This window comes from Ceratotherium simum, chromosome 5 (genome assembly GCF_057802395.1).
Source record: "Ceratotherium simum simum isolate JZ-2026a chromosome 5, ASM5780239v1, whole genome shotgun sequence".
Classification (NCBI taxonomy): domain Eukaryota; kingdom Metazoa; phylum Chordata; class Mammalia; order Perissodactyla; family Rhinocerotidae; genus Ceratotherium; species Ceratotherium simum.
In genome coordinates, this window is record NC_141904.1 from 4,415,726 (window position 1) to 4,487,814 (window position 72,089).

At 40.8% G+C, this 72,089-nt stretch overlaps 2 protein-coding genes across 2 annotated transcripts in view; one reads left to right on the forward strand and one right to left on the reverse strand.

Moving 5' to 3' along the window:
• Positions 1 to 9,612: 9,612 nt before the first annotated feature.
• ERICH6 (glutamate rich 6) lies at positions 9,613 to 41,905 on the forward strand. Its single transcript, XM_087430395.1, has 14 exons — positions 9,613 to 9,874; positions 10,578 to 10,635; positions 15,191 to 15,282; positions 17,988 to 18,050; positions 18,347 to 18,402; positions 18,499 to 18,615; positions 21,590 to 21,703; positions 22,654 to 22,811; positions 23,254 to 23,324; positions 24,201 to 24,346; positions 30,967 to 31,052; positions 33,004 to 33,159; positions 35,839 to 36,067; positions 41,606 to 41,905. The coding sequence occupies exons 1-14, from the start codon at positions 9,613 to 9,615 to the stop codon at positions 41,867 to 41,869; spliced, it is 1,872 nt and encodes a 623-aa protein (XP_087286521.1). The 3' UTR covers positions 41,870 to 41,905.
• Positions 41,906 to 58,667: 16,762 nt separating this feature from the next.
• The window catches only part of SELENOT (selenoprotein T), a 23,815-nt gene continuing 10,393 nt past the window's right edge, over positions 58,668 to 72,089 (reverse strand). Inside the window, exons 2-6 of the mRNA XM_004419251.3 lie at positions 65,610 to 65,720; positions 64,932 to 65,058; positions 62,657 to 62,744; positions 61,024 to 61,177; positions 58,668 to 60,504 (exon numbers count right to left, since the gene is read on the reverse strand). Coding sequence (XP_004419308.2) covers positions 61,053 to 61,177; positions 62,657 to 62,744; positions 64,932 to 65,058; positions 65,610 to 65,720 — 451 coding nt within the window. The 3' untranslated portion in view covers positions 58,668 to 60,504; positions 61,024 to 61,052. The remainder of the gene's footprint in view (positions 60,505 to 61,023; positions 61,178 to 62,656; positions 62,745 to 64,931; positions 65,059 to 65,609; positions 65,721 to 72,089) is intronic.

The following is a 72,089-nucleotide window of genomic DNA, read 5'->3' on the forward strand; positions in this document are numbered from 1 at the left end:
GCCAGCCCCAGCAGTGTCACCTGCTTGTGTGAAACAGCATCGAACCCCCGAGAAGCTGCCCTGACCCTCTACAACAGGCTTGCCCAAAAACCAGACGAGCTTCGGTGGACAGTCACTTCTCACCTGGCGTCTGAATCCCTGACTGCTCCGAGACAACGCAGGGGGAGCCACAGTCCCCCCGACCGCCCCTGCCTGGTCTCGACCTGACTTTTCTCTCCATTCGGAGCCTTTGCCTGGATTTCTGAGAATGATCGGAGTGACCTAGCCCTGGACCTAATATCAGGACGTTTACCAAACTTCCTTTGAAACCGTACCTCAGCTTGTTCCCACCGTGTTGGATTCCCTGTGATTCGAGGAACCAGAGCTGCCCCGGAGGAGCCACACGCTGCCTGGGCTTCACCTGGCCTGCGGCCTCCTCCGGGGCCTCGCTTCTGTCCCTGCTTGTCCCCACCGCCCGTTCTCCTCATGCCTGGGCTCCTTCCGTTGTCCCAGGTGTGCCTCTAACATCCTGCTGAGGGCCAGCTGTGACACTGCAGGGCTGAAGTCGCCCCTCTCCTTCCCCGCCTGCCTGCTGAATGCCACTTGGAATTGGAAATGAAACAACCCAAACTCAGCTGAGTTGTAGATTCAATAATCAAAAATGAAGCCGACAGATAGATTCCATCCAGCTTTTGGTAATTTCCCCAGGAAACATCATTATTTTCAAATTGATCTGTCCTTGTTTTCAATTGCATTCTAGAAATGAGTACATGGAAATTCAGGTACCTCACTTAGTAAATTCAATATCTTTCCTAAAATTTTTTTTAAAGGGGAGGAAGCAACTAAATAAATTGTGTTCCATTTTATCCTGAAGAACCAAGACGTATATTCATATAATTCTCATTAAAAGATACATAAAAAGCTAAAAAATAAGATGCTGCACTATCTGTGAAGCAAACACATGGTGAAGTCTGCTTATCAGAGATGCTGCAAGGGACGAGCTCTGCACGGAGATTCTCTCCAGGACACTCTACTGGAATTAGCCGGGAGAAAGAAACTGGGTATTAGGATATCAAAGTAAAGTGGTCATGCTCGTCTATGTTAAGGAGCTTGTCTAGTCTAGATGGCAAATGTCCCCTCAGGAATACAATGGTGAAGGACTCCAGAACTTCACAACTGAAAATGTGGGGCTCAGTTATATTATTATTGTTATACACACCCCTCGTCATCAGCTCTTAGAAGCAAAGCCAATCCAAGCTAGTTGACACAGGTATAACGTTCTCGAAGTTTGATCCCTGGTCCAGTAACATCAGCATCATGCAGATGCAGACCTAACAGAATTAGAAAAAGAGGAACAAACAAAGCCTAAAGTCAGCAAAAGGAGGGAAATTAAAAAAATCAGAGCAGAAATAAATGAAATTGAAATTTAAAAAAAACAGTAGAAAGGATCAATGAAACAAAGAGCTGGTTCTTTGAGAAGATAAACAAAATTGAAAAACCCTTAGCCAGACTCACCGAGAAAAAAAGAGAGAAGGCTCAAATAAATAAAATTAGAAATGAAAAAGGAGAAATTACAATGGATACCACAGAAATACAAAATATTATAAGAGAATACTATGAAAAACTATATGCCAACAAAGTGGACAATCTAGAAGAAATGGATAAATTCTTAGACTCATACAACCTCCCATCACTGAATCAAGAAGAAATAGAGAACCTGAATAGACCAATCACAAGTAAAGAGATTGAAACAGTAATCAAAAACCTCCCAAAAAATAAAAGTCCAGGACCAGATGGCTTCTCTGGAGAATTTTACCAAACATTCAAAGAAGATTTAACACCTATCCTTCTCAAACTATTCCAAAAAATAGAGGAAGACGGAACACTTCCTAACACAGTCTATGAGGCCAACGTTCTCTGATACCAAAGCCAGACAAGGACAACACAAAGTAGGAAAATTATAGGCCAATATCACTGATGAATATAGATGCAAAAATCCTCAACAAAATATTGGCAAACCAAATATAGCAATACATTAAAAAGATCATATACCATGATCAAGTGGGATTTATACCAGGGACACAGAGATGGTTCAACATCTGCAAATCAATCAATGTGATACACCACATTAACAAAACAAAGAATAAAAACCATATGATCATCTCAATAGATGCAGAGAAGGCATTTGACAAGATCCAACATCCATTTATGATAAAAACTCTCAACAAAATGGGTATAGAAGGAAAGTACCTTAACATAAGAAAGGCCACATATGACAAACCCATAGCCAATATCATACTCCATGGGGAAAAACTGAAAGCCATCCCTCTGAGAACAGGAACAAGACAAGTGTGCCCACTCTTGCCACTCTTATTCAACATAGTACTGGAGGTTTGGGCCAGAGCAGTTAGGCAAGAAAAAGGAATAAAAGGAATCCAAATAGGCAACGAAGAAGTGAAACTCTTGCTGTTCGCAGATGACATGATTTTATATACAGAAAACTCTAAAGAATCCATCGGAAAACTATTAGAAATAATAACTACAGCAAAGTTGCAAGGTACAAAATCAACTTACAAAAATCAGTTACATTTCTATACTCTAATAACGAACTAACAGAAAGAGAACTCAAGAATGCAATCCCATTTACAATCGCAACAAAAAGAATAAAATATCTTGGGGCTAGCCCAGTGGCGTAGTGGTTAAGTGTATGCACTCTGCTTCGGCAGCCCGGGGTTCGCAGGTTCAGATCCCGGGTGCAGACCTACACACCGCTTACCGTTTATCAAGCATGCTGTGGCAGCGTCCCATATAAAGTAGAGGAAGATGGGCATGGATGTTAGCCCAGGGCCAATCTTCCTCAGCAAAAAGAGGAGGATTGGCAACAGATGTTATCTCAGGGCTAATCTTCATCACAAAAAAATAAATAAATAAATAAATAAATAATAAATAAATAAATAAAATAAAAGAATAAAATATCTAGGAATAAATTTAATCAAGGAGGTGAAAGACCAATACAAGGAAACTATAAGACATTATTGAGTGAAATCAATGATGACATAAAGAAATGGAAAGATATTCCAGGAACATGGATTGGAAGAATCAACATAGTTAAAATGTCCATACTACCTAAAGCAATCTACAGATCCAATGCAATCCCAATCAGAATCCCAATGACATTCTTCATGGAAATAGAACAAAGAATTCTAAAATTCATATGGAACAACAAAAGACCCCAAGTAGCTAAAGCAATCCTGAGAAAAAAGAACAAAGCTGGAGGCATCACAATCCCTGACTTGAAAATATACTATGAAGCTATAATGATTAAAACAGCATGGTACTGGTACAAAAACAGACACACAGATCAATGGAACAGAATTGAAAGACCAGAAATAAAACCACACATCTACAGACAGCTAATCTGTGACAAAGGAGCTAAGAATATACAATGGAGAAAGGAAAGTCTCTTCTATAAATGGTGCTGGGAAAACTGGACAGCCACATGCAAAAGAATGAAAGTAGACCGTTTTCTTTCACCATACACAAAAATTAACTCAAAATGGATCAAAGACTTGAAGGTAAGACCTGAAACTATAAAACTCCTGGAAGAAAACATAGGCAGTATGTTTTACACTCTTTGACATCAGTCTTAGAGGGATCTTTACGAATTCCATGTCTACTCCAACAAGGGAAACAAAATAAAAAATAAACAAGTGGGACTTCAGCAGACTAAAAAGCTTCCACAAGGCAAACGAAACCAGGATCAATGAAACGACAACCCACCAGCTGGGAGAAAATATTTGCAAAGCATATATCTGACAAGGGGTTAATCTCCATAATATATAAAGAACTTACACAACTGAACAACAAAAAACAAACAAGCCAATAAAAAAATGGACAGAGGATATGAACAGACATTTTTCCAAGGAAGATACACAGATGGCCAATAGGCACATGAAAAGATGTTCAACATCACTAATCATCAGGGAAATGCAAATCAAAACCACACTAAGATATCACCTCACACCCGTGAGAATGGCTATAATCACCAAGAAAAAAAATAACAAATGTTGGAGAGGTTGTGGAGAAACGGGAACTCTCATTCACTGCTGGTGGGAATGCAAACTGGTATAGCCACTATGGAAAACAGTATGGAGAGTCCTCAAAAAATTAAAAATAGAAATACCTCATGATCCAGCTATCCTATTACTGGGTATTTATCCCAAGAACCTGAAATCAACAATCCAAAGAGGCTTATGCACCCCTATGTTCATTGCAGCATTATTCACTATAGCCAAGAAGTGGAAGCAACCTAAGTGTCCCTTGACTGATGATTGGATAAAGAAGATGTGGTAAATATGTACAATGGAATACTACTCAGCCATAAAAAAAGACAAAATCATCCCATTTGCAACAACATGGATGGACCTGGAGGGTATTATGAAATAATACCAGACAGAAAAATAAGGCAGACAGAGAAAGACAAATACCACATGATTTCACTCATATATGGAAGATAAACTAACGCACGGACAGAGAGAACAGTTTGTTGGTTACCAGGGGGCAGGGAGGTGGAGGGTGGGCACAAGGGGTGAAGGGGTGCATTTATATGGTGACTGACAAACCATGATGTACAACTAAAATTTCACAATGTTATAAACTATTATGACATCAATAAAAAAAATGTAAATAGATCACGCACTACGTCCCACGTGCCAGGAGCTGGTCTGAGTTATTACGCATCTTAGCTCATTGAACCCTCAAGATCAGCCTATAAAACAGGTACGAAGAATACTAGTTCTTTGTAACACTTCAAAGAAGTGGCTGTTAGGCCACTTTGTAGGCTTGTGGAGAGGATAAACTGTTTCCCATTGTGCAGATGTGGAGACCGAGGCACAGAGAATTGGGTATCTTGGCTAGTGCGTGCAGCTGGTCAGTTTTGAGGCCAGGATCTAAACCCAGGTCATCTTGCTCCTCAAATTCATGCTCTTAACCATTTTACTACTGCCCTTCTCAACAGCATCGCCTGATAAGTGTCCTGATGGAGTGACAAAGAGTGCTCTGGGAAGGCTGAGACTAAGTTCCAGGTGGAGTCAGCGGAGACTGCAAGGGGGGAGGCAGACTTGAGCAGAGACCTTTGAAAATGCCCTGCTCATCTCCTGCCGCTGGGGGATGGGGGGGCGTAACTGACTGACGGCTCCAGCAGCAGGTCTCGGAGGGCCCCACCACATTCACCCACCACATAGCTGCACTTCCCAAGGCAGCTCCCAGCCAATGGCTGAGCACAGAGGGATAAGAGGGCAGGCTCATTCCTGCAAGATGCAGACTCCCTGATGGGCAACTCTGGCTCAGCGACTCCCTGACAGCTTTTCCAAACTTCCACAGAACTGTGCTGCTGGCCAACACTCTTCCACCAAGCCCGCCAGCCTGCCAGCCTGCTTGCCTGCCTTCCCTCCCTCCCCTCTCCCCCACAGACCTCAGACCTGCAGTGCAACTGCAAGAGCAAGTCTCTCACAGGCCATTTCCCATCTGCACATTTACTTCTTGGAGGACCCAAACCAACACAAAGACCTCTGGAGGATGAGCAGATCTCTGCCACGTCATTGAAACTGCTCTTGCAAACATCAATAACCCAGTCACCAAGGTCCAGTAGTCTTCTCTGCAGCCTTGGTCGCCACTTCTGGCTCAATGGGTCACTTGAGACCTTAGCTCCTTTGTTTGCATCCAGGTGGGTGTTATGGACTGAATGTTTGCGTCCTCCTAATATTCATATATTGAAGCCCTGACCCCAAGGTGGTGGTATTTGGAGATGGGGCCTCTAAGGAAGTAATTAAGGTTAAATGAGGTCATAGGGGTGGGGCCCTGATCAGATAGGATTAGTGTCCCTACAATAGGAGACACAGGAGAGCTCTCTCTCCCCCACCCCATCCCCCTGCCCACTCTGTAAGGAAGGACAGGCCATGAGGACACAGCGAGAAGGCTGCCATATGCAAGCCAGAAACCAGATGTGCCAGCACCTGGATCATGGACTTCCAGCCTCTACAGCTGTGAGAAAATAAGTTTCTGTGTTTAAGCCCTGCTGGCTGTGGTATTTTGTTATGCAAGCCCTAACACAGCAGACTACCCTGGTCCTCCACCCATCCCCCACACCTTTGTCACTTCACCTTTCTCCCATGGCCAGACGTCTGAAATGAGCTTAACAGGGCTAAAGTCAATGTGTTGGCAGGGCTGGTTCCTCCTGGAGGCTCTAGGGGAGAATTTGAAAAAAATAAAAGAGGGTGACGTGTTGGAGGCCTGGGTGGTGGCTCCCCAGGAGATGACATGTGAGCTAAGACCTGTTGAGGGGGAACCAGCCACACAAAGAACTGAGGGAAGAGCCAGAGCAAGAGCCCTGAGGTGGAAATCAGTTTCCTGTTGCTGCTGTAACAAATTACTACAAACTCAGTGGCTCCAACAGCACAAATTTACTATCTTACAGATAGAACTCTTTGTTTCCTTGTTTAACTCCTTCCAGAATAAACTTCATGAAGGCAAGGGCCTTGTAGGTCTTATTCCCAGCTGTAGCCTCAGAGCCTATGGCACTGAGATCAAATATTTGTTGGGTAATTCTCTAACTGTACGCAAAAATAATTGAATAAACTGAGGTACATCTACTTGATATCATACAAAAATTAATAAAATGATGAAGATGTTTATGATGCCATGTTAAATGAAAAAAGCAAGATACAAAGTTATATATAATCACAAGATGTAAAACAAATGAATATACAGAGAAAGATGACTGAAAGAAAATACCTCAAAATGTTAACAGCGTTTGCTCCAGGATGCTAGAAACATGGGTAGGCTCCCCTCCCCCCTTTCTTTCTGCATTTCCAGATTTTCTGTGATGAGACGTATTACTTTTCCCCCAGCTTTACTGCCCATTACAATACCCTCTATCAGGTCTCCCTACTAGTTAAGCCTTTGCTCTCCCATAATCCAGTGACTCTAGTTGAGTAGACTAATCTAGTGAATCTAGTTTAAGACATAAACCACACCTTGCTCACAGCCTTCCCAGGGCTCCTCGTCTCACTCAGACGAAAAGCCAAAGGTCCTACACCATTATCACCCACTTCCTCTTCCAGCCACACCCGCCCCGCTGACCTGGACCGCTCTTCCCCAGAGATCCCCCTGGCAGCTGCCTCGCTTTCTTCAGGCCTCTGCTCAAGTATGACCCTACCAGAGAGGTCTTCCGCGCCCACCTCTATCAAAAAGCAACTCTTCCTGCCCGCCTCTGCACCCCTCCCACACACACTCACTTGATGTTTCTCCACAGCACGATGACCTTCACATGTATGAATTATTTCTTGTGTGGTCCTCCCCGAACGCGAGCACCATGAGCGAGCAGAAGCCTTGCATACTGCTGCTTCCCCAGGGCCTAGAACAGTGCCTGCTACAGAGCACACACTCAATAAATGTTTTTTGAATGAATGAATTACTGAGCGTGCTAAATGAATGAATGGATGGATGGATGGATGGATGGGAAGTCCCGCAAAAGGCAAGAAGGGGAGGGATGGCCCTGGAGTGGTTAGTTTCAGCAGGGATAAAGGGCATCCACTTCTCTCTAACTACAGGGATGGTCCAGAGACGAGAAACAAGAAAGACAGGTAGGCGCACAGATTGAAAGGGATGGCGTCAAAAGGGCAGAGAAGCAGCGCTTGACCTGAAGGAACTCATGAGAGGACAGGAAGTCAGGGAGGGGAGAGCAGGAGGAGCCAGGGACTCAGGGTAGACAAGAGCGCTTGCCACCAGACCCTCTCCCTAGGCAGTCTCTGCTGGTTGCACAGCAATCAGGGGGAGAGCACTCCAGAAAAATAATTAGGGGAAAGATAAAGTGGATGTCACTACTAATTAAGAGGCATTAAATGTGCTTTCAGAATTCATCTTCCGAAAGGAGCTGTGGGAAAGGATGGAGATCTGGCACTTGGAAAGATGCTCCTCTTAGCTAATTGCTATGGTCTGAATGTTTGTGTGCCCCCTGAAGTCATATGTTGAAATCCTAATGTCCAGTGTGATGGTGTTGGGACGTGGGGCCTCTGAGAGGTGCTTAGGTCCTGAGGGCGGAGCCCTCGTGGACGGGGTTAGTGTTCCTATGAAAGAGATCCCACAGAGCTCCCCAGCTCCTTCCACCACAAGAGGACAGAGCAAAAAGAGCCTATGAACCAGGAAGCAGGCTCTCACCAGACACCAAATCTGCCACCACCTTGATCCTTGACTTTTCAGCCTCCAGAACTGTAAGAAATAAATTTCTGTTGTTTATAAGCCACCCAGTTTATGATATTTTATTATAGCAACCCAAACAGAGTGAGACACAAGGTTACTCTGACGCTATGATAAAATGAAAGAAAACAAAGCCTCTTCATAATTCCTTTTAAGCACAGACAAAAATAAGGTCACTGTGCCACCACAAAATGCACATCACAGAATTGCCCCTGCTTTCTGACATCATCCAGTGTGGAGCAAAACCCTGCTTCCTTAGACCCTCTCCCAAATCATCTAACCAAAGCCTAAATCCCATAGGTTCTTTCTAACATCCTCTGACTCAGACGCCTTGCTGCAACAAGTAATAAACCCAACTTATATGACCACACCTGTGTTCCTGGTGGTCTTTGGCTGAAATGTACTGACACATGAAGGCAGTCATTTCACATTCACTGATATCCACCAAAATCTCATCGGTAAGTATTATTATTCCCAATTTACACCCAGAGAAACTGAGGCTGGAAGAGGTAAGGTGATTTAGCAGAGATCACACAGGGGACTCCTAGGCCTAACCCTGGTCACCTAACGTGAGGGTCAGTCTAGGCCCTTTCCACAACACCCAGATGTCCTCAGCCACGCAGAATCTTAGCTTGCATCCTTTACCTTAGAAGTGAAGTCAAACAGCAGACCACAATCCCTCCCACCAGCACATGTCTCGGCCTCTCTGAGAGGCTTTTAAAAGGACGCTGAGCTCCACAGCGAACGTGTATGTTCCCATCTGGGTCGTCGGTAAACTGATGCCCATTATATTATTCTGTATACCCGTGTGTAGACAAATACTTTACGAACATTTTAGTAAGGACAATGAACTGCAAACAAAGCCCAGAAAGACGCAGGTGCTGCCTAGATGGCCAGGCGCCTCCGGCCTTTCCACCTGCAGGGCGTAGGGCTGGACGGATGGGGCAACAGCAAGCAGGACCCCGAACAGAGCGAGGCGCTCGCTTGGGGCGCAAAATTTACGGGGCACCAGAAATCTCAGTAACCCAAGATAGCTAAGCTTTAGGGCAATATTTTAAAAAATCAAGTCAGCATACTACGACCCAAGGGCCAGTGCCTGTTTTTGTAAATAAAGATGTATCTAAGTCCAACAAGCATCTATCGACACAAAAACCCAACTCCAGCGTCCGCAATACCAAGTGGCCCCACGGGGTCCGTCGCTGAGAAGAAACGGGGAGCATTCCGCCGCGGGCCGCCGGGGTGACGGAGACCGCGAGCAGGTGGCACCGCGCGCCCGGCCGGGGGCCACCCGCGCCCGCAGCCCGAGCCGAGGCGGCGCCGCCCGTTGCCCGGGAGACGGACGCGCAGCGGGGCGCCGGCCAGCCCGCGTCCGCCGCCATGGCCAGCCCGCACTCGCGCCGCAGCCTCGGGAAGGCCGGGAGGGAGGAGCAGGAGCAGGAGACGGCGGGGGACCCGGAGGAGAGGGGGCCGGCGGAGGCCCGCGGGGCGCTCAGCGACGAGGACTTGTCGACCGTCCCGGCCTTGGAAGACGGCCGGCCGCAGGCCCTCCGGCCCCGCCTGGCCAGCCCCAGCCCGAGCCGCACGCCCTCGCTCGGCCGGACGCCCGGAGCCAGCTCCTCGAGCGTCTCGTCGCAGAGAAGTAGCGCTGCCCCGCTCGGCCCGGCCCGGGCGCGGCGCACACGGCGGGCCCCAGGCGGCCCGACCCCAGGGCGCGCCCCGCCCCACGCCCCAGGCCGCCGCGGTCTCCGCCCTTCCGTCCGGGCGCGCGGGCTCGGCCGGCCCCGGGGACGGTCACAGGCTAGGACGCGGGTGACAAGCGGACGGCGGGCCGCGCCGTGCCCGGGGCTGCCTTTTACAGCACGTGTGCGTGCGTTCGGGCGGGGCTCGCGGGCTCGCTCGCTAGCCATCACACACACGCACACGCACGCACGTGCCACTCCTGGAGAAGGAGCAGTGCCTTAGGGGGCTGTGTACTGAGACAGTCCTGCACAACACAGCTCCCTTTCGTGCCTGACTTCTGTACTGGACCCACTCCAGGCGCTTCCTCTAGAAGAGGGTAGAGCAGCTTCGAGCCGGTCTCTCAGTCTCCCAGTGTGGACGTCTCCGGCAGGACCATTCCAGATTTGGGGGGTGGGGGGCATTGTCCCCCGCATTGCAGGATGTTTGGCAGCATCCCTGGCCTCTACCCCTGGCTATGCCATTAGCCCCTACCCCCCTTTGTGACAATCAAAAATGTCTTCAGACATTGCCAGATGTCTCCTGGGGGGGGGGGGGGGGCGAAATGGCCCTTTTGAGAACCATTGAGAGAGAGTGGCTAAATTTTTTAATGTTTCATTCAACAGGTTTTCCTAAAATATTTCAGACATTTAGGAAAGACACGTCTAAAATGAATTTAGATAGGTAAGAAAATGTTTTCAGTTTCATATGATTATTTTTTTGAAGGTGGTGATGTTTACCTTTTGAATAAACGTGTCAGGAAGTAGACTAAAATCATCCAGGGCATTTACAACTAATTTGTTCAAAAAGGTTTTTTTAAAAAAATCTACACTCTGGGCCGGCCCGGTGGCGCAAGCGGTTAAGTGCGCGCGCTCCGCTGCGGCGGCCCGGGGTTCGCTGGTTCGGATCCCGGGCGCGCACCGACGCACTGCTTGGCAAGCCATGCTGTGGCGGTGTCCCATATAAAAGTGGAGGAAGATGGGCACAGATGTTAGCCCAGGGCCGTCTTCCTCAGCAAAAAAAAAAAAAAAAAAAAAAATCTACACTCTTAGACACTTTGGAGGTGATAGAGACGAGGGTCCCTGCCCATCTCCAGCTTCTTACCCACCTGTAGAGATGACTTGTCCCCTGATCACTGTCACATGAAATAACACCTATATGCCAGTGGTGAGCGCTGTGAACATTTAGGATGTGGGTCTCTGCTGGCTCAATAGGAGAGCTATCAGACACCTGTGCAGGAGGGGGGACTTTACCGTCTTTCCTTTTCTTCTCTTTTTCTTGTTGTTGTTATTGCTGTTAGCCTTTAACTGGAATAAGAAGACACCAGAGAAACGCCTTTTGGAACATCTTTATCAATCTTCTCCGAAATCTCACACCACACCTGAGTTCACAATCTTGAATTACCATTCACTTAAGCTTTGCCTTTACAAGCAATATTTAAATGCTTAAGCATAAGGAGAATTGTTCTGTCTCATTTATGTGCTTTTATTTATCCTTTTAACATTTTAATAAAAGATAATATATGCACATGGTTAAAATATTAAAAATATATGAAGGTATAAAATTAAAAATCACCATGCCTTCCTCCACCCCCATGCCACTCCCCAGAGTTCACACACTCTTAACAGTTTGTTTTGTTTCCAGGATAATTTTAAATCGCATATTTTCATCCCTTGGTTTATCGATTTTTGACACAACTACTGACTTCCCACCATGAAAGATGAGGAATGTAGCTCATGCTACTTGCCCCCTCTCCATTTTTGGTCATTACATTATTTTTAGTTTAGGACCTTTAGTTTAACCTTTAGGATTTTAAAGTATTTAAACCTCTACTTCCTGATTTATCAATTTTCACTATCTATTAACTCTATTATGAAAAACTAACACATTAATGCACTTGTACTTCCTTCTAGCTCTCCTCTCACCCTTTCCTCTTCCAATTAGCAACAAACTATATACATTATATAACCAACTGTATTGAAATATGGCATATATACTCATATAAAGTCATATTACTTTGCCGAGTTTTGTTATGTATATGTTAGGTTTCATAATTATAATTAACTCTTAGTGCTTTGGGTACAGATTGAGTCTAAAAAGTGAAAACCAATAAACAATACTCATAATTTCATGCTAAAGAACCCGATAATGTGACTGAAATCATGCACATGAAAATGAAATCCTGTATCTGTAAAACCTGGCTCCCAAAAGGAGCACTTTTCAATTCTCCTGTTGTGTTCAGTTGTCTTCAGTCTTTCCGAGTCAGGCCCAATGGGCACACTTTCTTGATTCCCATATTGCTTTCTTTCTTTTATTCCTTTCCTTTTTGCTGGAGAAACTCCTCAGGTAATTACTTCATATAGATCTCATGGGTAGTCAAATTTCTGAGTTCTTGCTGTCTGGAAATTTCTTCATTTTGCCCCCATACTTTATTAATAATACAATGTGGCGTAAAAGCTAGGTCTAAAACCGTTTTCCCAGGGCTCTGAAGACATTGCTTCATCGTCTTCTAGAATCCAGTACTGCTGATAGTCCGATTCCCAGACACTTCTGACGTTTGATTGTTTCCTCCCTCAGGGTCGTGGTCTTTCCTCCGGAACTCCTACTGCATGGCTGTTGGACCTCTTGGAAATCTTCAAGATTTTTGGTGTTCACGTGCTACCATGCAGCCCTTGTACAGAATTTTTTATTTCAGGATTCATATTTGTAATTTCCAAGAATCGGTTCTTGTTCTCTGATTGTTGCTGTTCAAATAGTTGGGTTTTTTCCTTTGAAATCTCCTTAAGGGTACTCATACTATACTAAAGTTCTCCTTTGTTCTTTGTATTTCTTCCTTTTCTTTCGGAATCAGGTGTTCCATTTGTTTATCTTGGTCCTTCTCTTCCATGCTACTCGTTGTCCTCGAGTGACTGGTAATCCTTGGTTATCCATTTGCATTTATAAATGAATGACTGGTAGTAGCTAGAATGGAGGCCTTCCGCAGCTGAGTGGTTCTGCTTCCTGAAGGGATGCCTGGAGGGTCGACTGAGGGGAGGTGGGGCATGACAGAGCCAGCTTCCTGTGGGGTGTGGGCAGGAGCAGGCGAGCTGGACGACCCCCCCTTGACTAGAGTTAGGATAAGGACACTTCACTGTGTGGTTGGAGTTCTCCACGCATTTCTTTCTGGGTGGAATGTCCCTTCCCCATTTCTCACCCAAGGCTGTTGGGCAGGTCCTGAGCAATTGCATTCTGCGCTCTGCTTCTCTGTCAGGCCTAAAACCTCCCCAGGCAGGCTGCCCACTCTTTGTAGAAAGCAGTTCTTCGGGCTTCCTTAGAAGTACAAACAACTGCTGCCAAGTGCCCTGTACCAGGGGAGAAGAAGGGGCTGCTGGGACAGCTGTTCCAGGTTGACCTCTTGAACTCCTCTGATGACGGTCCCAGCCCCCTCCTCTCTGCATTTGGTTGAGTCTGAGCTAGGAGCTTCACGGGGGTTCCCTCCGAGAACTTGACTCACCTTCGTCTTAAGCTGTGGTGTTCTCCATTCTGGGTTTCCAGCAACCTAAGGCCATTTATTTTCTTTCTTTTAAGGTCTTCTTCAATATTACTTGTCTACTAATGACACCTTTCTTGTTTTCCAGGGCTATTTTTATTTGTTTAAGTGTTCGTTATTTCAGTACGATGGTGAAAAGGAAGGGAATGAGGATTGTGTGCTCGGCTGCCTTCTTGACCTGGACTTCCTATTATATGGGAACCTCTCTTTCCTAGATCAGATTCTTAATTTCTCCTCATAACTCTTCCTAAGAAGATGCTTCTTTTGTATTTCAAAGCATTCTCTGGTGCATTTGGTGAGATCATGTTTTTAAGAAAGTCTGTCCTAAAAAGTCATAAAAATACAATCAATATTGATTCAGCTTCCATTTTTAATTGCCATATTGCTATTCTGGTTGCAAATGGGGCAAACTTTAGGAGGCAGATGAATGTGCAGAAACAGGTTTTGGAGCCGATCGGTTCCGGACTCCGTCTGCCTCTGCCGCAGATGATTCTCGAGAGCTTCTCTGGAGCCTGTTTCCTCGCCTGTAGAAAGGGAAGGCTGTTACCTGCCTTGATGGGGTTTTGTGAAGATAGATGACATAGTGTGAGCAAAGCAGCTGCTATGTATGTACTACTGCACAGGGAGTCCTCAGTAAACCTTCACTTCGTTGTTATCCTCGGTCGTCTGCCATCTTTATACAGAATTTCAGAAACCATCCTTAGTGTTGGTTTAAGGAAGGCAGAGAGACCTAGATGAATAATGTATTGATTTTGTTAACTATTGAACTGGAAAAACAAACACTAAATATTGTCTGGGGACTGCTCCTTACTGCTCCTTAGTCTTGGTCCCCGTCACTCGTTTCCCTGGGAGCCTGGATAAACAGCACTCCCGCAGAGACTTGCACAGGTGGCTTCGGCAGGCAGTTCTTCACCTATTAGAGGCCACGGTCATTCCAGAATTAGAACACCCCACTGATGCAATGTGCCGAGGAATGAAGCATCAAAAAAGGGAGGTGGAGATGGCAGAGAACTGAGAAAGTTGAAAAAGTGACAATCCTGAAATTAAGTACATTATTTGGAAAAATTTTGTTTGATAATTTTAGAAGATCCAGCAAATTATTACCAAAAAATTGAAATTCAAAGACACAAAGGAACTTGAAAAGCAATAGTTACTGTTTACTTGTTGCCAGTAACAGTCATTTTAACTAGTAGAAGTCGGTAAGTTCCTGTGTTCTTATCAGGTCAATGATAACTCAAATAACTGGTTAAACTACTTGTAGAAAGATGACTGATTGTTTAATTACAGTACATTCAACTTCAGCCCTTGAGAAAGAGTTTGGATTATGTTTAAGCTATTTAAAATGAACATTATGTTCTCATTTAAATTCAAGTAAATGTTTAAACACGCACACCATCACTGCCACCACCACTGTCACCAGCACACATGCGCAGAGAGAGTGGTAGTAATTTACTCCCTGAGGCAAATAGTGTGGTATTGGGAGCCCTCGGGATTCAGAAAGGAGTATTCTCCAGAGAACAGGTATGATGTAAACACACTGCGCCTGACTACACTGAAGAGCCATGAATGGAAGAAAATATGTCAAAGAAAATAGAAATCCAGATCTTCTATGTTTATTTGTTATTTGACTGTTAAATGTACTATATTTAGAAGAACTGCTAACAGCTACATAGGTATCAACTCAAAAGTAACATTTTGTCTAAATTTCAGGAGTATGTTTCACAGTTTGTATCCAGGAATTCCAGCATCAGTACAAACAGAAGAAAGTTGGCTTCAAGAATCTTCCAGCAAAAAGCAGCCGAGTGAGTGCTCTGATTTCTTGGCTTTTGCTGGGAGATAGGATTGCACACTGGAAAGAGCATGGGTGTAGACGGCCAGGAAAGCTAGGTTTGAATCCCAACCCCACAAACCAGCATTGTGACTCCTGGGCTAGGTACCTACGATCATTGAGTCTGTTTCTTCATCTGCTAGTATAATAATACCTCCGTCCTGGGATTGTCATGAAGATCAAAACGAGATGAAATATTTAAACTCCCGGGCACTTAGTCTTCAATAAATGAGGCATTTATGTTCGTGTCTAGAAATAATCTGCCGTTATATTTTGATACATATCTTTATTGTTTACTATAGAAGTAACATATACACGCTGTTTTTTAAATGTCAAAGCATTAAGAAATATGTAGTGTAAAAATTAAAATTTTAACTTAGCCCAATGTATTCCTCAGAAGTAATCGTTCTGAACAGCCTTCCCTTGCAACTTTGACGTTTGTTTTGTGTTCATCAGGTGCTCCCTGAGCCCCTCTCATGGGCCAAGCCCTGTTCTAGGAAACGGTAAACAAAACAGACAAAACCCCTGTCTCAGTGATCTTCTATCAAAGGGTGGGAGGTGGAGGTGATGGGGAGATAATAACACACAAAATAAGTCCATATGTAAGACATCCGGTGATGTAAGTGCTCGGGAGAAAAATAAAGCAGGGAAGGAGATGGAAAATGCTGGGCAGAGGAGGGTGCGAGCTTACACAGGTCTCAGGGAGGTCTTCACGGGGAAGCTGGACTACCTGAGACAAGACCTCCAGGAGGCAGCGAGTGAGCCACGATGACCTCTGTGGGAAGAGTGTTCCAGGCACAGCGCACAGCAAGAGCCTCCTTCTAGAACAAGAAGGCGGCCCGTGTGGCTGCAGTGGACTAAGTAAGGAGGCGAATCCTAGAGGACGAGGTCAAAGAGACAACGAAGACCAAATCTTTTTCAATAGGAATGAAGGGAGACGTCACTGGAGGGCTTGCACAGATGAGTGACCAAATCTCACATAAAAATGGACCAGAGATTCAAAAGATGTTAATTATTCCCACATTAATCTGTATAGTCAATGCAATTCTGATGGGATTTTCCAATGGAACTGACAAATTGAATCTTTGGTCTTGCTTTGCAGTGTTAAGAGATAAACAGGCATTTTCAAATTTGTAAGTTTCTTTGAGCAAACCTGGATTGGAATCAGGCAGCACCAAACAGAAAGTGGTTGGGGCGCTCCACCAACAAGAACTGGGGGAGAGGTTTTTGTAGAGAAGACGCGGGAGCCCAGCAAGGACGTTATTTGATTGGCTGTCGCGGGAGCGGTTGCATTATTTGGGACAGCCTAGACGGCTGTGCGTGGCAGCGCTCTTCTTGCCCTGGAGGCATGTGCAGGGATGGACTCTGGCGTAGGTTTCGGTTTGCTCTCCAGGCGTTGCAGCCGCCTCGTCTGATTAACAGCGGGAACCTCGTGGACCGCTCCACTTTTTTCAGATCTTTTATAGTTTTTTCTTTTTTCATATAGGACTCACATGCAGTTCTTGTTAGTTCATTCCTGGGTATTTCATGGTCTTTTATTGATGTAAAACTTGGAATCTTTTTTTCCTATTATATTTTCCAGATGGTTATTGTCAATGTATAGGAAAACTATTGATTTTATGCATTAACCTTGTATCAGACCCCCTGGCTGACCATTCTAATTAATTCTAATAGTTTGTCAGTTGAAAGTCTACTAGACAATTACATTCCCTGTGAATAAGGGCAGTTTCCTCTCTCTTTTAATTTTTTCCTTAGCAGTGTATCATGGACATCTTTCCATGTCAGGAAAGATCGATCTAATTCTTTGAGACGACTGCATGGTATTACGTAAAGTTACTGTCACTTATGTAATCAACCTGATGGCTAGATATTTCAGGGTTGGTTTGGGTTTGTGTTTTAGGCTCTTCTCTGTAACAGATAATGCCTTAATGAAAATCTTTGTGCATTCATTTTTTTATACTTGTGCTGGCATTTCTATTGGACAAAATGCGTAAAACATATTTAAATGTTTTTCAGATAGTCCACATAGGAAGTGTGTCATCTTGTGAAGCCTCCCTCTTTCTCTAACAGCAGCCCTTGCTGTCCCTGGCTCTGCTGGGAAAATGGGTCCGCCCGCTCCCTTCACCTCTGCCCCCTTGTCTATTTCCCTGACGGGTTTTTTCATGACTCCACTCCTATTTGGGTAAATCTTCTAGACATTTACTCAGAGTTGCTGGTGTGTTGTTGTGGCCGCCTTGCTCATTTCCGGTGGGGCCCTGGAATCCGTGGAGGGAATAATCCTGGTAAGTTTAGTTCACCGTCTTGAACTGGAGCCCCCGACACCCTTCCACCTGAAAAACCATTTACAGAATAACAGACATCAGGTAGAAAGAATAGTACCTTTTAAAAGCAGAAAACAAAAGGGTCTGCGAACTGTGGTATAATCAGGTAAAATATGCATCCGTGCAGTGTTCCAGGACTGGAACGGAACAGGAAACATTTTTAAATGTGATACATCAGTGGTGAGTTTCCTCTTTTTGTTTGTTGTTGTTCATAAATGTTATTTGGAAAAGGCAAAACATTAAAAGATAAAACAAACGCAGTAAGGGTACTTATTTTTCCAAGAGGCATATTTTCTTTTATAGTCAACTTCTTTCCCACTTTGTCAGGATTGATGACACATGTACACCCTTTTCACAGGGAAGAAAATGCCCTCTGTGATGAAGAAAGCTAAACCTGGAGGCCGGGCTGCTGCGTTAAGAGGTAAACAGCTGTTTGGAGGCCTGCCCTCTGCTGCGAAGGCAGACCGCCCTCGGGACCCACCTACACTTGGGACGGTGCCCGCGTCTGGGAATACCTGCAAGAAGGCGGTGAGAAGGGCGGTCTCAGGGCGTTTAAACAGTGTGTGTGTGTGTGTGTGTGTGTGTGTGTGTGTGTGTGTGTGTGAGAGAGAGAGAGAGAGAGAGAGAGAGATGGGCTAGGATCTCCAAACTAGAAAAAATGCAATACCGTGCACAAAGGGTTTAACTTTCCTTCTAAATCTATCCTTTTCTCTTCAGAAAAATGGGTAATTAATCCAGAAGAGCCAAAACTAAATATTTTATGTGAGCTGGAGGTAAGAAATGTTTATCAGTCCAGTAATACACTGTGCACATGGTAAAAATCACTTATTCAATCTTCAATTTGCTCTCTCTCTCTTTTTAAAATTTAGTTTAAGGAAGACTTCCTAAGACTGTTTGAATCTTCTCTGAGAACCTTACCCAGCATCGGGCCGCCATCCATTCTGGCATTCAAACAGGAGAGTTCCAATTTAGACATTCAGTTCAAGGTGATTTTAAGTTATGATTTTTTTACTTTTACTGTAATAAATGACGTAAAATCCCACATGATGATTTGCACAAAAGACAATGAACATACTTTAAACAAACAAACAAGCGAAGAGCTCATTTACTTGGGACAGCACTTAGACCGGGTGGCTGTGAGTCTCCTGGGGCAGCTGTAACGAAGCGGCACAGACTGGGAGCTGACAACGGCGGAAACCCAGTGTCTCACAGCTCTGGAGCCCAGAGGCCCACAGTCACGGTGTCAGCAAGCGCCAGCCGCAGGGGCGCATCCTCGCTCGCCGCCTCCAGGCTCTGGCTGTGGTCCTCGATCCTGGGCTTGCAGCTGCATCGCTCCATCTCTGCCTCAGTTGTGCCGGCGTTCTCTGTGCCTCTGTGTCTGAGTGTCCCTCTTCCCGAGGACACCAGTCATATGGGAGTAGGACCCACCCTTCATCACCTCATCTGAATGTGATGACATCTGCAAAGACCCCATTCCTAAGTAAGGCTACATTCACAGGAGCAGGGTTAGGACTTCAACATATCTTTTTGGGAGACACATCTCACCCGATAACAGTGGCCATAAAGCCTGGAAACCTAGGTGAACGTTTGTCATATTTGATCAGGTTAAGTGACCAATTAATGCCCGTGCTCAATGGGCAAGGGAAAGGTCACCGTAGTAATTCCAGCCGGATGGCACCCCCACCACTCCCCCAGAGCGGTGAGGGACTGCCTGGGTGTGATTATTTCCAAACTTGGACAGCATGGCCCTACAGAAAGCTGCACACTCCCCAGGTCGGAACCCCCTTGATTACTTCTTCTACAGGCGCAGGCTTCTTCACTGAAAATGAGACGTCAACCATGGGAGGCAGGCATCACAGACGTGTTTGCAGGGGCTGATGGGAATGCTGTGTGTGTGCACCGGTGTGGTTGGTGTTCATTGCCATTTTGTGCAGTGCATGGAACTCTGTGATTCTAATGAGGGCATTAAATATATCCTGTAATGTAATATCAGTCAACATCGACTGTTTATATTTGCCCAGATTTCTGAACTTTATGGTCACCCTATAGACTTTGCAGGCTGAAATTCTTTTTTTTTTTTTTTTGTGAGGAAGATCAGCCCCGAGCTAACATCCATGCCAATCCTCCTCTTTTTGCTGAGGAAGACGGGCTCTGAGCTAACATCTATTGCCAGTCCTCCTCCTTTTTTTCCCCAAAGCCCCAGTAGATAGTTGTATGTCATAGTTGCACATCCTTCTACTTGCTATATGTGGGATGCGCCCTCAGCATGGCCGGAGAAGCGGTGCGTCGGTGCGCGCCAGGATCCGGGCCTGGGCCACCAGTAGCAGAGCATGCACACTTAACCGCTAAGCCACGGGGCCAGCCCTGAAATTGTTTATTCAAACATAGCACCTGCCTTTTGCTGAACCACAAAGGCTTATATCCAGGGACATTTCTTGAGCTTTCTTCCCCTGACATCCAGAGATGGGCCTCACCCAGAGATGAGGAAGGCCTTGTGGCCTTTCTCCCCAGGAATTTTCCCTGCCCTGGCACTTGGCAGGGCTGGCTCCTCCTGCATCGCGGGCAGATCTTCCAGGTCCTCTGAGATGGGGCCTTCACACTAGTGCCATTCAAGGGCAGCAGCAGCTGGCTGGCCAGCTCTCCTCTCCAGCCACACCCTCTTCAGGCCAGATTCCACCCCACTCGTGGTCTTTTGAAGCATCTCCACCTTTCTTCACCCTCTGGTGAAGGGTCCACGGGCTGAGGAGTTCATTACCAAGACCCCTGTATGGAACAGGTTGGAGAGGGGCTGGCATTGCCAAGCCCTCTTTCTGCCCTGCCCCATCATTTGGTAGCCATCCTAGATTTTTCACTGTCATCTCTCTATCGCAAGGCCTTCCTCCCCAGTCCCCTGCTTGCAACGATATGCAGTCCTTATCATCACATGTCTCAATGGCCTAAAGAGGTTGGACATTACTCTAGGGTGGTGAGTGCCTGGCTGCACTGGCCACCTCGGTCACTCTTTGTCCCCACGGTGGCCGTTTTGCCAGTTCCAGACAATGCTCTCCATGGCAAGTACCAGTGCCCTGGTAGTGCATGATCTGCATGTCATGTGTGATCTGGGTCTTTCCCTGGAGGCCTATCCTGAGGCTTGGCTGCTTGCCTGCCCAGGAGCCTCTGCAGTCACAGCCGTGGCCTCCCATCACAACATGGCCCTAGTGCACAACCCCTCACGGAGTCCCCCAAACCCCTAACTGCGAGTCCCCCTTTGGCTTTCCCTGCTCTCCCCCACCCACCTGAGTCACCTTCGTAGCACAGATGGGAGAACTCAGAGCCCCAAGCTGGCTTCCCCTTGAGGAAGAACTCAAACTCATCTTAGAAGCTGATCATTGCAAACAGTGGCCTACGTGGGAACTCGAGCCCTTTTCCTACCTGACACTTCTTGCAAGAGTTTAGGGTATTCAAACATCTTAGACTGTTTGCACAAAATCCAGTGTGTGCTCTCCTTTCTGTTGCATCTAGTTACACATTGTGCATCCCCCTCTCCCACAAGGGACTCTGATGTCAACAGTAAAGTCATTTCTACAACTTTCTTCTTGCACCGAGGAGGCACCCAAGGACACAGCCAGGTCCTGAGGGGCTCAGCTGTGCTCTGGAGAACTGTACCCGCAGAGGCCCTCCAAACACCCCCTCAGCCTCCTCAGGCCTCACCTGCCTTGAATAGCAGTGAGGTCTCACCTCTGGAGTGTACAGATCTTGCTGGCATGGGGCCTTCCCATACAGGCTCTCATCCCCCTGAAAGTCCCCCACCAGCTATTTCTGGGAGCCCCCAGGGTGTCTGACGGGAGTTCTGAAGCACCTCCCTCCCCTGCCGTCCTGCTGGACACTTGCTGTCCCTGCCTGGAGCCCTGGCTCCTCCTGCTCTCAGAGGCTCTGGGCCTCCTTGTGGAAACGCCTTCATCGTTTTTTCCCTCTCTGAAGGAAGAAGAGGAGGAGATATCGCCCAAGTGTGAATTTTGTGGGAGCGATTTAAGAACATTTCTTTCCAGTGTGGATGTGTCCTCTGACTACAGTGGCTCTGAACCGAAAGAGCAGGTAAGTTCTAGAGGGGGCTTCCTGAGGAAATAGTGTCATTTTTAAATACTACTTTTAAACATATCCTGTATTTTCTCCTGCATCTTTCCCTGGCATTGCCATTCTTAAAAGAGTTGTCTTAGCTGTCAGGGAAATGCAAATCATAACTACAATGAGACACCACTTCGCACCCCCTATCAAAAAGACAAATGATAACAAGTGTTGGCAAGGACATAGAGAAACTGGAACCTTCATCTGTTGCTGAAGGAGAATATATAAAATGTGCAGGCACTCTGGAAAACAGCCTGAGTCCTCAAAAAGTTAACCCAGCAATTCCATTCTATGTATATACCTAAGAGAATTGAAAATTATGTCCACACAAAAACTTGTACACATATGTTCACAGCAGCATGATTAATAACAGCTAAAAAGTGAAAACAACCCCAAATGTCCATCAACTGATGAATGGGTAAATAAATGTAGTGTATCCATACAATGGAATATTATCCAGCCATAAAAAGAAACGAAGCACTGACACAGGCTGCAACATGGGTGAACTTTGAAAACAGTATGCTAAGTGACAGAAGCCAGTCACGAAGTGCCACATGTTGTATGATTCCATTTATGTGAACTGTCAGAATGGGCAAATCTATAGAGACAGAAAACAGATTAGGGGCTGCCAGGGGCTGGGGAAGAGGAGGATAGGGAGTAACTGTTGATGGGTACAGATTTCATGTTCTCAAATTGACTGTGGCGATGGCTGCACAAGTCTGTGAATATGCTAAAAAGCACTGAATTGCACACTTTAAATGAGTGAATCGTGTGGTATGTGAATTATATCTCAATAAAGTCGTTACCAAAAAAAGTTATGATAGGTTGCTATCCAAACCCCATTAGCCACTTTTGTTTTTTTTCTTCTAATTATCTTCCTCTGGGACTGACGGGATGAAAATGACCTCCCTGTTTTTCAGACCTCCTGTTGCAGTTATTTCCAAAATCTGGTCGACTACATCTATGAGGAAGAACAAAACATCCAAAGCTCTGAAGCTGAGTTAATCTGTATCAACCCTCACGCAGCCCACGGCAGTGAGGTCGACAGACTCAAAGCAAAGGAAAAAGCCCTGCTGAGGTAACACGGAGCCTTAGACCCTGAAGCTCAGAGAGGCCCGCTCAATCAGGGAGCTTTTTGTAAAATGAACCTTGTTTTTTCAAAATATTCAATTTTGAAGATATGTTCCCAATGAAGAAATAAAACTTGGCCAAAGCAAACCTATTACCATTCCTGGTGGATGTTATAAGATTCAGAAGCTACCAGAAACTCAGTGAATGCACTGATTTAAAGTATAAATTTACAAAACTGAAATTCTCAGCAATTCAGAATTCCTAAATCTGAGAAATTTGTCCACAAAACACAGTAGAGACACATGCACACTGATTATATGACTGGATTCACAGGTAATAATAGATACAAATAACAAGGGATGGCATTTAAACAGTTAAAATTTGTAATATGCTGTTTTAAGCTTCAAACACATTTCAGATTTATGCATTCATGTTTTTTGATTTTGTAGAAAACAGGAACGACAAATGGCCAGACATTTTGCAGTAAGAACAAATGAAAAGACAAATTTCTCTGAAGAAGGTAAGTTCATCAGTGCTGGTATAATAGATCAGTCGTACATCAGAAAGCTCATATGTTTGACCAAGAGTTAAAATTGGCATATTTAAAAAATAACATTTAAAATTTTCATTTCAGTCAATGCATCAGTCAAAGTGGCTCAGAAAATCTGGTGTTTCAGTCATCTGGCTTTTGCAGTTTTTAATCTTCAGCTGTTGTTATTGATTGAAATAAATTAGCAACATCTATAGAGGACGTTGCAAATAGCTGCAAAGAGCTTTTGAGTTCATTGTCTTGTTTTATTAAATATACATTCCATTTTGTTTTCAAGCTGGAATATGGAAAATCTGTCAAAAATACATCAGATTCCTTCCTTCATCTGTGGGTTCCAGCTGTTGGCTGGCCAGTATAGCTACCACACTGGTAGAATTGAAGGAGCATTGATCTCAGAATCAGAAGTTCTGGATTTCTATCCTTGCTTTTCTCCTTATAGGCTGTCTGATTTGGGGTAAATTGCTTAAACTTTCTGAGCATCAGGCTCCTCCTCTACCACTCAGAGCTACTGAAAAGATACTTAGAGAAGATATACATATCTCGATGTTTTTCTAAAACTAAATCCCTAGTATAAAGTTCCTAGATAGTCAACTGTTTCCTACTAAACATAAGGCCAGAAAACTCCACTTAATGAAAATCATCACTTTTCTTCTAACAAAGGAATGTTCTCAGTTTTAACAAAAGAAGGCCCTCACCTTAATTTAAGGAAGGTCCTCATTTTTCTTCCCCTAAAGAAAGTCTGATGAATCAATGCATTTGTAATAGAGTTTGAAATTTCATTTTAAGAGACAAGTTTTGGAAAATTTAAAACGTATATGTACTTTCCTGTGATTCTTTTCCCATTAGATTCAAAGAACTTTAAACGAATTTCTTATCACCTTTCCATGAATATTCCAGAAAAAGAGCCAACTGATGACAGACTATCTGATTTTCAATTAGACCAAAGAAACATATCCATTTTCTGTTGTGATTCTAGGACAGCGTGTGGCAAGGTAATTAGCTGGTAATTTTTTAAATTGCTACTCTTTAAAAATCAGTCTTACCTAAACTTATAAAAGCTGTCATGATGAATATAACAGCTTTGCTACATGACACATTTAACCATTTGTCAAAAAGAATTGGTACAGGCTTGGCCTTCTGACTTCTACTAGACTTTCTGACGATGCTTTACATATGTTTTATGGGGCGCTATTTTGGTTAAAGCCTTTTTACTTTAAAACGTGATAATTGTACATTAAAGAACATTCAGAACCCTTAGAAAACTAAAAAGAAAGGGAGAAAATCACCAAAAGTCTCAAGCACTTCCCCAAAATTACTATTAATATTTCAATATTTTCTAGATCTGCACTACCTAATATGGTAGCAACTACAACATATGGCTATCTAAATATAAAATAATTAAAATTAAATAAAATTTAAAATGTAATTCTTTAGTCACATTAGTCACATTTTAAGTGCTAAATAGCTGTGTGTGACTAACGGCCATCGTAATGCAGTGCAGATATAGAACATGTTTATGGTCACCAAAAGTTCTATTAGCACTGTTCTAGTCTTTTTTTATGCATATGTTTTTGTTAACACACTTGTAATTATATATGTGATTTTTATCTTTTTTAACTTAATTATAAAAAATATTTTCTATGATAGTATATAGCTTACATTAACATCATTTTAATATCTGTTAACCATTCTCCTATTATTGGACATATGGGTTCTTAATGTTTTTGTTAATACTAAATAGCATTGCTTTGAATATCTTGATGTATAAATTTATTTTTATATAAATATAGCTCCTCAGAATAGATTCTTAGAAGTTAAATTACCGAGACCAGGCTTGTTTCTCTTGGTAACACAGAATTTAAGGGGTGGCGGTGAACTGAGGTACCTGACAAAATCAAATCCAAACCCTGTCTGGAGGAAGGTCACTCATCCAACCCTCAAATTACTCCTACAAATTATCTTTCAAGTTCAGTTACCAGCACACAATGAAAAATAATCAAGAATGCAAGGAAACTCAACTGAAAACCCAGAGGAATGATATCTAGTAAGAAAAGACTGAAAAGACTTTGAAAATTGAAGTAATATAACTATGTTTATGAAAATAAAAGATCAGCTTGAAGATATACGGAGGGAACAGAAAAAAATAAAGTGACGTGATATAACAGGTTTGTAAAGAAGAAAAACAAACTTATAGAGATGAAAAGTACAACAACTGAAATTAAAAACTTAAAAGATGAGAGTTAAATGCAGATTAGACCAACTAAAGAGAGAACTAATAAATTATCAAAATTCACCACGGGGACAAAAAAAGGTAAGGAATATAGAGGAGAATGTATGATAACAAAAATAAAATGGGGAGTCTAAAGTGTATTTATTCAAAATCCCAGAAGGAGAGAAGAAAGATAATTAGGCAGAGGCAGTATTTGAAGAGATAATGGGTGATAATTTTCTAGAACAGATAAAAGAGACCAATCCACAGATTTAAGAAGCCCAATGAATCCCAAGCAGGATGAATTAAAAAAAAAATCCTAAACACATCGTAGTGAAACTGCAGAACACCAAACAGAAAAAGACAATCTTAAAAGCAGCAGAGAAAAAAAGGTTCCATTTTCATAAAAAGAGAACAATTAGACTATGTGATGACCTCCCAACAGCAACAATGGAAGCCAGAAGGTGGTGGAATGGCTTCCTTGTGCTGAAAGAAAATTACAGTCAGTCTAGAAATCTATACCCAGTTAAACATCTTTCAAGACAATGTGCCCAAAAAGGACATTGTCTGGCAAAAACAAAGAGAGTGTGTCACTAGTAGCTCCACACTAAAGGAAATTCTAAAGAATGTTCTTTGTGTAGTTGGACAGTTTGAAATTCAAGAAAGATGAAGAGCAAAGAAAGTGGTAAATGGTATATATGGATTAAACTAAAAGTTGGCTGATAAAATAATAATAATAATAATAATAATAATAATGGCTCATGGAGTTTCAAAAAGCAGTCTAGAATAAAAACGCATGATGAAATAGTACATGATTGGAAGGAGGCTAAATGCAGTTACAGTGTTGTAAAGTCCTTGCTTTGGGAGAAGGGCAAATACATAGCTTAACTTCAGACTTTGATAAATTGTTTGCTTGCCAGAAACAATTTTTACTACTACTTTTTACTACTACAATTTTTACTACTACTTTTCTGGGTAGCCAGAAAAGTAACAGAAGCAGAGAGTATAACTTCCAACCTAGAAGAGATAGAGCAAAAAATAGAATAACTTATTTTAAATACCCCCAAAAGACAAGAAAGGATAAGGGAAAAGAAAAACACATAGCAGGGGACAAATAGAAACCATCAAGGAAAGTCAGTAACTATATTATATGTAAACAGACTGAACACTCCAGTTAATAAAGACTGTCAGACAACTTTTTTAAAATAGAAAAAATTCAACCATGTACTGTTTACAAGAGACACATTTAAAATATAAGGATACAAAAAGATTAAATATAAAACCCATACATCTATGGACAGCTAATTTTTGACAAAGTAGCCAAGAACATACAATGGAGAAAGGCAAGTCTCTTCAACAAATGGTGTTGGGAAAACTGGACAGCCACATGCAAAAAAATAAAAGGAGACCATTATGTTACACCATACACAAAAATTAACTCAAAATGGATTAAAGACTTGAATGTAAGACCTGAAACTATGAAACTTCTAGAAGAAAACATAGGCAGTACGCTCTTTGACATCAGTCTTAGCAACATATTTTCAAGCACCGTGTCTGACTGGGGAAGAGAAACAATAGAGAAAATAAACATATGGGACTACATCAAACTAAAAAGCTTCTGCACAGCAAAGGAAACCATCAACAAAACAAAAAGACAACCTAACAATTGGGAGAACATATTTGCAAACCATATATCTGATAAGGGGTTAGTCTCCAAAATATATAAAGAACTCATACATCTCAACAACAAAAAAAACTAACAACCCAATTAAAAAATGGGCAAAAGACCTGAACAGATATTTCTCCAAAGACGATATACAGATGGCCAACAGGCACATGAAAAGATGTTCAACATCATTAACTCTCAGGGAAATGCAAATCAAAACTACGATGAGATACCACCTCACGCCCGTCAGAATGGCTATAATTAACAAGACAGGAAACAAGTGTTGGAGAGGACGTGGAGAGAAGGGAACTCGCATACACTGCTGGTGGGAGTGCAAACTGGTGCAGCCACTATGGAAAACAGTATGGAGATTCCTCAAAAAATTAAGGATAGAACTACCATACAATCCAGCTATCCCACTGCTGGGTATTTATCCAAAGAACGTGAAAACATCAATGCGTAAAGATACACGCACCCCTGGGTTCATTGCAGCGTTATTCACGATAGCCAGGACTTGGAAGCAACCTAAGTGCCCATCAAGGGACGAATGGATAAAGAAGATGTGGTATATATACACAATGGAATACTACTCAGCCATAAGAAACGATGAAATCCAGCCATTTGTGACAACATGGATGGACACTGAGGGTATTATGCAAAGTGAAATAAGTCAGAGGGAGAAGGTCAAATACCATATGATTTCACTAATAATTAGTAGATAAAAACAACAGCAAACAAACACATAGAGACTGAGATTGGATTGGTGGTTACCAGAGGGGAAGGGAGGAGGGAGGAGGGTGAAAGGGATGATTAGGCACATGTGTGTGGTGATGGATTATAATTAGTATTTGGGTGGTGAACATGAGAACATGATGTAATCCGTGCAGAAATAGAAGTATAATGATGTACACCTGAAGTTTATACAATGTTATAAACCAATGTCACCACAATAAAATAAATAAATAAATAAATGAACACCTTCAAAAATCAAAAAGAAAGATTAAATATAAATAAATAAAAACGATATATATAATGAAAATTCTAAAGAGCACTACTAGAGATAAAGAGGAGTACTTCATAATGATAAAAGTTTAATCCACCAGGAAGATATAACATTACAAAATATGTTTTTCCATGTTAACATAGCCTCAAAATTATAGAAAGCAAAATGTCACAAAAGTAAAAGGAAAAATTTTTAAATCCATAATCATAATGGGATACTTTAGCCTACTTTTCTCAATAATTAAGAGGACTATTAGACCCCCCCAAAAAAAAGCAATAATATAATAGAATATTTGAATAACTCATTTAACAAATTTGACCTAATCTTCATGGATCAGAAGATTAAATATTTTAAAGATGACATTCTTCCCAAATTGATCTATAGATGCAATGCAATTGCAGTTCAAATTAAGATTGTCTATTTGTGTTTGTTGGGGGAAAGGAGGTCTTGACAAGTTGATTCTAAAAATCATGTGGAAATATAAAGAACCTAGAATATCCCAGACATTCTGGAACAAGAAGAAGGCTGGGAGGGAGGGAAACATGCTCTACCAGATATTAAGATCTTTTACAAAATATAGTAATTAAGACAGGGTAATAATGTTGAGGCAGGATAAACAAAGAAATCCATGACACAGAATCGAGTCCAGAATCACTGGACATGTTTATGCACGCATAAACATCTGATTTATGAGAGCAGTGGCACTGCACAATAATGGAGAAAGGAGAATCTTTTCAATACATAGCGCTGGGATGATCGAGTATCTATATATTTTTTTAAATGAAATTGGAACTATTACCTCACATCATACATAAAAATCAATTCCATGTGGATTAAAGACCTCAATGAAAAACTACAAAGACTTCTTTAATATAGGAGAATAGCTTTATTATCTCAGGTTAGGGAAAGATTTACTAACCAATGAAAAAAAGCAGTATCCATAAAGGATTTGATAAATTAAAATTAAAATTGTGAAAGACAAGCCAAGAAAGGAGAAATATTTGCAGCACGTACGACAGGCAAAGGGCTCGTATCCTAAACATATAAAGAATTTTTATAAATCAACATGAAAAAAAGTCTACCTAATAGAAAAATGGGCCAAAAGAACTTGGACATTTCTCAAAGGAGAAAATTCAAATCGTCAATGAACATGTGAAAATGTGCTCAACCTCATTAGTAACCTGGGAAAGGAAAAGTAAAACCACAGGCAGAGATCAGTACATACTTGCCATATTGGGGGAAAAAAAAAGTCAAGTGTGCTGGCATGGAGTGTTGGAAAGGATACAGAGCAAGAACAGTCGCTGTTTTTTGCCTCCACTGGAACGTAAATTGGTACAACAGCTTGGAAATCATTTTGTCATCATCTAGTAAAGTGGAAGTCAGGCATCTCTTGGGATTCAGCAGTTTCACTTCTGGGTATAATATCAAGAGGAACTGGGTACCAGCATCCATGCATGAGAATGTTCACGGTATCATTTTTTATAATAGCCCCAAACTGGAAACCACCCAAATATCCATTAACAATAGAAGGCATAAATAAATAGTGATAAATTCCTGCAATGGACTACTATACACAACTGAAAGTTATTGGACTACAGCTACACACTGGGACGTGTATGAATCTTACAAACATAATGTCGACAGAAAGAAACAAAATACATAACATGTGATTCCATTAATGCAAAATTCAAAACGGGAAAAATTAAACTGTATTGTTTAGGAATTATAAAAGTGCAAGGAAAGTACTATGAAATCAGACCAATGGCTGTGTCTAGGAAGGAAGGATATTGACTTTGGGGTAGACAGGCAGGGCAGGGGGCTTCGAGATATCAGCGTTGCTCTCTTTCTTGATCTGGACGGTGATAACATCAGTGTTCGTTTTATAATTACTCATTAACAAAATAGCATGTTTTAGCACTTACCTGAATATATTTCATATTCATAATTCCTAAAAGTGAAAAAATGTATTATCTTCCAAAATAAATGGCAACATTTACATGACAATTTAAATTTTCACTGTTTAGCCCTAGGAATTCTTGTATCCATTTTATTACAATTCAAGATTAGGAATAAGTAGAATTAAATCGAATCTTTAGTTTATTGTAAAACATTATTGGGTACAAATTCATCTCCCTATTGAAAATTATATATAAAGTAGTTAAAATTGGAGATATAAGAAGGAATATCTCCCTGTATGTCTTTCTTCATCCTCTCATACTCCACTAGTGTTTTGCTCAAATGAACTTCAAGAGCGACCTTGAACAGACACCAGATGCTGCACCTTATCCTGAAGTTTAAAGTCAGCTTACTGAATTATAATTTATATACGGTAAAATTCACCTTTTTTAGATGTACAGGTCTATGAATTTTGACAGTTATGTAACCACCACTACAATCAGGATATAGAATATTTCCATTGTGCTGGGGCTGGTTTTTATCTTCTTTTGTTTTTACAGTAATATGTGTATAAATTAAAAATTAAAAAAAAAAAAAACACCTTCAAACAGACATGTAATGTCAGATTTCTGCTGGAAAGTTTTTATCTTCTGCAGGGGTTAGGGACCATCTTTATGGATTCCTTAAGGATTGTTCCTGTCGCTGAAGCAGGGCCCAAAATTTAAAGTAAGAAGTGGTTTGTATCACTGTCTAGCAAGCAAAGTATGTGCGTTGTAGTCATACTGAATGTGTTGTGTCTGAAACAATTATGTGTCCTTTTACGTTCTGCGGCGTGTAGAGTGTGAGCAACGAGCTTTTAGAGAAGCATTACAAGCATGGGAGCAAGTTTCTGACTTCCTTTCCAGATGGGACAATGCAAATATTGTATCCTTTCTTTCAACAAGTTATTTCCATTAGGTTTATTTCTTCACAAAAAGATAAAGGAAAAATATGTAGAAAAATATAAAGAAATAATAGATGTTACCCCCAAATCCCACCACCCAGAGAAAAGCTGTTAACATCTTTTCATGTATCTTTCCTTCCTTTTTTCTACAAGCATATATATAATTCTTTAAAAATCAATTCTTCAACTAGTTATTCATATTTTGTAACTTGCCCAGTTTACACAATAGTATTATACAACAAATAACGTTATGAGTATATAATATGCAATAAATATAGAGATATAACACTCTTTTGATAACCACATGGTATTTCATTATAGGGATATACTATAATTCATTTAAACTATCCCCTATTCCTGAACAAAGCTGGTTTCACAATTTTTGCTAGTATATACAACAGCTAAATGAACAGCTTTGTGCATACTTCATTGCATACTTATCACTTATTTCCTTGAATTAAACGCCTAGGGGTAGAAATTCTGGGTAGGAAGTTATGGATATTTTAAAGCTGAGGTAGATTTTGCCCCCAGAGAATGTGTACCAGTTCACACATCCGTGAGGGGCACGTTACTTTTTAATACAAAAATTCAATATCCATTTTACGGAACACTAAGTTATTGATCACTTGAACTTCTCCCTGATGGCCAGGCCATTTGATATTTCTATATGAAGGCCATTCAATATCTCAAAGAAACTAAAAAAAAAACTATGAAATGAGGAGGGCTTTTTGGTGAACTGAAGGCCACACTTTGTAGGAGAAAGTCATTTTTAGTCATAGTTTCCTAAATGTTTAGTCGAACACCAATAATAAACCAGAAAAGTGACTTTCATGGCATAGGAAGTGTCATGAACTTTTAGTTCTCTAGACTCTATGAGAAAGAGTGTAGATTTTGTTTTAATTATATCCATAAATTTTAAATAACTTCCCCAACTTTTATTATTAGTTATCTTTTCATGCCCTGGCTTTCATTCTTCTTATCTTTCTGGAAGGCTGTGGCTGATTTTCAGAATGGTTCAGAATCAGTCTTGTGTTTACTTCACCTCTGGACTTCTGATCAGCTTAGAGAGGAGTGGGTATTAACAGTTAGTGGAATATCTTCATTTTATTCTTTTTGATGCTATTGTAAATGGAATTATTTTCTTAATTTCATTTTCAGAATTTTCACTGCTAGTGTATAGAAATACAGTTTATATTTATCTCTTGATCTTGTAGCCTACAACTCTGCTGAACTAGTTTGTTAGTCCTAATATATTGTTTTGTGGAATCCTCAGGATAGTCTATATAGAAGAGCATGTCATCTGCAAATAGAGATAGTTTTACTTTTTCCATTTCCAATTTGGATGCCTTTCATTTCTTTTTCTTTCATAAAATTTCCCTGATTAGAACCTCCAGTGCAATGTTGAATAGAAGTGGGGAGAGTGGACATTTTTGTTTAGTTCCTGATCTTAGAGGGAAAACGTTAAGAATGACGTTAGCTGTGGGTTTTTGTTAGACACTTTATCAAGTTTGGAAGGTTCCCTTCTATTCCTAGTTCATCGAGTCATTTATCACGAAAAAGTATTGGGTTTTTTTCTGTGTCTGTTGAGATGATCATGTGTTTTTGTTCTTTATTCTATCAATATGGTATATTTCATTAATTGATTTTCAGGTGTTAAACCAACCTTGTATTCCTGGGATAAACTCCACTTTGCCATGGTACATAATCCTTTTTATATGTTGCTAGATTCCATTTGCTAATATTTTGTTGAGGATTTTTATGTCTCATAAATATATTTTGATCCACATAAAAAGCATAAAATCCTTTTGTAATATCAGTACCTCCCATTTTCAAAATGCTTTATAGCTTCAAAGGGCTCTCTCATAAATTAAATTTATTCCCAGAATAGTCAAGGACCATTAGAACAACTCAAATGACCTTATCTGATCTCAGCTATCCATCTGGAAACCTAGCCATCATTCGAGTGCCCAACAAGATAAATGGTTTCACTTGTATAGTCCAAGATGACATGCCCACTAACCCTGCGATCCTGGGAGTGCTGGATTCTTCTGGCAGAAGTTCCTGCTATCATCCCAATGGAAATGTCTGGTAGGCTTCCGGGTTCCTCCTGCTGCCATTTTGTTTTTTGGGTTTTGTGAAATTTTATTTTTTCTCCAACTTTATTGAGATATAATTGACATATAACATTGTGTAAGTTGAAGGTGTATGACGTGTTGATTTGATATACTTATATATTGCAAATGATTATCACCATAGCATTAGCTAACACCTGCATCATGCCACATAGTTACCATTTCTTTTCTGTGTTGAGAACATTTAAGCTACACTCTCTTAGCAACTTTCAAGTATATAATATAGTATTATTAACTATAATCACTATGCTGTACATTAGATCCCCAGAACTTATTCATCTTATAACTGGAAGTTTTGTTTTTCCTTTGAAATGGTAAAAATGGCTTTAAGAAGATTCATTTGTTAGTGGTTTTTAGATAATAATGTTCAATTCAGAGAAATTTTTGATTTATGCTATTCCATATGCTTCTCAGTGGAAAAATCCCAGGTAACCACATAGAACAAAGCTCATTATATTCTCTCTCTATATAACAGCAAGAAAATATAAACTATACAACTTCAATATTAGAAAAAAGATCTTTAAATAAATTATATGGTCACCATAGGAATTTGAGATCTGAGCCCAGGCAGTCTCTCTAGAGCCTGTGCCCTGATAATGTCATACAGCCTTGTCTAGGGAAATAATTTGAGGTGGACAGCTGCTGCGCTGTGTTCTTGTTGTTTGAGATATTTTCCTAACCAGTAAGCTTCCTAAAGCCACAATCAACAACAATAACATACAAACAAAATCTCTAGAGAAATTAAGATCCTGATCCCATTTTGATCTACCAACTTACATACTCTGTGACTTTGAATTATTTCATTTAGCCTGCGAAAGTGAAATTTGGGTTCTAACTTTACAATTTAAACTTTTTGGGCTTTTCAGAAAGAGATATTCTCTCCCTTTAAGTTATTTACAGGTACAACAATCTCATCTTGAGAAACTCTGGCAATAATTGACAAAGTTTGGACACTTCCAGTACTTGAGAGAGTTAGGACACAGAGCGCTATTTGTGTTTTTTAGACCAAAGCAGTAGTCAATCCATTACCCCCATGTATATTGGAGAATTTCTACTTATCCCTCAGGGTTCAATAGCAATTCTGTATTACATTTGGTGGGGCACTATATTAATTGTCACCAGATAATCATTGGTTTTTAGAACTTTTCCCTTGCCAATGAAGCCTCCTGACCCACCAGCTGAACTCCTGGGCCGTCTGACATGACTCCTTGATGCTCTCATAGCCCCTTTTAGCTGCCTCTCCCCTGCTGGACTGAAGTTCCTTGAAGGCACACCCTGAATCTTTGCCAGTACATGGCAGGTATCTGTACACGGTACAGACTCAAAGAATGTTTATTAAATAAACAATCTATCTGGATAATTTTAGCCAAAATATTACTTTCACCCACATTTCAAGATAAAACTAAAACTAGCTCTCCCTCTTCCCAGTTACAATAAGATAATCACCTCAATTTCTCATTTGTACTTTTGCTATTAGATTACTGCCACTAAAACTGGGAAATAAGATGTTAGTCATCTTACTTTAGGGGGCCCTCATGGCCAATTCATCTAGCTTTAAAGAAATAATTCACTATCAAATTAAGCCAACTTTCTAAGTACCTGGAGCCGTTCCTATTCTCTCTCCTCAAGAAAGGGATGGATGGGGCCGACCAGGTGGCGCAGCGGTTAAGTGCGCGCGCTCCACTTTGGCGGCCCGGGGTGCACAGGTTTGGATGCTGGGCATGCACCGACGCACCACTAGTCAACTCATGCTGTGGCGGCGTCCCATATCAAGTAGGGGAAGATGGGCACGGATGTTAGCCCAGGGCCAATCTTCCTCAGCAAAAAAAAAGAGGAGGATTGGCATTGGATGTTAGCTCAGGGCTGATCTTCCTCACAAAAAAAAGAAACAGATGGAGATGCAAGTTGGAAGAGGATGAGAGAGCATGAGGAGATAATTGAGTAGAATGGCAGTCATTAGTGCCACTAGACCTCAAACTGTGCAGGGCTAACTTGTATGGAAGGTAGTAAGATGTGGCATTGGTGACGCTAGGAGATGGGGGAGGCTCAGGTGGCTTAAGTTCCACCTTCTACTCTGTGGCAGAGCTCTTCTCCACCAGTGACCTCAGAGATGTTCCCTGAGCCTTTCCTGCCCACACCCAGCTCTGGTGAGGGGCCTCCTAGAAGGACTCCTGGCTCCCAGTTGCTGGGTGCTATTAGAAAACAGCACTATTGTACTGAGGCCAATTTGGCCTTCCCCAGCATTTACACCCACTGGTCTTCATTTCGGCATGGGGAAAATCTCAGCCCTGGCCTTCTCCCTCTTTAAGGTATAGCCTGCTCTCCTGTATTTCTTCTTGTCCAGACTAAACCTTCCCTGCTTCCTCTTCATCCTTCTCAGCACAGAATTTTCCAGACTCCTTTACCGTCCTGGTTCCATCCTTTGGACCCATGTTGGTTTATCAATAGTTCTTGAATTGGACCCAGTACCTCAAATTAGTATAGAATTCAGTCACGGTATTTTCACTCCTAAGATTTCCTGAGGTTTACCACCATTCGTATGCTATTGGCTAGCATAAACAGCAAGTGACAGGGCTAATTTCAAGGTTGAATTACAATGTTACTGTTTATGATTTTTAATTTCATTTCCGCCCAGGGTATACATCAATATCTTGGGAGGTCAATATTTTGATCAAGCTGGCAACAGAGTGAGGGCTTGGAATTGGTCAAGTTCTGTTGCTTCCTCACCCTTTGTTTCATTTAAACCTGTCTTCCTGGCTTTGAACCATTATGTTGGAGTTCGCATCGTAGAACAAGACAAGATTTCAATCACTTTTCTAGCAATGGGCCAACAGGCAAGAATCAGTGTCGGAACCAAAGTGAAGGTAGGTACATTTTTAAAAACGGTTTAAAGCATTTAGAATAATAAGAGTATGGGCTGGCCCCGTGGCTTAGCGGTTAAGTGCACGTGCTCCGCTGCTGGCGGCCCAGGTTCAGATCCCGGGCGCGCACCGACACACCGCTTCTCCGGCCATGCTGAGGTCATGTCCCACGTACAGCAACTAGAAGGATGTGCAGCTATGACGTACACCTATCTACTGGGTCTTTGGGGGGAAAAATAAATAAAATTATTAAAAAGAAAGAATAATAAGAGTAAAATAACTTTTGTTAGTGTTATTACTGATAGATTATATTTTATAATCTACTGTCCACAAAAAATTTTGTAATTCAAGGAAGAAACAAACACATAGTGAGTTTCATATGGAATTGAGGCAGCCTTATTAATTGTCTCTTCTTCCTCAGAAATTCCTTTTAGTTCCGACCTGGATCCAAGTGACATTTACTGACGGTTTACTCTGTGACTGAGTAGTGCTGCTTTGGGGGTTTGGCTTTAGGATTTTGTATTGTGTTTGTTTTTCTCCATGCTATAGTAGAAAGCCCTGGGCTGAGCCAGGAGACCTGGGTTCTAACCATGTTCAAGACCAAGCATAAGCCCCATCTCCTTGGAGACGCTGCCCAGACCTCCTAGCCCTTTGCCCAGTCGGGGTGGGTCATGTCCTTCTCCAAGCTGTCTGGTGTATTCACCTCTGTCCCTGTGCTTGCTGAACCATGCTGCCTTATTTGCCTTCATGGCCACCTCCCCTACTGGACAGTGAGCTCCTGAGGACAGAATCTCTGATTCCTGCATCCCGCCCGGGACACAGCCCAGAGTGCACTCTCGGTGATGGGCAATACCACGCGATGGTTAAGAACATGGACTTCAGGTTATAGAGAGGTAGTTTCAGACCTCAACTCTGCCACTTAGTTAAGTGGTGAACTTGACCTCCCTCATCTATGAAATGGGGCTAATGATTCCCACCTTATAGATTCAGTAAGAATGCATAGCTCTTGGCCTGTGCTTGACACCAACTAAGTACTCAGGAAAGGACAGCTCAATCCTAAAGACATGGAGTTTGTCAGTTACACCTCAGCCAAGCTGAAATCTGTAGAAACAGATATAAATAGAGGTCTGTGTGTATCCATATAGTACATATGTAGCATATACAGTGTGTGACTTTGAACAAGTCCCTTAAACTCTGAGGACCTTCTTTCATCAATTATTAAAGAAAGAGATGGCTCCAAACTTCAAGGTGTCTTCAACCTCTAGAAAGTCTATACTTTTAGTAAGAGGAAATATGACCTCAGCATTCAGCACGGGCAGGAATATCTCGTAAACGCCAAACAGAAGGGAGACTTCCGATTAGACCACACAGAGGGAGGGTCTACAGTGTGCTAAGCTCTAGCCTCGCTACTGTCAGTCTGGCCACTGCAGTCAGCTGTTTAGGCTCCAGAAAAGCTTCTTCCTCAGTTAGAAATATGCAAGATAGCTTCCTTTGGGTACATTACATTTAGGTAAATGCATTCTTACCAAAAATGCAAAAAATGCTCTCCCTCCCCCTTAGAAATGAATTTTAATCAGAAAAAGAGCATTTTGATGCAAAAGAAAGAATTTGGTGTTGAAAGTTTTTACTTTTCTCATTCTCCTCATCCTCTTGATCACCCTTTCTTTGAGTTTTTTAAAATTACAAAAGTGACGTGAACATTCTCCTATTTGAAGATTCAAATCATATAGAAAAATAGAGAGTAATCATCCTTTCTTCAATTCTGCCCCCTTCCCAATGGAAATCGCCTCCCAAAATTTGGCTTGTATTTCTCTTTTCTCTGTATTCATAAATTATTCACGTACATCTTTTTTTTAATAAAAATTGGACCATACTATTCTGACTGTACTGTTGGGGGGGGTTCTATTTGTTTTCGTTTTCCACTTAACAAGTATTAAAGGTTTGTCCATCTCTACATTTCCAAGCATATTTGTCTGTTTTTCTTTTAATTGCTCCACAATATTCCACATGTACTATAGTTAATTTATGCAGAATCCAGTGACCTCTCGGTGGCATCGGACCAGCTGCTCACTCCCTCCTCCTGGCAGCACTGCTCCCTTGCTTCCAGGACACTGCTCTCCCTTCATTTTCCTTGCACTGCGGGGGCTGTTCCTTCTCATTTTTCTCTGTGGGTTTTCTTCCCTCCCCTCTTCTCAATGTTGAGGGGCCCAGGGCTTCCTTGGGCTCCTCTCTTCTCTGTCTACACTCACTTCCCAGGTGATCTCATTGAGCCTCCTGTCCTTAAATACCGTCCATGTGCGGGTTACCCTTTCATTTTCTCTCCAGGTGGATCCTCCATGAACTCTAGACTTGTAAATCTCTGATTCCAGCCCTACGTCTCCATTTGAGTGTCTAAGAGGGCATTAAAAACTTAACATAGCAAAGTTAGATTTGAAAGCTTGCTCCAGCCCACTCTTCTCCGTCTCAGAAAGCGGCAGCTGCATCTTTCAGTTGCTCAGGCCAACAACTTTGGAGTAGTCATCCTCCTCTCTTTCATGACCCCACATCCATGATCTGCAAGACCTGTAAACTCGACTCCAGTCTATCTCCAGACTCTGACACTCCTCACATCCTCCAAGACTGTCACCCTGGTCTGCCTCTTGTACCTATTCCATCACTTGTTTAAACGATTACAACAGCCTCCTAATGAGTCTCCCTGCTTCTGGTCTTCCCAAAGTCTATTCCAGTACAATAGTTGGAGTGATACTTTGAAAACATAAGTCTGGTCAAAACTGTCCAGTGGCTTCCAATCTTAGAGTAAAAGCCAAGGTCCTATAAAAGACAATACTGCAGTGGTCTGGACTTCCTTCTTTTAAGAGCCCCTCTGCGGCACTCTTTCCTCACGTACCTGCTCCAGCCGTGCTGGCCTTTCTGCTGTGCCTGGACCATACCAGACAGGTCCCTGCCACAGGGCTTCTGCACTTGTTATTCCCAATCTAAAACATTCCTCTCCCATTTAGCACATAGCTGCTGCCTCACCTCCCCGGGTTTCTGCTCACAGTCCTTTCCCCACCATCCTGTGGAACCCGGCAGCTCCCTCTCCCCACCTCCACCCTGGCACTCCAAGGGCCTCTTTGGCCATCTGCCACAGGTTTTGGTTTGTAGCGCTCTCATTTTCTCTCACTTCTGAAGAGTTTATGACTTCTATTTTGATTTCTTCAACTCAGTAGTTATTGAATTTTCAAATAGATAAAAAAAATGTACTATCCTTTCCTTGTTAATTTCTAAGTGGTCGAGAAGTATGGTTTGCATCTTTTCCCTGCTGCTTCACATGTATTGATATTTTCTTTGTGGTTGATTACATAGTTTTTATGACTGTTCCATGTATATTTGACCCCCCCCAAAAGTGTATTGTTTGTTGGCACAAAACTGTATATGTTTAATTGTTCTGTTCACACTTCTCTGTATATCCTTTTCTTTTTATATTGTTGGTTTATTTCTGAGAAATGTATGCAAGTCTCCCAATATGATTGTGACTTTGTCCATTTTTCCTACCATTTCCATCAGGTTTTGCTTTGTGTGTCTTGAGGCTCTGTGGTTAGGAAGTTAAAGATGCTGACTGTCTTCTTGTGAGCTGTTCCTTTCACCCCGTGACTCCATCTTCCCCCTCACCCGCTGGCTCTTCAGCTGTGCCCGTTATTGACCAGTGTATCAGTGAGGGGTTTTGTGTTTATTTTAACAAAAAAAAGGTCACATTATCAGTATGTATTATTCCTAATTTCTTTATTAATGGTCTTTGCCTTAAATATTATTCCATCTGATGTTAAATTGCTACCCCTGCTTTCTTTTAAAAGTTAGCATTTGCTGGGTACATTTTTTTCATCTTTTCATTTTCAACCTTTTTATGTAATTTTGACTTAGATGTGTCTCTTGCAAACAGCCTAAAACTGGATTTTGTTGCTTTCCTCAATATAACACTCAATCTTTTAATACATTATATTTTAATGGTTACTCTACAATTGGTAACATAACTTTTTTCTATTTGCATAGAATCAACTTCCAAGTCTTCTAGTTATTTCTTTTCCTTGACAATAATTCTTTCAAATCTCTCAGAAAATATTAATTATATATATTCTAAAGTCTTCCTCTGGCTACTAATTCTGTTTGCTTGAGCATTGGTATCACTGATAGGTAAATCTGGTGCCTCTCTTTCATGGCCTCAAATTTCCCCAACTATTTGGTGATTCTTGGTTGTGTGCTCATTTTTGTATTTGAGAATCCCTGTTTTTCTGCATGTTCTGCTTGCCGAAGTTTGTTTCTGATAACTGTGAAGTGGCATGTGCTGTGGAGGGCAGAAGGCCGGCCCCAGTGCCAGGCTCCAGCCCAGCCTGTGGGCACCACTGCTCAACACAGAAGGACGGCGCGGGGCCGCCTCCCAACCAGTCATCCTAGTATTTACCTCAGGGCCGCTGCTGCTTCTCACTCACGTTGACTTTGAGCTCAGAATGTGTGTGTTTGGGTTTCGTGGTTTCATTTGGTCATTTCTCTCTCTATGGATATAGCAGTCCCATCTGCTTTTTGATTTTTAGGAATTCCTTAAGATTATTCCTGCTAATGAAAAATCTTTCCTATTTCCTAGAACCATTATTGATTTACTCTCCAAACAAGTTTTCTGTCATTTTACGGGATTGAAGGGAGGTTAAAAATGCTGACCCATTCTTCGTTATCCATCCATCTTATACTCCCCCCTCCCTCCCTCCCTCCCTCCCTTCCGATGAGAGGAGGGATGAAAGTGCAGAAAGGTGCCCTGAGTTCCCGTGTCTTCCGCAGGTAAGTGGTCACTGCGCTTGCAGAAGGTAGTGGTTCAGCTTGCCTTTAACCCGCCCACCGAGGCTAGACGCCCCTCCCAGGCTGGTCCGGAAGCCACCGACTGGAAACACCTCAGGCAAGACTGTCCTAACAGATTCACTGTCCTGCAGCTGCAAGGAGACAACATCAGCCTGAATCACCAAAGGCTGAGAGGCAGTGGGGAGCGCAGAGGCCGAGGAAGGGTCATGGAGAGGTTAACGTGGAAGGGCCTCCTGGAGGTAGGGGCACGTTTTAGGAGAAGGAAGGAGTGTTAGTCATCCTGGCCCTTCTTGAAAACCAGCTCAGGTGCTACCTGCTCCGAGGAAGGCCGCCCCTCCGTGCCTTCCCAGCCTCCAGGCCAGCTCCCGCCACGCTCCCCTCACTGGGCATTCCCAGGGCAGGGGCTGTGTGCGCGGCATCTTCGTGTCCCTCAGCGTGTGCTGCTTAAATTACTTGGGTAAATTGTAAGCATTTGCAAGTATCCAAATTCCGTTGGGTCTGGCCTGCTCTAGTCTCTCCAGCCTCCACAGCATTTCAGCTCATTCCTCGTTCAGATTAGAAGAACACTACTGCCCCTGTTTATGGATAATTAGACTCACGGACTCAACCCCAAATTAGTGCCCCCACACGCCTCCCCTCACCTCCCCCGGGGCTGCAGTCACCATTTCCTCTACTGGACCCCGAGCTTCCCTTCTCTTTCTCTTTGCTGAAAAGGTACCAAAGCCTGAGGAGATTCCAGTTCTCCGGCACCTGAATGGGGATGACCTCTTTCTGCTGGCCAGTTTAATCAAGATTCGACGCCTGTTTCATAAACTTGAAGGATGTGTGAATTTTCCCTCCAGCCAGGTTTGGAAAAAATTAGAGCAACCTTCCTACCTTTCTTCACTTTCTCTAAAACTAATGGCCCTTTGTCACAATTCCGGTATAAAGCAAGATATGATAACAACAATAGCAGCTATAATAAATGAAAAAATTTAAGAATGATGGTGTTTCCATTTGTTTTGTTGAGTTTTTTTGAGAGCGGGTGTGGGAGATTTCAAGAAAAGTGTATAAAATGACTATGAAATATACTTTATTATAAATTGAAAACACGTCCTGAGTTTGGTGGGAAAACTAAACAACTCACGTTCGGGACACCAGAGGATGCGCAAATCAGCCAAAGTGACCAAAGAGGCAGAGTTCCACCAGGAACACAGAAGGCAGGGAGGGGTCAGACGCTTCCCAAACCATGGGAGAGGCTGGAGAGCGAAGGCCGCGGGCAAACCCCTGCTGGCTCTCAGGACATCTGGGAGTGAAGGAACCTCAGGGGCCGTGGGGAGAGAGGGGCGGGGCTCTTCTGCCAGAGCCGCAGCCTCACAGTGGGGTCAGGGGTAACAGAACCTGCCCTCTACCCACATGTCCATCCCTTCTCCCGGAGATGAAGGGTGGCTGCCGCTTCTCTCCCGCCCCACAAACCGCAGGCAGGCGCCTCTCACCGGAGAACTGTCATAATGGAAACGGCTGGCAAAGGATTATGGAATATCACGTATTTCCCCTTCCGAGGGGATGGAGGAGGGATGTTGCTGAGCCTGCAGTGACAGCCCAGACCAGTATCTTCTGCTCAATAACACTGCTTTAGAGCAGAAAGCAGAATTGAGAGTTGGATGTGGAGAATGCTAAAAATGGCCTTGAAGCGCCCGAACCTTGCCTCTCCTGAATTTCCCCGGACTTCTCAGTTCCGTTCTTTGGGAGGGGAAGAAATGTAGTTTTCGAGGCTATTCTTTATAGTCAATTCCGTACTTGGTGCTAATGTGCAAGAAGAGGGAATAAGCCTATCCACTATTCACCCTTAGCGTGAAGTACTCAATCATACCGTTTTCCTCCTGAGCGCCACCCAAGGACGTGCACGGAGGCAGCGCAAGGGCTAGGAGGAGGTGGAAGCATGGGGTACCCGGGAGGGCTGAGTGCCGGGCAGCAGGAGGCCCTGAGCTCCCGGGAGACAGAGGGCCTGTCTCGTGGTATTAATCCATTCTCCACCTTTTTTTTTTTGTTTTTGCCTTTCATTAGCTTGCTTTTTAGGAACTGTGTTAACGCTGAGGATTCAATTTGATTATTTTTTCATTTCACTCTTACTAATCTCCACTGTTATCTTAGTGAAAAAGAGGCTCCTGGACTCATGTCTTGATCGATGCTAAAGGTCTCTCTATTTTTGCCTTTTGCCTCTTCCTTTTCATTGATGAGTGAACTAAGACATGGTATATTCATACGGTGGAATTCCATCCAGCAGTGAAAATGAATGAACTAGAACTACCTGAATCAATATGAACAACCCTCAAAAACATTTTCACTTTGAATGAAAAAATCAAGAGGACAGAATACGTTCAGTATTATTCTATTTATACAAAGTTTTAAATCAGGCAAAGCAATGCCGTGTGTCACTTCAGCAGACATCCCTATGCAGGACACGTACAAAGGCAGGCCTGGGGTGACAGCTGTCGAGTCCCAGGCTGGGGCCCCAACTGGACGTGTCTGTGATGGGGCGATGCACACAGGTGCTCGGACTATTTCTTAAGCAAGGTGGTACATTCATGGGCCTTCATTAATTGTTCTTCATATATTTTTAATTCCAAAATTGTTCTGTGTTCCTTTTTCAAAAGACTAGCCAGAAGCAGGCGAGCAAACGTAGAAAAGACATTTGAAGCAGTTCTCGGGCAGATTCTGTGAGTCAGCAGAGGCTTTAACTGAATCCTTGAAAGCCAGTAGGGAATCAGGCCACGAAGCCTGAAATTCAGAGATTTCTTTTCTCCTAATCCAAAGAAGTGACGTTCCTTTAATACAAACTGAATTCTTGTGTTTTAACTCTACCCTTATGTAAGTCCCCAGAGATAGAGACCAGGTTCAGAGCTTTATGTGAACAATTTAGATGTTCTCTACCCGAGTTCATTCAATTCAGGCTTATCTGGAATGCACGCAGGGAATATTTCTCTATCTAAAAAGATGTGCTGCGTTTTCCTGTGTCCACACTACCTGACTTCTTTCTCCAATGCCGAAACCAGGCAGGGATACTACACGCTTCCAAGCTCTGACAATCCACTCACGGCCTCATTCAACACAGATGGAAAAACATAACCCAATTCCCAATTCCACAAAATCAAATCATTACAGTTTAAGTCTCACATAATCCTGCAAATTTTCAACAACATTAAGACTGAAAGATGGTAAGTGACTTCTTTGGCCTCACAGCTAACCATGGAGTGGAACTAGGAAGTGAGCCCCGGTCTTCAGACCCCACCCACTGTGCTTCCCTCCTTCCTCACCTGTGCGCTCTTTGCCCAGGGCCAGACCCCAGAGGCAGGGTGCTGAGGTGGAAATCATCAGTCACACAACCCAGGGCCAGGTCCCAGGTCTCCAGCAACTAGCTGTGTGCCCTTGGGCTACTTAACCTCCGGGAGCCCCAGTTCTCTCAGCTGTAAACTGAGAAAGATAAGATCCACTTCCCAGGGTTGTAGTGACCGTTAGAGAGAACATATGTACAGGGCCGCCTGCGGTCAACCCTGCTCAGTGATGGGAACCACTGTGATTATTACAGAGACCCGGCTAAGCCTGTGCAGAGATCCCAGCCTCTCATTCACACAGACCAGGGAACAAACCCACCCTTCTTCTGAGGATTAATAGAATTAGAAATAGATTACAGAGTCAGGTTAGAGAATTAGATTAAGGAATAGGAACTGAAAGCTGATGTCAGAATGGAATGATTTAATTATTACTATAAAATAAGCTATATTAACAATAGTAAAAGTAACTTTGTACCACAGAAACATATTTGTTTCTCCTTCACAAGAGATTACAGATAGAAAGTGCTATGCATAGCACATCCACACAATTTCCGTAAGCACATATTTAAGTTCTGCAGTGTTCATTATTTATCCTAAAACAGGTGAAGCTGTCGAGTATGAATCAATTTCTGCTTTATTAGACTACAAAGACAAGGTTTAAAATAAATTACATTCTAGGGAACAGCCCTTGGCCCTCCAGAAGGAAACAAAGCAACCCTTCCAGACCAGTGATCTTCAAACTTTTCTCATGCCTTTAAAAAAAATTGTAGGGGGCCCGGCCGGTGGCACAGCGGTTAAGCGCGCGCGCTCCGCTTTGATGGCCCGGGGTTCGCAGGTTTAGATCCAGGGCTGGCACTGATGCACTGCTTGTCAAGCCATGCTGTGGCGGCGTCCCATATAAAGTAGCAGAAGACGGGCATGGAAGTTAGCCCAGGGCCAATCTTCCTCAACAAAAAGAGGAGGATTGGCATCGGATGTTTGCTCAGGGCTAATCTTCCTCACACACAAAAAAATTTTAATGCATGTTCTCCCTCGCACATTTTTCAGTTGACATCTATGATTCATCACAAGTTTGAGCAGTTGCAAAGAAAATGATTTCCAATGTATTGTAAATCTCAACATTGTGAAATAAAACATTACTTTCTGAAGTGAATCCAATGGAATCTAAATATCACAGCAACATGATACCCACCATGATCCATCTAAATATAGAAACTAGCTCTTCTTCAACAACATTCCTTTTTTTCTTTTTGAACTTACACTTACTTCCTCCAAAGAAGTTTATTGGATTGTGATATATTTTTATGCCTGAATATCTATTACTGATCACCTGCTCATTCTTCTTGACAACAAAAGTATATATTTATTTTAAAACTTTTGAACTTTATCTCCTATGATATTGAGGCTCTAAGTGTTCAAAAAAATTCTTTTGTGTTATTATAATTACTAGAAGCACATAACTGATAAAAACAACATGACAAATTTTGATAAATAGAAAGTAAAATTTTAGGGGAAATTTATGACTCACTCTTCTAAAATCTAGTTGAAAGCAGAGAATTGTAAACCACTCGACAGTGATCCTCAAACCGGCAGTTGTCGATTAATACGCAGGCCCCAACTATTAGTACCTTCGCTGGTAGAGGAAGTTTTCCTCCCAACAATGTGTGTGTGTGTGTAACGGTATCTGTTTCGTGACCAAGAATCACCTCCATTTTGCACCTCACCTGGGTGGGGAAACTGGACAAAACATATTTGGGGTGTCACCTCCATCCTGGATAGTCAGCTAATGCTGATCCCCTGGAGAAGCCTTCACCCCTGGGGGTCCTCATATCCCTTTTGAAGATCACTGTTCTCTCCACTTTGGTATATATTTTTAAATTTCCAAATAATAAGTAAACATACACATATACATACACATATATTTTATATTTATATATACATACATATATTTTATATTGATACACACACACTCACACACATACACACACACATACTCAGATGGCCTGGTTCCACCACCAGATGCTAAATTTAAATTGGTCTGGGATGGAGACGGGTTTTGGTAGTTTTTTAAAGCTCCCCAGCTGATTCTAAAGCGCAGCCAAGGTTGATAACGACTGGATTAGGGCTAAAATAAGGGAAAACATTATTTCCCGAAAGCATCATAATCAGCACAGACTCCTGCCTACACTGGGACCGGCACTGTGGGCAGTGTCCACACGGCATGCTTTTTCTCTTTCTCCCTTTGTGCTGGAAGGGAAACCGCCACCTCCATCGTGGAGAGCCCGGGACATGGTGCTTGTGTGGGATTCAGGGTCAGGGCGAGGGCTCTTCCTGACAAAGCAGCCTGTCTCCCCCAGAGAGCCGGCCGAGGGCCTCAGGCGCGAAGGAGACGCGCTTGTTTTGTTTAATCTACTGTTTAAAGGAACAGTGTAGCATCATTCCACCATCGTCTGCACTGCACCGCTTCCTCTTCCACCAAACACAATGTGTCTTGTTTTCCTCTGGCTGCTTTAAAGATTTTCTTTTCATTATTGGTTTTCAGCAGATAGAAAAAAAAAAAAAAAATCAACAAAACCAAAAGTTGTTTCTTTGAAAAGATCAACAAAATGGACAAGCCTTTAGCTAGACTGGCCAAGGAATAAAAGAGAGAAGACTCAAATTACTTAAAACAGGAATAAAAGAGGGGCCACTGACCAACCTTCCAGAGATAAAAAGGATTATAAGAGAATACTATGAACAACTGTACGCTAACAAATTAGATCATATGAATAAAATGAACAAATTCCCAGGCATACACAAAATACTGAAACTGACAAAAAGAAATGGAAAATGTGACTTGGTCTATAATAAATAAAGAGATCAAATTAGTAATTTAAAAATTTCCACAGAGAAAAGCCCAGGCCCAGATGACTTCACTGATTAATTTTACCAAACATTCAGAGAAGAATTAATATCAATTCTTCACAAATTGTTCCAAAAAACAGAAGAGTAGACACTTTCCAACCCAATCTATGAGGCCAGTATTACCCTGATACCAAATCAGACAAAGACAGCACAAGAAAAGAAACCAAATATCTATATCGCTTACGAATATAGATGTAAAAATGCTCAGTAAATGCTAGTAAACCAAATATAGCATCATATAAACAAGATTAATCACCATGACCAAGTGAAATTTATCCCAGGAATATAAAGTTGAACATCTGAAAATCAATGTAATGTAATGGACAATAGGATAGAATAAAGGGGGGGAAATATGATCACTTCAATAAATGCAGAAAAAGCAGGGAACTTCGTCACCCTGATAAAGGACATCTATGAAAACTTCACAGCTAACATGACACTTAGTCGTCCAAGACTGGACACTTTCCACCAAGATCAGGAACAGCAAGGATGCCTGCTCTAGACACTTCTACTCATCATCGTACTGGAGGTTCTGGTCAGGGCGAGAAAAAGAAATAAAAGGCAATCAGATCAGAAGGGAAAGAAGTAAAACTGCCTCTATTTGCAGACGGAAAGATCTTACATAAAGAAAACCCTAAGTAATCCACACAAACACACGAATATTAGACTAATAAACGAGTTCAGCAAAGTTACAGAATACAAGATTAATATACAAAAATAAACTGTATTTGTTTGTACACATTAGCAATGAACATTCTGAAAACGAAATTAAGAAAAAAATTCCATTTACGATACCATCAAAAAATAAAATACCTAGGTACAATTTTAAGAAGTCAAGAATTGTACACTGAAAACTACGAAACATTGTGGAAAGAAATTAAAGACCTAATTAAATGGAATGAAACTCATGTTCATGGATCAGAAGACTTAATATTGTTAAGATGGCAATACTCTCCAAACTGATCTACAGATTTAACATAATCTCTACCAAAATCCTGGCTTTCCTGCAGAAATTGACAAGCTGATCTTAAAGTTCATATGGAAATGAAAGGGACCCAGAATAGCCCAAGCAATCTTGTAAAGTTGGAGGACTCATACATCTCTATTTCAAAACTTATTACAAAGCTACAGTGATCAAGACAGTGTCACACTGGCATAAGCTAGATATACAGATCAATGGACTAGAACTAAACATCCAGATATTGACTCTTACATGTACGGTCAATTGATTTTTGACAAGGTGACAACATAATTCAATGAAACAACAGTCTTTTCAACAAATGGTGCTGGGACAACAGGATATCCATACGCAAAAAACAAAGTTGGACTCCTCCTCCTACCATATACAAAAATTAACGCAAAATGGATCAAAGACCTAACTGTAAGAACTAAAACTATAAAACTCTTAGAAGAAAACAAGCATAAATCTTGAAGACCTTGAATTAGGCAATGGTTTCTCAGATATGACACCAAAAGCAAAAGCAAAAAAAAAAAAAAAAAAAATTGGACGTCCTCAGTATTAACAATTTGTGTGCTTCAAAGGACATCATTAAGAAAGTAAAAAGACAACCCACAGAACAGGAGACAATATTTGCAAATCGTGTCTGATAAAAGCCTAGTACGCAGAATATATAAAGAACTCTTACTACTCAATAAATAATAAGCCAAATAACCCAATTAAAAATGGGCAAAAGATCTAAACAGATATTTCTCTAAGGAATAAATACAAATGGCAAATAAGCACATGAAAAGATGCTTAACATCATTAGCTATCAAAAAATGTAAATCAATACCACTTCACAACCACTAAGATAGCTAGAATCAAAAAATCGCATAAAATAACAGGTTTTGGGGAGGATATAGAGAAAGTGGAACACTCATACACTGCTGGTGGGAATGTAAAATGGTACAGCCACTTTGGAAAACAGTTTGGCAGTTCCTCAAAATATTAAATATAAAGATACCACATGACCCAGTAATTCCATTTCTAGGTATACTACCCAAGAGAACTGAAAACACATTTCCATACAAAAACTCATACACAAAGGTTTATAGCAGTGTTATTCTTTTTTCTTTTTGCTGAGGAAGATTCGCCCTGGGCTAACATCCACTGCCAATCTTCCTCTTTTTGTATGTGAGCCGCTGCCACAGCAAGGCCACTGACAGACGAGTGGTGTAGGTCTGCGCCTGGGATCCAAACCTGGGCTGCCGAAGTGGAGCGCACTGAACTTAACCACTAGGCCACTCGGGCTGGCCCTAGCTGCATTACCCTTAATAGTCACAAGGAAACAACCCAAATGTCCATTAACTGATGAAATAAAATGTGGTATATCCAGACCAGGGAATGTTATTCAGCAATAAAAAGAAATGAAGTGCTGACATGCTACAACATGGATGAACCTTGAAAACATTATACTAAGTGAAAGAAACTAGTCACAAAATACCATATCTTATATGACTTCATTTATATGAATTGTCCAATAGGCAAATCTACAGAGACAGACATAGATCAGTGATTACTCAGGGTGGGGGCTGCAGGAATAGGGAGATGACAGCTAAAGGGCATAAGGATCCTTTTTGAGGTGATTCAAATTCTCTAAAATTGACTGTGGTGACTGGAGGGGTTTGTTTTAGGGAGCACAAAAAATGTTCTAAAATCAGGTTGTGATGATGTCTGCACAAGCCTGTGAATACAGTAAAAAACATCAAATTGTACACTGGAAATGGGTGAATTGTATGGCATGTGAACTATATCACAAAACTTTAAAAATACTTGGAACATTTTTCATCATTTTTCAAATATTTGCTCCTCGCTGCCCCCTCCGAGATTGTAGTTACTCAAAAGTTGTATCTCATACTATTGTCCCACAGGTCACTGACTCGGTTGACTTTTCAGTCTTTTTTCTTTCTTCAGCTTAGTTTTTGCTATGTCTTCAAGTTCAGTGATCTTTTCATCAGTGTCTAATCCTTTAAGCCTTTCCAGTGAATTATTCATAAGATATTGTATTATTTCATTGCTAGAAGTTCCATTTGGTTCTTTTATTTGTACCTCCAATTTCTCTCACCATTGTATTCATGCTTTTCTTTAAATATTTGAGCATATGCACAAAAACTGCTTTAAAATTTTTGTCTGCTAATTCCATCATTTTAGTAATTTCTGGGAGGTATTTTATTGGTTTTTCCCCTGGCTATGGCTCACATTTTCCCGCTTCTTTCCATGTATAATTTTTTTTTTCTCCCCAAAGCCCCGGTGCCTAGCTGTGTATCCTAGTTGTAGGTCTTTCATAGATCTTCTATGTGGGATGCCACCTCAGCATGGCTTGATGAGCGGTGCGTAGGTCTGCACCCAGGATCCAAACCTGCAAACCCTGGGCCGCCCAAGCGGAGCATGTGAACTTAACCACTATGCCACCAGGCCAGGCCCCATGTATAATTTTTTATTGGCTTGACATTGTAAACTCTACATTGGGGAGTGTTGAATTTTGCTGTTTCCTTCAAAGGGTGTGAGACTGTACTGTGAGGCAGTTAGGTTACTTGTGAATCATGTTCAAGGCTTGTTATTAAGCCTGTAGGTGTGAGTTTAGGGCTAGTGTAGCCCTATGCCAAGGTGTGACCCTTCTGGGGTCTCTACTGAATGCCCTCAATGTGTAACTCTCCATTCTGGCAGCTCAGGACATGAACGTTTCCCAGCCCTTTGAGCTTTGGGAATTGTTCAGCTTACAAGTCCCTTCGTTGTCCAGCCTTATGGAGCAATACACTCACGTAACTTCTGTGGAGACTGCCAGGGATCCTCCTTTGTATAGCTCCCTCCTCTGTGGCTGTCTGCCCTACACATTCTAGCCACCTCCTTGAACTCCAGTCTGCCTCCTCAACTTAGCAAGGTGACTATGCTCCGCTTGGGATCCCCCCCTCTGCACCTTAGTTTGGAAAGTGCCTCTGTTATGGACTGAATTGCGTTCCCCTAAAATTCATATGCTGAAGCCCTAATCCTCAACGTGACTGTATTTGGAGATAGGGCCTTTAGGGTTAGGGAGGTAATTAAAGTTAAATGAGGTCATAAAGGTGAGGCCCTAATCCCTAGGACTGGTGTCCTTATAAGAAGAGACACCAAAGATCTCTCTCTCCATATGGGCACACAAGAAAGGTCATGTGAGGACACAGTCAAAAGACGGCCATCTACACACCAGGTCTTCCTGAAAAGGCCGCACCAGAAAACCCAACCCTGAGAGCACCTTGATTTTAGCCTTCCAGTCTCCACAACACGAGAACATCAATTTCTGTTGGTTAAGCCCCTCCATCTGTGGTATTTTGTTATGGAGCCGAGCTAACAGCCTCCAAGGAGAACGCCTGGACCAATGTATGTAGTTCCTTGCTATCTTCCTTTCTCTACGGGATCAAGGTCCTGCACTGCCTGTTGTCCAATTTCTGAAAGTAGTTGTTTCACATACTTCATCTACTGCTGGTTGTTTATTCAGGAAGGTCAGTTGGGTTCCAGTTGCTCCATCATGGCCAGAAGCATGAGGCCCTTTGCAGCATGTTTTTTTTTCTTTTGTGAGGAAGATTGGCCCTGAGCTAACATCTGTGCCAATCTTCCTCTATTTTGTATGTGGGATGCCTCCACAGCATGGCTTGATGAGCGGTGTGCAGGTCTGTGCCCGGGATCTGAACCCGTGAACTCCGGGGCCGCCGAGGTGGAGCGCGCAAATGCCATCGGGCTGGCCCCCGCAGCATGCTTTTTATTTTAACTAAATGATTTTCAGAAATCTCTAAGAAGGGGAAAAGATGGAGAATCACAACCCATCACAGGGACCTGTGAGAAATTTTCAGTCACTGCTTACTCTTCTCTCCACCCGGTCTGGGGTGTGAGTGAGGATCCTTTATATATCAGGCAGCTCAGCATAATCCTAGCAAGATTTCAGATTTCAGCAAGATAGCACTTCTAGGTCTTACTTATACTTGTATTGACATGGAATTCTCATTCAATCCAAGGGAGTAATCGGTTTAATTTCCATCATACAATTTTCCTTGGAATTAATATGAAAAATTAATCCCCTAAGTGAATTTCTAGGCTCAGTGTCCTTCCTGAAATCAATACTCACAGGACATATAGAGTATTGTCCCTGGAGATTAAAGCCAAGATTATATCCTGGACTGGGCCACAAAGGGCAAAGATGACTTCTCAGAAAAACAAGACAGAATAATTACATGAAACCACTAGGCACTTTAATTACAGTGAATTTCATGCTCTCAGGGCAAGAAGGGAGGTTCCTTAGCCAATGAGCAGAAAATAGATACCAAGAGGAATTTAAATGATATCCAAAGATTAAAAGCTAAATTGTAAACATGAGACTTTAGATTTGAGGATAATTCTAAGGGAGTGTAAGTTTCAGCATGACACTGAACCCTAAAGTAAAAGAAAACTCCAGGAGAACTGTGACCACAAAAGCTGACATGGATTTTTTAAATTGAATAAATTCTGTATATACACTCAAAGTCAAACATGTCTGAAGAGTGAGATGCTATGAGGACGTCAGAATAATGTTTCTGTTAGAGCCTCTGTCCACCTCTTCTCCCTCCTCTGCCTTCCCTCTCTCTACTCCCACCCCTATATCCTCACTACAGCCAGAACCACCTGTGAAAACCCAAATCTGATTCTACTGCTCATTTGCACAAAAGCTCTCCTTGACTCTCATCCATGGAATGCAGCCCAATTCCTCAGCTCTCAACGCCCTCAACCATCTTTCCCCAACCTGCCTTTCCAGCCTATTAACCACCACATCACCCATCCCTCCCGCCCCAGAAGCTCTATGGTCCAGCCCCCTTCCCCTCCAGGAATTATCACAAAGACTCTGTGCCTCTGTTTTCTCATCTCTAAAATGCTATTCCTTCTGCACCTCCTCCCACCCCCCCCCCCATTTATTGAAAATTCTGTCTTTAGGGATTAGATCCAACGCCCCCTCCCTTTGCTCCTGCAGCCCTCGTTAGGCTTTTTCTGCCAGGACTTAGCATGTTTTACTGTGTCTAACATTTGTGTGGTTGTCTCTCCTGCTATGCTCTAAGCTCCTTGAATGCATGCATTGTTACACATCTTCACACATGTTGGCCTCCATGCTTCCTAGCACACAGGAACTCTCAAACAATGCTTTCAAGAAACTACGTGGAAACATTATTCTGAAGTTGGAAAATTCCAATAGGATTGACTTTCAAGTTATGGACTTGCTTGGCCCTCAGTGCAGACTCCAAAACTATTTCCCCCTTCAGTCGGCCTAAGGAAAGGTGGAACCAGAGGATTAAAACACAGGTTATTTTAATTGTCGGAAGACATTTCTGGACTCTACTAATCTGGAATGTTAATCACCTCTTACCATCCAATTCATTAATACAGATGGCTCAGGGGGGAAGAAAACCTCCTAGCCAGTCTTTTTTTTAAGTTATATATTTCAAAGCTTCTTCTGATCACAGCTTCACTTTCCCACACAAGTTCCAAGGAAACAGAAACCTCCCTAGAAAACACTGTGAAGCGCCTTTCTGTACCCTCTTCTGTCCTCTGGGGAGGCCCAAGTACCAACTTCAAGACCTCAAGGTTCTTCTCTCACTTTTTTCCCTAGTCAAAAAGAGCAAGGACTTAAAAAGAGCCATTCCTCTTTGTTGGACTGTTACATTTGACAGTCTTTCCCACAAAAATGTTCGTCACTTTCAATTTAGTCTTTTCTTTCATTACTGAAATGAAAGCCTTCCTCTGTTAAAGTAATTTTAAACATAAATATGAAAACACTACTCAGGGAGGCAAAAGAGACCCTTTGAAAACACATAGGCCTCCTTGAGAGAAAATCCCTTTCAGGGTTGGCTAGAAAAGCGCTGCCCTCTCCCACCGCAAGGGGCTATCAGGCTAAGGCACTTCTCCCCTACGTGTGAGCTGGAGGCTGAGGTTATGAGGCTCCATTCCAGGACCCCCGAGAGGCCACTATGCACAGGCATGTGTCCACAGACTGGTCTCTGTCTCCTTTTCCAGCACCCTCCTCCGACTCTGCAAACCTAAACCCAGGGTTCTCAAGAGCTGCCCTATTGACATTTTGGACCAGATTATTCTTTATTGTGGGAAGCTGTCTTGGACATTGTAGGATATTTTGCAGCATCTCTAGCTCTACCCATTAGATGCCAGGAGCAATGCGCCCTTCCCTACCAGTCGTGAGAATCAAAAACATCTCATCACCAAAGTCCCTCAGAAAGTAAACCCCCAATTGAGAACCACTGTCTTAACTAAACGCATTCATCACCCATCCATCCGTTCATCCATAAGCAACATTTACAGGACCACCATTTTAGCCTTCCTCAAGACTTTTAGAGGCTTCTGTTTTCAGCATGTTTGTCATTACTTTACTCTGTACAGTATTTAATTAGTTTTTTGTATTGTAACTCTTTTTATGTAACATTTTACAACTCATAGTTATGCTTCCCATATTATCTTTCCACATGCCAAATTTCCTGGAACACCTCCTCTTCAGTCACTGTAATAATTCTTAAGCATAGTGCTTTACTGCAGACTATATAGAAAGTCTATATAAGTTTAAAGGAAATGACTATAAGGTAGATTGCTTTTTTTCCTAAGACAGTGTGTACAGACACATATCCCCGAGAGAGGAATAAGACGCAATGGAGCAGGGGTTACACACAACTTCAGGAGAAACACAATTGCCTGAAATATGCATTTTGCTTGAAGATTTAGGGAGTTATTAAAAATAATAAAATGAAGTTTTTCTGTTAAAACCAACAGGAACAATTTGGAGTGAAATGAATTTTTTGTATGAATTTCAAAATAAGAGACATCAACAAAGTTGTGCTTTGCAATGGGTCACAACAAGCTGGTCCCAGGCAGACCTGTGGCTCAGCATAAGCGGTGGGAAGCCCTAGTTTAGTGGAATGGAGCATCTTCATTGAATTGAAGCTACAAAACTCTGAGAGAATACAGGATCCAAACACCAGCTCAGAGGCAGATGTGGTGTTTTTAAATGCATTCATGTGTCCCTTGCCTTGGGACATGTCACTGGTAGTCTCTCTTTTACATGCTCTGCAATTCAGTGAGGAGGATACATGGTCAGGAAACTGCAACTCCTAAATCCACTTTTGGGCCAGTGTCTCTCCAGATGGGAAAACAGGCTGAGTCAATCTACAGCTGGAGTTTAGCTACATTAGGACAAGAACTTGTCATGTAAACTTGCCTTCTTTTCTTCTGGTGTCTCCTGCACTCCCTCACCATTTTTTTCCCCAGTTTAGTTGATTTGAAAAATTCCAGTCCATCTTAGCTAAAGTAAAAGTAAATGAACAACTGTGAAGTGAAACCGAGATTACATTTTTAAGTTGGCTTTGTTACTGTCTCTTCTCTTCCCACCAGAGTAATTTCTGACAAAGCCCTCTTTGCTTTACTCTTCCTCCTCCAAGCCCCACCAAGGGTATGGGATTTTTTCTTTTTGTTTTAGCATGGCCACAAGCTATAGAATCAGGGCAAGATACTTAACCTCTCTTGGTTTTTTCTTTAGAGTATTGAAGTGGATCTCAAAATCTTTCACAACACTGAATGTCTGTATATTATACATCTGTATATTATAGAATTTTACCGGCAGAATCTCATTTATAAGTAACCTATTGTTTAAATACATTATATATTTTAATACCTTAACAGTGTCTCATCTTCAGATCTTATGGGCTATTAAAAGATGAAATCCAGCAGCATTTTCTAATACACTTCCAAAAAACGTTTAGGGGAAAATGTCATCAGCACAGTTCCTGCAAACAGACCTGCTCTTAGCAACTCCAGAGTAACAATAAACAAAGGAGCAGTAATTGTTTTCTTCTCTAGTAAGAGTTGCTAGTACACAAAGTAAATGACTACAGGCAGGGCTCAAGGGAGTGTTGGTAGCAACCTGTCGTCCAGGTTCTAACACTTGTCTTTATTAACCAGGCCAAGCAATCCAATGTTGGCCCCATCCATTCCAGATAATTCCCAAATAGCTAAGCACTTGATCTGAGCAGCTTATAACCACACAGCCGTAAACCTGTCTTAAACAATTACGATCCTGAATAGCAAGGAGGTTGGGTGGAGGCGGTAAAGTCAATAACTAGAGGAAAGGAAGGGTTAACAGATGACAAAATTAGTTGAGCAGATATCAAGTGAGAAATAGAATCCAAAGACAGGAATGTGACCCAAGTTTGTACAAGAGTACTTTTCTGGGACCTTATCCATGCTCTCATCCCTCCTCCACCCTCATCCCCACACAATCTTCTCCCCGATTATGGTGGGGGCTCATGGAGAAATGAGGCCAACTTAGATGGCAAGCTCTGAAAATCACATCTGAATCTCTGAGGCTAACTCTACATCGGATTTTTCAGTTACACGGACCAAGAAATCCTTTTCTTTTTGGGGGGCTTAATTGTTCAGATGGATTTCTCTAGTGATTTAAAGAGTTCTATTATTGTTACTACAATAAAACTAAAAGTACATATTTTCTATACTCAGAATTAAAAGCATTTAAATAGATTTGTTTTATGTGAAAATCAAGATCAGTTGTCACTATAAAATATAAGCATAATGCAGGTCTGTTGCCTGCTTTACTCTGAGAAAATCTAGCAATTCAAATCAATTATTTTATACTCAAAGACTTAACATTTCCTTTTAAAACATCCATCCAAAAACTTTTAAAACACTAACCCAACAAAGAATAACAAATGTGTTGCATTGATAAAATAGATTAATTGGGACAATTAAGTCCTCAACTTGTTTTATTAGAAACATAATCTCCCTCTCATCTCATTCTGTTTCTCTCCTCCTGAGATCCCATTTTACTGAATTCTTGTTCTTATTAAATCATTCTATAAATGTGAAGCAAATGTGCAAAGTTCTTTTATTCCATGAGATATATTTTCTTCCAGGCTGAGTCACAGTCTTCTGCATTCTGCTCTGTGGAAAGTGCTTCTCAGCATGGACAGACTGACAGCAACAGCATTATCTGGAAGCTTGGCTGAAATGCAAATTATTGGGTCCCATCTTAGACCAACTGGATCAGAATCTCTAGCGATGGGACTCAAGAATTTGTCCCTACGATTCTCAGAACACCCAAGTTTTAAAACCATGCTGCAGTATCTTTGCATAGTTATCATGTTGTTTCTTTTTATTTGGCTCATGCTTAACATAGGCAACAGAAGACATTCTGTAAGCCTTAAGTGAGAATGGGTGACCTAACACTCTTCCCACTGTAGCTGATACCAGTTTATATTTTTCCTCAAGATACAGTTCGGAGCTAGGTCTATTTCTATTTCCTTTTCTAAAGCCTAGGGAAAAGGAGCCAGGGACCATGAAGGGAAAGGCATATCTGAACTTTGTTCTCTCTTCTGAGATTGTTAAATTGTCTATACCAGTCAAGAGGGAAAGCCCTCACTTTATTTTTCTCTAGATCTGGGTAGATTAGTATGAATTTCTCAAGAACTGTCAAGGTCGGGGGTAAAGATGGACAATGATGTAAACTGCTCCTCTCTGTTCCACCCCAGCACAGAATACATCACAGAGCTGTCGGGAGTTGGGCAACACGGAACCACAGGTGGACCATAAAGCTCAAGTAGTAGTTTAAGGTCCAAGAGTGACGGTAAGACTTGAATGCTGACTGGGAGGGGCAAGGCGGGGTGTTAGCAGTGGTTAGTTTAAGAAGCCATTAGCAAGTTAACATATTATTTGATGAAATCAATTGTAAAACGTAAAATTTCCTAAATACAGTTATCATATAAAGTGCTCTAGCATAGATTTAATTCCACAAAAGGGGTTCCTTTCTCATCAGCTTAACAGAAGTTTATTTTAACAATGCTAGGGAGGTAAGCCCCCAAACTTCACAACTCCTCACGTTTCTCTCAAAAGATTAATAATAAAAAAAAAAAAAAGCTTTAGTATTAAATATCAAATCATGCTTAAAAATTCTGTAGGCTATTTTTAAAATCTGAATTATTTAAAATTGTGACAAAGATAAAATGCCAACCAATCAAAGTCCCAAACTAAAAACTTTCAAAATAAGAAAGAGTCATCATTTGGATTCTGTGACATTTTGATAGTAGTAAAGGCTGATCAACTCCCGTTGCCATAATGCTAAGTGCCATAAGTAAACAATGCATTCATATTCTGAAAGCATATTTGTCTTGCACATCTTGATACTGAGATATAAAGCTATGTTTTGCCAACTTTTTTTTATTAATGTAACAAATAATTTCTTCCACAATAGCAACTGCGGTAAATACCCCAACATTAGCCAATCTGCTGTCATGTTCTATGGTCTTCTAATTACTATAGTACACAGACACTTATAAACTACACAGCCACATCAATTTGTAAAAGCAACTAATAAATGTTGACATGTTAGGAATATAATAAAACTACATTCTAAATAGTTTCATTTTAACTTTCCCTTTTTCCTTACAATTTCCTTTTGATATTCATGCTTCCCACTAATTTTTTCACCAGACTCAATTAAATTCTAGATTTAAATATGGCCAAAGAGAAAACAATATTGAGACGAGTGTCAACAAAACAGCTGACTTTTATCAGTGTCTAAGCCACTTAAAACTACTCTCCAAAAGACAATTTATTCACTCAAGGCAAACATGAAAAAAGCTAGACTCGAATCTTAGGTTCTTCATGGCTGACCTGTCAGATACAAGGCAACATCCAAGGCTCAAGTCTGGAGGGGCTAAATGCCAAACGTTAACTGTGTCACCAGTGGAATGTCCCTCAGCTGAAGAAACCTAACACACTGGGCAATGTGTTCAACGTGCAGAAGACAGGAGTCTGGCCTGGTACCAATCAAGTTAGCAAGGTTTTAAGCCCTAGTCACAGATAACAAAATGTTACTACACCTGAATAATAACCGGTAAGTAACTTCCAGCTTAAACTGCATTGATTCTTGCCACTATCTTAACTTAGGTAACAGTTTCGCAGTCTTTACTAAAAGGATAAACCATTTAATCAATTCTCTGCAGTGAATGATTAGACTGACTTCTTGTCAGCTGGAGATTACAGTATGTTCACAATCATGATCATTACCAGACATGCAGTCAACAAATACACAGTGCCAAACCAAGTACCAGGTGGTGGACCCAATGTTGAATTGTAACTTTCCTCAAATCCCTTTACTTCCACTAAACAATCTAGACTTACCACTTCTATTCCTGTATGGAAGCTGAAGTGTGTTACCAGTGTTGCTATATGACTATTTTTCTACATTATGGTCCTATTTCTGCTAAATTACTCTTATAGTCACTATCAATTTAAATTTTTTTTGAAACTATCTTTTTAGAACTCTGGAAAGATATTAAATTAACTGAATAAAAATTTTTTCAATTTTGTTCCTCAAATATAATAAAATTCTGATATATGATGTTAGACAAGTTAAATTATTAGACAAGTAATCTCCATTCTCCTATATTAATGTTGTAAAGAGGTTCAACTGAACTTTCCTTAGTGAGGTAAGTTTCAATTATCCTAAAAATGGTAAATGATCTATTATTTGTGTGTGTATCTAAAGTGTGTCCCTTATGAAATTATCTGTAAGTGAAAAACAAAAATTTAGGCAGGCTGTTAAACGTAATGTTAACAGGTATGCTGGGCAATAAATTCAAACTTTTTATTTAACTTACATCTGCTTAGTTTTTTATTGAGTTAAGTATAAAGGCCCAGTCAATCAACTCATTAGATTGGTCAAGGCAAGAGACTTGAATTACATAACAGGATTTAAAAAGCGGTTGGTCTTTTAGTAGTTCTCTACTAATCACATACACACGCGCACACACACATACACACAAACTGGTAGAGTACTCTGGATATAGGTTTTCCCCCCTTAATCTTGTATAATGCACTGTTCACAATATGCAATATTTTGAAAACTATATAAATTGGACATGACCAAATTAGAGATGTCTGATAAACTCTTATAAAGTATTTTGGGAACTTCAGCTGTAATCCCCAAAAGATTGATTTTAAACTATAAAAAAGGAAAATTCACATAAAATCACAACAGATTTGACAGACATCTCTGAAAAAAATCCAATTGTAACTCAATTTTCTACTTTTTAAAATATGACTAAGAAAAAAACGTACAAGTCGTAATGTCTACATTTTTTAAAAACTATTAACTGAGTGGATTTGGGGAAGGAAAAAAAAGGCTATACAGTATTATTGCACTCCACGAATGTGCAGAATTCCAAAACGTGCCAGCACTGAAAAACTGTCTTGCATTGAGGTTTTCCAAGAGGTACAACGAGCCTGCCAAGAAAGCATCTGGTCTGTACTAACAGCTTGCTGTCTTCAGTACAGGCCTTCATAATGTCAGTCACGCTGCTCTTGCAAAAATCCCTTAATGTCTGAAAGATACACAGAAAAGAGAATATTTTATTTCAAAATCCACTCTTGTAAAATCAACTCACTGATCAGAAAAGAACTGAGAATACCTCTGCTAAGCAAAAGTTAACTAACACTCACTTCTCCATGTTCACACACATTTGCCTATTAATTTTCTATCTTGAGCACGTTAAAAGACTTTGCATACTCTTAGGTACTAGTTATTTGAAGGTAAGGACAGGCTACGTAAATAAACATCCTAGCATAATATATCAAATCTGGTCTTTAGGAGTTCACAGCAAAAAATGATGTTACAGGCCCAATTATTAAGGCTTGAAGATAAAATTATTAGCACAACCTTACTTTATTTTAGCAGGTCCACTCTCTTGATCACTTATAAATTTTAATGAACAAAACATCCACCTGTTAAATCTTAAACTGGAAACTCAAGTGATAATGTATGTAATATCTAGAATCTTGCTGATTCGTGATGAGAATTAACTGATACCTATATATAGTTATTGTATTTTTAGACTACTTACAAAAGGGTTTTCAGTGCTGATAGGTGGGGCTATGATCGATGAGGTGGGATTGAATCCATACGCACATTGAGCTTCATTTCATTGTCAAGAATTTGAACAAGCTGTTGCATGGATGGAAGGTGACCAGATTCCAGCTTAGACCACACAGGTACATCTATAAAAATAAATGGTACCGCACCCCCCCAAATTAAAGATGATTCTGTAACAAATATTCATTCCACAAATATTTATTGTCTATGTACACAGCTGGGGATACAAAAGTGAGCAAAAGAATTAAGCTTCTTGCTCTTAGGGGTTTATATTATAGGAGCAGAAATACAAAAAGAACCATACAAATAGCTATAAAATCACAACTGTGTACTAAGAATTAAAACTAGAAGATGCTATGAGAGGGACATATGAGAGGGTAGACAGGAGCCTTTGCACTTTATTATTAAAAGTGAGTGACATTAAAACTGAGAGTTATTATTATTATAAGTGAGAGAGGGCTGAAATATAGGGGAAGAGTGGTACAAGAGAGGCTGGAGAGGTGGGCAGGGGTCAACAAACTGCAAAGGGTCAGACAGCAAGCATTTTCAGCTCAGGAAGATACACGGTCTGTCATAGCTACTCAACCATCACTGCAGCCTGAAAGCACCACCAGGCAATACATAAATGAATGGGCATGGCTGTGTTCCAATAAAGCTTTACTACAAAACAGGCAGCAGGGGATATGGTCCATAGGGCCATAATTTGCCAATCCCTATGCTACATCATGCAGGGCCTTTTGGCCATGTTAAATGGTCTGGTCTTTATCTTGAGAGCAAAGTAAAGCCATTTAATGAAATCTGAGGCAGCGTAGCAACAAGACGAAATGTGCATCAAAAAAAAAATCACTCTACTGCTGCAGCTGTCAGCAAATTTTTCTGTAAGAGGCCAGACAGTAAACATTTTAGGCTTTATGGACCAAGAGATAAAATCAAGGATATTATATAGGTACTCACAACTAGAGAAAATTTCCACAAATTTTTCATTGATGAAACTCAAAACTTTAGGTGTGAACACTAATATCTGAATTTCATATAATTTCCATGTGTCACAAAAAACCATTGTTGGCTAATAGGCCTTATTTGCCAACCTCTGGTTTAGAGAATGTATTAGAGGTTAGTAACAAGATAACTGTGGCTTGGACTATGGTGGTGGCAATGAAGATAAATAAAAGCAGATTTTTAAGAAATGTAGAAGGTAGTACTGAAGGCTTGGTAATCCATTACATATGGAGAGTAAGGGAGAAAGTGATGTTATCCTAGGTTTCTGACATAGCCAACTGGGTAGAATGATACTGGTGCCAATAAATGAGAAATGCCAGGGAAGGAGCAAATTGGAATATACAAGAATTGCAGGAAGCTGAGGGAATTGATAGTTTGGGAGTGGCTAATGGTTAAGATTCCTGGGTACAGCACCTAGAAGAGAGGTCTAGAGCTCTCTAGAGCTATACACTCAGGGGTCATCATACAGACATTATTATAAGCCATGGGAGTAGATGAGGACCATATAAAGAGATAATTTAGCATATTATGAAAAATTGAAAAGCCTGATGCTCATCATAAATCTTTAAAAATTTATCACAGAATGCAAACTATGCAGAACCCACCATTCAAAGTTATCTCAAATGCACCTGTTGACATACACTGGTTCTCAATCATGTTGCTCAAGAAGAAGACCATCATACACGCATAAACCTACAAGAAAATACAATTAAATACAACAGGCAAAGTCATTTTGAAGTCAAAACAATATGACAACTTAAAACACAGTAATCTTTTAAGCATATAGTCGATTTTTATTTGGTAATTGCTCTTTTTTAATCTACTTTAAAAGTTTCTATACAAACTATTACTGCTATTCTGTATGTTCAGATAACGTACCAGAACAAGAAAAATGCAACACCAATTCACAGCTCTATACATGCTAAAGAACTTATATATGATATTCATAACATAGAGACAGAATTTCTAGAGATCTCATAATAGCCTTAATAAGTTAAACAAAAGAATACCAGAATAAGAAGGGTTCATTTTACCATTTTTATAACAATAATGTATGAATTCACAAGAGGCTACTAATGCAATAATCAGCAACTCCATGTATTCAATGCAACCTGCCCATGTTCCAAACAAATCATTTTAAGCCAAACTAAGAAAAAAAAGTAGGTTCGAAAGCACTGACATATTAAATTACATTCATTCACATTTTGAAGGCAAATCTATACCCTCCCAAAAGAGACTAGAAGCTCCTTGCTGGACAGAAAGGTTTTAATTTAACAAAATCACCTGACTAAAAGTAGGATCTAGTGAGAATGTCAACTCACAGCAAGCCGTTTCAGAAAAATAAATCAAAATGCCCACAGCAGATGAGAAAGAGCTTCGCCCCCCTTCCCCGCCCCGGTCCCACTTGAGCTAGGAGGACTTTGATTTCATAGAGGTCACCCTAGCATTTGAGAGTGTAAGTCTACTCTCACGGCAACAAAGCACGAGGAAGTGTCGTGAAGGCTCCAGCTTTCAAGTACATTCCTCTTCCACAGTCTATCAACAACGTTATATGTCTACAGAAGTAACATGCACTAAAGATAATTTGGAAGCAATAGAATTAATAAATATGGCACAAAACATTATCAATAAGTACTTAGCTTCCAATTCTTAATCCTACACAAATCAGTATTTTGTTAATAACAGGGTACAGATACAGTTCAATCAGTGGTAGCACCTGAACACGTTTATGTTGAAAAGCCTTGCCTGTTAACTGGAAGAAAGCGGCTCCCCAAGAAAAAGAAGTACAGCTATGTAGGAGTCAGCTAAAGGTAGTCTCAGCCCAGCACTAAAGGACAAGACCAGAGGCAGGACTTCAAGAGAGAATACTTCTTACAAGGAAACCTAAGCAATCTCATCTCATTTTACTTCTCAAGAGAGAAACAAAAATTAGTCCTATTTCTCACAGTAGAAAGGTAGACCCTCCAGAAGAGATGATTTTAAGTAAAACAGAGGAAAGAGAGATCTAGAAAGAATGTACGCTGCAGCAAGACCCTATAGAGAAAAAAAAGACATAGCACAAGATTCTTCTTTTTTTTTTTTTTAAACAGCTAGCTTTTATTTTTTTTACTTTTGATTTTTGGGAGGAAGATCAACCCTGAGCTAACATCTGATGCCAATCCTCCTCTTTTTTTTTTGTTGAGGAAAGTTGGCCCTGATCTAACATCCATGCCCATCTCCCTCCACTTTATATGGGACGCAGCCACAGCATGGCCTGACAAGCAGTGCGTTGGTGCGCGCCCAGGATCCGAATCTGCGAACCCCAGGCCCCCGCAGCAGAGTGTGCACATTTAGCCACTTGTGCCACCGGGCCAGCCCCAACACAAGATTCTTATCTATATTTAAAATGACTGTTTCAAGTAATTTGCTAAACAGATTCCCCATGAACAGAAGAGTCAAAGGACAAATAATAAAAACAGAGTTTTGATCAGAACAAATCAGTGGAAATCCCATTTTTAATGTGAATAAACCCATTAATACTCATATCAGGTGGTATAAAAGGCCTATATTATGTATATATTATGTTTTGCTGGAAACGTTTGGCCTAAGTTATATAATCAAAGCCAGATATTAAATTATTTTGTGCCCAGGTTCTACTAAAGTAACACCTCCCTATCCTTCAAATAATAAAAAGGTAAGACTTAATCATTCTTAATACATAAATATGGAAACTAAGTCCAACGGAGGTTAAGTTCCTTCCCAGAGATAAAAAGTGGTTGCAGTTGAAATAATACATGTAAACAGGTGAATTGGCAACAAGTACCTAAAAAAAAAATCCATTAAAATATTTTCATTGACAAACTAAAAACCTACAGCTACTAAAGCTATTAAGTTACATACCTTATTTTCTTGGCCCCACTGCCAGATGCTAGGAGCTTGCATGCCAAAGAAAGCAAAAGGATCCTTGCCAACAATTATTAAGCCTATTAATACTAGTTTGAAGACTGACAGGAAAGATGCTATGTGTCTAGCAAAAGAAAAGAAACAAATTCATCAGAAGCCACAATTTCTCATCTACTTCAAAATTTCATAACTCAAGAATATGTGTATGGACACTTTCTAGACACCAAATCTAAAACTTACTAATTATAACTAGTGACAAAGATGGTAACAAAAGTTTATTGTGCGGTTTTAAAACAAAAACGTTTATCATCTTCTAAATCAATCAAAAATTAACTTATAAAATTATATAGCATTGGCCTTTAAACATACTATTATTTTAACAGTACATAATTTTATACCGTTGACTTGCAATAAAATTTGAGAGCTCTTGGTCTATTTCCACAATAAAAATTACGTAAGAAAACACATCTTTAGAAGGGTTGCCCTCTTTGAAATGATCCTTCTCCTTCTCCTTCAAATAAACTCGCTATTTATAAAAGCGTTCTCTATATTATAACCAACTAAAGAAATCATAATAAACAAGGAAAGTTAATTGAATTAATTCACAAAATTTATTCAGAAAAGTGAAAAAAATTCACTTAAAAAATATCTTTTAGGTTACTGACATGGACTCACCTGTATATCGGCTGAGGGAGGTAATTCTCACCTTCAATGCGGATGTCCGGGTACCGCTGGCTAATCACCCGCATGTACTCCTCAAACACCCGCCTATAACCTCAGGAAACACTGCAGGAAAATAAAAGTGCTTCCATTAAGTGGTTCAGAATATGCCTAGATTTATTTTGCAGTTAGACAAAGCCTAAAAAATACTACCAAGATTAAAAGTGTTTCTCAAGAACAGTCACAAATAATGACTGATGCTGGATGATGGGGACATGGAGGTTTTTTAACAAATTTCACATATTTAAGTTACCACCTGCTCAAGTAAATCCTTCCATTAGAACATTACACTTTATAGATCTGGGTTATTGCTGGACAGCAGCAAATACCTATTCACACATCAGCATATTTTGAGCTCTCAAATCACACTGCCTTTTTTTGGGGGGGGGGGTACTGATGACTGTATAAACACTGAAATGAAAACAACTCTTATTCATCTGAAATAGGGACTTTCAAATTGGGGCACAGGAAGTTTAAAAAAATACCAAGGCATGAGATATGAAACGCTGCTTCTTATTCCCACTCTGCCCCTAAGTGGGCAAAGCTGCCTGCTCACAATAAAAGAGTCACAATAAAAGAAATGTGACTCATCTTAGATTCCTTCTGATTCTATAATTTGATTCTACTTTGCAAAGAAAAACAAAGATTGGGAAGACAGTTTTCAGTAATATGACAGTAATCCATATCATTACTCTAGAAACTAAGTCAACAGTATCCAATCATCTTCACTAAAATCTCTGAACAACTAAACTATGGGTATATGATATATGCTGCCCCAGCAACAAAAGAGAAATATGCCACCAGAGTGCATACAGGGGGGGAAAAAAATGTACACTGAAAACTTTAAGACACTGATGAAACAAATTGAAGAAGACACAAATAAATAAAAAGACATCATGATCATGGATTGTAAGAATTTATATTGTTAAAATGTCCATACTACCCAAAGCAATCTACAGATCCAATGCAATCTCTATCAAAATTTCATGGCATTTTTCATAGAAACAGAACAAACAATCCTAAAATTCATATGGAACCACAAAAGACCCGGAATAGTCAAAGCAATCTTGAGAAAGAAGAACAAAGCTGGAAGCACCATGTTTTCTTATTTCAAACTATATTACAAAGCTAGAGTAATCAAAACAGTATGGTATTGGTATAAAAACAGATACACAGATCAATGGGACTGAATCGAGAGCCCAGAAATAAACCCACACATATATGGTCAACAAAGGAGCCAAGAATATACAATGGGGAAAAGATAGTCTCTTCAACAAACGATGTTGGGAAAACTGGACAGCCATGTGCAAAAGAATGACACTGGACCACTATCTTACACTATACACAAACATCAACTCAAAATGGATTAAAGAGTTGAACACAGGACCTAAAACCATAAAACTCCTAGAAGGAAACACAGTGGGGAAGCTCCTTAACATCGGTCCTGGCAATGATTTTTTTGGATTTGATACAAAAAGCAAAGGCATCAAAAGCAAAAATAAACAAGTGGGATTATAAAACTAAAAAGCTTCTGCATAGCAAAGGAAACCATCAACAAAATGAAAAGGCAACCTACAGCAGGGGAGAAAATATTTGCAAATCATATATCTGATAAGGGGTTAATACTCAAAATATATAAAGAACTCGTACAACTCAACAGCCAAAAAATTAATAATCTGATTAAAAAATGGGCAAAGTGAACTGAAGAGACATTTTCCCAAAGATGACATACAACAGGTACATGAAAAGGTGCTCCACATCACTAATAAAAGAAAATGCAAATCAAAACCACAATGAGTTATCACTTCACATCTGTCAGGAAAAAGACAAGAGATAAGTGCTGGCGAGGATGTGGAGGAAAAAACCCTTGTGCACAAATGGTGTAGCCACTGTGAAAAACAGTATAGAAGTTCCCAGAAAAATGAAAAATACAACTACCACATGATCCAGCTATTCCACTTTGAAATCACCATCCTGAAAAGGTATCTACACCCCATGTTGATTGCAGCATTATTTACAAGAGTCAAGACATGGTAACAACCTAAGTGCCTGCTGACGATTGAATGGATAAAGAAAATGCGATATAGATACATAATGGAATATTATTCAGCCATAAAACAGAAGGAAATCCTGCCATTGGCGACAACATGGAGGGACCCTGAAGGTGTTATGCTAAGTGAAATAAGTCAGAAAGAGAAACACAAATATTGTATGATCTCACTTATACATGGAACCTAAAAAAGCCAAACTCATAGACATGGAGAGTAGACTGGTGGTTGCCAGGGGGAGTGAGGAAAATGGGGAGATGTTGGTCAAAGAATATAAACTTTCAGCTATAAAATGAATAAATTCTGAGCATCCAATGTACAGCACGGTGACCATACTTAACAAAACCATATTGTATACTCGAAAGTTGCTAAGAGAATAAATCTTAAATGTTCTCACCACAAACACACAAAAGGTAATTATGTGAGGTGATATGTGTTAACTAACCTTATTGTGGTAATCATTTCACAATATAAACATATATCAAATTATCACTTTAAACATATACAATTTCTATTTGTCAATCATACTTCAATAAAACTGGGAGGAAAACGGAGGTGCTTCCACCATATCAACGTTAAGAGCTTACAAATTCAGGTAAGACTGTTAAGCACTTAAGGACATTAAATTCTAAGTTAAGGAACGGATAAATATAAAGCAATGAAGGTACCACTCGGTACAGAGGAAGCAGGATCACTAATTAAGCTACAGTAGAGTAAAATCTGAGATGCCAGCTGTGTCAACTACACTGTTATCAAGAAAAAAATACCAACCACCACCACCACCAGCCCCCCAAGGGAACAGCACCGAGTTTGTATCTGCCAGGGTGAAACAGTCCAAATATTAGTAATCTCAATTTAAGAAAACTCACTTTTCAAAAAAAAAAAGAAATTCACCACTCTTTCTTTACAATTAATACCCCCTCTACATTTAGAATGAAAATTTCACAAAAGATTAAGTCTCTAAAAAGTATGAAATTTCTGTAAAGGGAGACAAATCTCGAGCTAAATACTTAAAAGAACCTAGGAAGCTCCAGACACCTTACCTTTACTAAACACTCACCTTTCTCAATATTTTATTATTGTTGTTAGATTATCCAGTATTAGTATTTTGCCACAACTGCTCCAAGAAATTTCTAATGCTGCTTTTGTTTTGAAGATATTACAAAAATAATCTCGATCACTTACATGCCTAACTACCTTGAAACCAAGAAATGCAATCTGATTTCAATGCTGAAGCTTGCATCGGTGTTTACAATGGAGTTGATGGTCTAAAATGATAGCATCTAACTTTTAATGCAATATTTTGAGAGCTAGAGACTCAGTTGAGTTGAAACTTCTTTTTTTTATAGATGAAGGGAAAAACATGAAGCCCAGAGAGGTCAAGTGACTCTTCCATGGTTATATATCCATGTATTATTTATTAATTCACTTACTCAAGTACTTACTGAATGCCCACTATGTGTCAAGCACTATACTAGGCAGAGGGTGTGTAGCGGTGAGTGACACAGATATGGTCCCTGCCCTTAGTTAGGGCTAAGACTAGAACATAGACTTTGTGATTTGAGATCCTAGGCCCTTTCCAAGAGTCCTCAATAGAACAGTTAGTTGATGCAAGAGCCATCCTTCCTCATGCCCAGGAAAAAAGTTCCCTTTGCCCACAATGCCACAATCAAGTACACATATAGTTGGCCTCCTGCTAGCAGAGATCTCTGAGGTTCTTCCATGATGAAGACAGTATAGACTCTCCTTCTGGGAGAACTAAGCTTGTGGGCCCGAAGAAGTCCCTCATTTGCTCTGGGAGTTCCAATCCCTCGCCAAGGGAAACCCTAAGAGGCCTAGCTAGAGAGGCGTGTCTATGTGCAGGCAACACTATTGGTAAGATTCCTCCTAGTCACCTACTTTTCTGGCTACTGTGCTCAGAAACCTAACTCCATCCTCAGTTCTTCTGGTCCCAACTCCAGTTGAGTCTCAGTTCTTTGCGTCAAACTCCAAATAGAATCAACCTGTAATCTTGAAATCCAGAAAGGACTTTAAAACTGTATCTTTCTTCAAATTTCCAGTTATAAAATGAATAAGTCATGGGAATGTAATATACAGCATGGTGACTACAGTTAATAGTACCGTCTTTCATATTTGAAAGAAGATAGGAGAATGGATCTTGAAAGCTGTCATCACAAGAAAAAAAATTTCTAACTATGTATGGTGACAGATGTTAACTAGATTTATTGTGATCATTTTGTGATATATACAAATATCGAATCATTACGTTGTACAACTGCAACTAACAATGCTATGTCAATTATACCTCAATAAAAAAAAAATCTGTACCTTTCTTATTTCTGAAAACTAAGCAGTTTACAAGACTGGCACAACATATTTTTAGACAAGTTTACATATGCACAAGTAAACTTTCCTCTCTATATTTGCCTCCAGACTTGTGAGGAAAAAGGAAGGCACATTTTTCCTATATAACCGTTTTCCCCAAAACAATTTTTCTGTTTTGAAACAGCAATCATTACTGCAGACAGATGTTTTATAAAATAAAACATACCTCGTGTTTATCGAGGTGGGCAAAATGTTAAATTAAAGGCATACACGGTAAGGAGCCAGTAATCACCCCACCTCTACCACCACACCCAGCTCTTTCAACTTCTTCCATTCTTTCTGGGTCAGTGAGTAAAACTATGAGTTCCAGTACACCTCCAACACAGAAATATGTGAACATGCTAAAAATATGTTGCAGCAGCTACCTGTTCCTTCTGCCCATAGACCAAAGGTCCTTAAGAAGTAAATTTAAACTCTGAAAAGAAATCTTCAATCTAAGTCCTAATCATTTTGCAAATCTCTTTCTAGTAATACAAAAATATCTTACTATATGGAGTCAACTTTTGCAGTGCTCAATTTAAAATATTTCTCAAAATACTTTTCTAAAAGAAAGAACTTGCATACAAATTAGATGACAGAAAAGAAATTTAGGAAATACAGAAAAATCCTTTGTTCATACTAACTATTTCAAATCCATTCTGTGCTATTTAAAGTCCATGTTGTTTTCAGTCTCCTAATTCATGGTGCCAACCATCCCACTTTTCCCTTTTCTGTACTACTTCTGCCCCTAATCGTACTCAAATGCCTACTTATCTCAAACTCAAGAATGTTACAAACCCTAATCTCTCACATCTCCTTATTATAAGAAAATAGGGCAAAATCTCACATATTTACTGTTAGGAAATAAATACTTGTGATTTCTTTCTACTTTTAGCATCTCTTGAACTCATCTTCCCTTTTTATTTACAACCACCTCCTCTCCAATTGTCCTCTCACCCACACACAGGACTGGATCCTGTTTACACAGTGAGATCTGACTCCTTGCCATAGCTGATGTTCCAGAAATGTGAACCTGTCACAGGGAGGCTTGAGTTCCCTCTAAAAATGAAGAACTGGGATTTTAAGAAGTGACTACCTCCATGCAAGTGAACATTTAACATTTCAGGAGACTGAAAATATTTAACTGTTATGGGTAGAGGAGAGTAGTAATCTTTCAAAAGGACTGAGGAGAGGAGATAAGTCAATCTTCAGAGAAAAGAAGAAAAATGAAGTACATTTTACTGAGAAAGTACAGATGTGAACCAGAGGAAGGGTGAATGAAGTCTCCACAGACTTTCCAGTTTTGCATGTCAGCCCGTCCCGAGGCCCTGCTGCACTCCTGCCTTTGGATTCTAACACTACTGTTTAGTAATTTTTAAATGCATTTCCAAATGGGTTGTTCAAATGAGTTCAAATGGGTTTCTGCCACTTGCATTCCAAGAATTTCAATTAATATTTCCCCCATGCTATACCAAGAAAATCAGGAAGATATTTTGTAAATACTGTCCTTTCTAATTGTCTACAGCACTGACCAGTCCAATAGCTCACTGACCATTGAAAACTGCGTTTTTAGACGTAATCTTTATTTCTCCTTGCTCTGTTTAGTAGGTGAAGTAGTAACAGGCATTTGTCTGGTGCATTGCCCGCTCTGTTGTAAGCAATAAAATCTGAACAAGGTACTCTATAAACCACAAAAGAACAAGACATTCAGGGAGTGAATAATAGATTAATCTGATAATGTTTTTTAAAAAAATTGCAAACAACTTAATGTCACAGAACTGTACACTTAAAAAATGGTTAAAATGGTAACCATTTTACCAAAATATACATTAAAAAAAGCTGCCAAAAAAAACCCCTGCAAACAGGAAGTGCTCATACACTTTGACTTAAGATCAAAATGTGGACCAGAACTTGCTCAGTGTTTTAAAAGGTGTAAAAACAGCACTAAAGAAGTATCAGCTTGTCAGGTTAAGGAACAAGAGTATATGAAGACAACTGACCTCCCCTCCAGCTGCCTCCCTCC

Excerpts from the sequence above, each read along its gene's own strand:
- ERICH6 (XM_087430395.1), top strand. The coding sequence starts at position 9,613 with ATGGCCAGCCCGCACTCGCGCCGCAGCCTCGGGAAGGCCGGGAGGGAG. Across the intron at positions 10,636-15,190 it reads TCTAAAATGAATTTAGATAG|GAGTATGTTTCACAGTTTGT; the intron begins GTAAGAAAATGT and ends TCTAAATTTCAG. Across the intron at positions 31,053-33,003 it reads GATGGGACAATGCAAATATT|CTATCCATCTGGAAACCTAG; the intron begins GTATCCTTTCTT and ends ATCTGATCTCAG.